This window comes from Xiphophorus maculatus, chromosome 4, assembly GCF_002775205.1.
Source record: "Xiphophorus maculatus strain JP 163 A chromosome 4, X_maculatus-5.0-male, whole genome shotgun sequence".
NCBI classification, from domain to species: domain Eukaryota; kingdom Metazoa; phylum Chordata; class Actinopteri; order Cyprinodontiformes; family Poeciliidae; genus Xiphophorus; species Xiphophorus maculatus.
Window position 1 is genome coordinate 17,944,031 of NC_036446.1, and position 60,666 is coordinate 18,004,696.

The following is a 60,666-nucleotide window of genomic DNA, read 5'->3' on the forward strand; positions in this document are numbered from 1 at the left end:
TCCACAATATGATATTAAAATTTAGTACAGTAATTTTACCTAACTCTGTACATTTGCAGTATTTTACAGCTAATTATTTGGTGTCAGAATTTCAAAACAAAACTATTGTGTAACATAGAAAGCATTAGTTAGCATTGGTATTATAGATATCACCTGTTTTTTTTATGTTTAATTTAGCAAAACATCAAAACATTATGTTCAAATGAAAACATACATTTCTTAGAGGTACAGATTTAACATTTCCTGGAAGTGAATTTGTCATTTATCCGACATTACTTATGAATGATAGTTCAAGATGTAAAGAATCTGTTACTTGTGTGGTGAACTAAGAGCAAGGAATGTTGAGTCTAGACTTGTGAGAAGGAGACAAAGAAAACATCCTGCGCGGGTTTCAAAGAGCTGGAACAAGTTTCATCTCGTCCTTCAGGGTTTCACTGCACACTGGTAGGATGTTCTTCACAGCCTGAGAGCAGAAAGTAACAAAAGGTTAGATTCATATAGTGAATAATAGAAAACTCTGGAAGATGACATTTCACACTCTGTTACAGACTAATTTTCTTCTTTGGCTTTTGGCTGGAGTTGAATATGAAAATGATTGTTACTGTTTTTGTTTTAGTTATTTTTATTGCTCATATCCTCCTGTTTGTTGTATTTTAAGTTTTAAACTTTCACACTATATGTTATTTTGCTGTTTTGCACACTTGAATTTCTCTTGGTATTTTAAATGTGCAGAAGTTAAATGGATATATAACTGAATCATGTAATGTAAACTTTATCTAAGTTTTATTTTAATTTAGGTTTTCTTGTGCAATAGGTTTGTATATACAGAATTAATTTAACTTCTCTGGGTTTGTCCAAATCAAAAACACATCATGAGATTTATTTTTCATTTGACATTTATCTGTTTTATGAGGTACAACATAGATCATCTCATGTATATCTAATGTAGATGATAATGTAGAAGACAAACATTCACATCTGTAACTTTTCTTAAGTAAAGAGATAACTTATTTACTTATCTAGTTTGTTGCATGAAGATACCATATCAGTTCAATTAATGATGCACTTCAAGTTGTGCATTATAAAGTTTGAATTCAGCATCTGTTTACATTTTATAAAAAGTTCAAACAAGATTTAAACCAGATCAGTACAAAAGTGAAGCTCAGATCAAAGAGAATCAATCTAAACCAGTAATATGTTAACTAATAATCACAGATGCTCTGACAGGAGCAGGAGTTTTTCTGGAAAGCAAAACTATGTTGTTATCTTTTACTGGCACAGTGGGCTTAATTAACTTGGACTGTTTACTGTGAGACAACTGGCTTCATTTGGCTTTTGATGAATGATTGAAGCTCTGCAGGGGTGAAAAAAATCAAACAGAGAATGTGAAGACAGACGTTGAATGAATTTTTGGCTGGTAGAGGAAAATGATCAAATAAACACGCTGAGACATGCGTCTCTGTGAGTGATGCAGTCCATAATGAGTGAGTGTCACTGTGAATACCTGAAAAAAGACAAGTATTCACAGTGATACCTGTCTCAGGAAGTACAACTAGGTCCAACACAGCTGAATAAATAAATCTCAAACAGGCTTTTTAATCACTCCCTGTCAGCTGGATTTTATTAGTGTGTTAATAACATGGACAGGTGACTCTATGAAAGCAGAAATACTAAAACATTTACATAGATGTCAACCCATACACAGAAATATGAGACAACAGGGAACAAAAAAGACAACTTCAAAGTGTGACAAAGTAAACATGTTTGAAAGCACTGGTCTAACCATGAGAAAGACATAATTCCAGTTCTGTTTGTGCTTGAAACATGTGGGTATTATGCATGAAAACACACTGGTAATGCAAACCTGGCAGACAGACTAGACATGCAGGTCAACCCACATCATGAGTCAATGCACCAGCTCACCCTGACGGCTAATTATTGTCTAACAGTAACCAGCCAACAAAAAAAATTAATATTATTTTATATTAATATATTACTTATTTCTTAACTATGTTTTCTGTCATGGTAGCAGCAAAGATTAACACGCTCTTATAGTAGTTCTTGCAGCAGAGAGTAACCTGACCCAGTTAAATCTCGCCCCATTGGCAGGAAGTGACTCATCCTGCCAGATTTATGTGAACATGAAGACACTATCATTCACCCAATAAAACACACAATCCATTGGAGGTATTATGAATCTACACTTCTAGTCCACAGAGAAACAAATCAAACCCATAAAATAGATAACTGGCAGAAGACAGTTTTAATCTGGCAGTATGTGAAGCTTTTGTAGAAAACTCTGGTTAAGGAAAAGGAGTCTGGGATTATATTCTTATAGACCAAATTTATTCTATAGGACACATAAAATAAAATATTTCCATTTTCCTCTAACACAGTAAATGTAAGCAGAATACCATAAATTATTTTTGGCAAGTAAAATCACATTGTCAGTTCTTTTTCAATAAAGATATACAAAACATTTAGAAGAAAATAAATGAGTACAGAAAATATTCCTTGTGATTTATTTTTAAATTAAAATGTTGTCTCTTAAAGTTGTGCACAAGTAGTGAACTCTCGTGATTGACTTTATTTGGACCGTTACCATTTTTTGAAATAAAATGAGGAACTACTTATGAATTTGACAGAAAATCAGTTAGTGTATTTATCTGACTTAAATTATGTGAAGTTTAAATATGAGAACCCTATACAAAATCCAAAACAGGCCAAAAAACATTCAGTCAAATTGTTTTCCATCCAATGAAATTCAGTATTGTACAGTCAAGAACAAATTCAAATACACTTCCAAACCAGTTCCGCCCGTCATAATACAATGCAGTACAGTGACATTAGGTCGGTTAAAGAAAAATTGATTCAAAGAGGCCAGCATATTGCATTCAGGCTTCTCACAGCTGTCTAGCATCCAGAGCAAGCATGGGGCAAAAAGGGAGATGAAATATGGAGAAAGTTCTAGAAGAACATAGCCAAGGATGAGCAGCCATGTGACTTGGCTGGATGTGTGTTGTGAGCACAACAGGGTGTACAGTCAACAAGAAAACAAAGAATGAAAAGAAACTTAATAAATGGCAAAACTTTTAAGTGATATATAAACGGAGAGCAAAGAAAATAGCAGCTAGAGCAATTGAAAAGTGTCTGTGCACTCCTGAAGACTAAAAACATCAATACAGAAAAAGTTCAAGCAGTTTTATCTATGAACTTTATCAAAAGGAACATTTACTGCCAGTAGACTGTCTGCCTCAAGAAGAAACAGTAAACAGTCAAGGTGCCTAAAACCTAAGGCTATCTATTTTTAGAAATTCCAAGAAACACAAGCACTGAGTACAACATAGTCTATTAGGAAACCACAGAACTATGAGTTATTTAATTGAATGTCTTTAAGAGATTTATGTTTTATTATAAATTTAATAGTGGCAATAAGAAGACCTAAAACTAAAATAATCTCAAAAAGTAACAAAATTAGTTTTTAGTTTATTATTTCTTTAAAGCAAAGAAATATATAAATCTTATAACAATGGAAAGTTGGTGTAGTTCCCCTTAAATGCTGCCACAGTTGTATAGAAAACGCACCTATTTGACTGACAGGAAGCTAAAAACATAGGTTGTATTCTTAAAAATATTTGCTAAAGTTTGACAAAAGATGGGTGGAACAGAGGATGTCATCCCACAGTAGTGTGTGATCAAGCCTGAGACCAGGCTGAGGAGGAGGTAAAATGCTGTTGTGGTTGTGTATGGTTCTCATATGCAACACCAAGGCCCGTGTTTGTCAAATAAGTAAATTGTAAAATTCGCTCAGGGTGTGGTTTCTTCAGCTTCAAACATTGATTACAATAAATTATAATTTATTCACAATTGGCAGGGGATTTGGTAAATTTTTTCATGGGCAAAACTCACATGTTCAGCTCTGCAACCCAACCAACAATGGGCTTTATCTTGCAATTTTGAAATCGAATAAATTGTTATACACAAACTACAACAATCTGGAAAAAGCCACATCACCGCAAAGAAATAATGGCCCAAACAAAGATTTTCTAGCTTGTTCTTCTGAGTTTAGATAAATATGATCTTTCCTCGCTTCTGTAGCATTTTGGAATCAGCTGAATGCTTCACCTTTGTTGTGCTTGTTTATTTTTGTACATCCTGTTACAGACAGCAGTCTAGCGAAGACGCACCTATATAAATTGGAACAGTAAGAACACCGATATATTTTTCTATTTTTGTATTGTTCACCAGAAATTGTTGCTTTATTCTTATATTTGTGGTGGAAACCCGAAGACTGATAAGACCAATTCTGAAGAAGGAACGTGTTGCGAAATGTTTAAGACGTTCCTGAACGTGACGTGGCTCGGGCCGATGACGTTTCAGGTGGCGTGCCATACAAAAAGCATCCTCCGCGTGACGTACAGAAGCAGTCAGCAGTTCATCCCTTCCCTATAGTCTCATCTGAGCGTGTTGGTTTCCCAATTATTACATTACGAAACCGACTGGCGCCACGACAGTTTTTTGAACACTTGTTTTTAATCCGTCTTTATTTTCTACCTTTTGGTCAACCAGACAACACTTACGCTGACGTTCCTTTAGCAAAGGTAAGTTTCCGTCTCTTGTTTTCCTTGCTTAGCTTTACGTTAGCTAACCGACGCCTCGAGAAGGAAGTTGGTCGAGGTTATGTAGTTCACGGAAGAGTGAGAAAACTTCACCGTATCTTCTTATTTAGCTCGAACTTACACGTATAACGAGCTCTTGTTCGTTTGATGTAAAATACACAGTTGATACCGGAGGATGGTTGTTGGCCTTTTAGCCGTTAGCTCTGGTGTAGCTTCGAGAATCCCCCACCTCATCCCTCCTCAAAATGTCGCTGCCTGGACTTCCGGTGTTAGAACAAAGACCTCATAAAACCAGCTGATGGGAATTTTCCCCTTTCCCTTTTGAACTAATTCTTGTTCAGAAATATGTTTATAACGTATAACAAAGCAAGTAGTTGTGAAATTAAGGGTTTAGGTATGTTGGCAAACTCCTCAAATAGGTTTTGTAGAAATAAAACATCTGATTTGAAAGCGCTAAAAACCGAGTCCCCTAATAATATCTAGATAATCGCATGTTGTTTAAAGAAAACAAGAAGGTCGAACAGCTCATTTTCGGAGCGTGTCATTTCCAAAATGCGTCGGCAATGACACGAGTTAAAGTAGATTTTGATCATCGTTCCCCCAGTTATATTAAGTTTATGTGGAAGTTGCTGAAAGCGTTTCCTGCTTTTCGTGACTTGGTTAAAGTGAACTGGTCTGCATGGATCAAGTAAAGTGTTTTATTTTTATCAACGTATGCCAGTATTGCTGAGGGTTTATGGCTTGGCTAACGATGACGTGATCTTTATACCGAGAAGAAATAGGATGACATTACGCCATGGTCTTGTTTTGTTCCACTTTGGTGCTAAGTTAGCATGCTAGCTTCCCTATAGCCTACTACACGTGTTGACGTTCATATGCTCCACTTCTCGGTTAGAATCGGTTTAAATTGTTCGTAAAAGGGAACAGATTTCTGTTCTTGATTCTAACAAACTAAATGAATCCGATTGTGATCGCTTATCTTTTTGGCTCTTTGTTAATCTTTTTTTTTTTTTTTCTGTCTGCCTCCAGGTCGTTTTTTCCAGCCCCTACACTTTGCTTAATTCTTTACTAAAATTCTTTGCCAAGCCGCCAAAGTGGAGAGTGTCGTCGCACCAGGGGGACCTTCTCGTTTCAGGTACTCGGCATTAACATCACATCACACTTGCTTATCCTGATTCTCTGCAGCTCAACCCAAAAAGGACATAAAGCCAACCTTTCTGATGTTAAAATGCATTTTCCCCTGCTGTTTGTTTTACAGTGTAGGGGGAGGAGGTGGGGGTGCACCTCAGCACTATCCCAAGACTGTCTGCAACGGGTGACTTTTCTATTTACTTAACACCCATAAGTTATTTTGTTTAGATTCAAATAAAAAATTTAAGTAGTATTGAAAGATTTACATGGGTTTTTTTTCCACATAATGAGCCTTCCTTTCATATCATGCCAGTAAATGGGAATCTTTCTCTGAAATCTGTTGCTAACATTAGACATGTACACATGAGTATCAGGCTGTGCATCAAAAATAAATTGGTTAGACATTGTTCTGTTTGCATTGTTGTACTTACCATGTTTTTTTTTTTTTTTTTTGTAACAGCGAGTTCCTGGGGAAAACCCCAGGTCCTGGCGTTCAGAGATGGATTCCTTCACGAAGCACTAGACGAGATGCCAATTCCTCCAGCGAGAAAGGAGAAAATGATGCTACCTTCAGGAAAGTAAGAGGGTAAGTTAACACTTGTACTTTCAAAGTTGTTTTAAAGTTTCATGGCTCCAAGTATATCTTCATGTTTTTGCTTTTTTTTTCAACAAATATATATTTTTTCTCAGCATACTTAATAAGCTGACCCCTGAAAAGTTTGACAAACTGTGCCTGGAGCTCCTCAATGTGGGTTTGGATACAAAAATTGTCCTAAAAGGAGTTGTCTTGTTGGTGAGTATCCTTATACATATTTTTATTTGTAGACATGCTGAACCAGTGATGAATAATATATTGTATTTATGTTAAGATTGTTGACAAGGCCCTTGAAGAACCCAAGTACAGCCAGCTTTATGCACAACTATGTCTTCGCCTGGCAGAGGATGCACCAAACTTTGAAGGCCCATCAGCAGAAAGTCAAGCAACTCAAAAGCAAAATACTGTAGGTTTTAAGCAATATTTATATTTGTAGGCTCTTGGATGTGTTGGAGCCAACTTATATTTTTCTTTTCTTGTTTGCAGACCTTTAGAAGGCTTCTGATCTCTAAACTTCAAGATGAATTTGAAAACCGTGCCAAGAATGTTGATGGTGATTAAATCTTACTGTATTTTTTAAATATGTATATTATTAAAAACTAATTCTTTCCATCTAAAAAATATCTTTTTATGTAGTCTTTGACAAACATGACAACCCGCTCACCTCTGAAGAGGAGGAGCAGCGTGCTATTGCAAAGATCAAGATGCTGGGTAACATCAAATTCATTGGTGAACTTGGCAAACTCAATCTTATCCACGAATCCATTCTTCACAGATGTATTAAAACAGTAAGTTTTAATATGCTACATGTTTTTGTAATAATCAGATTGATGTGTAAGGAATCTAACTTGTGCTCTTAAAAATGTTTTAAGCTTTTGGAGAAGAAGAAGAGAGTCCAACTTAAGGATATGGGTGAAGATTTGGAATGCCTCTGTCAAATAATGAAAACTGTGGGACCTAAAATTGATCATTCAAAGGCTAAGGTGTGTAAACTTAAATGGGTCTAACAATGGCAACTGTTGTCTGGTCTGATGTTATATTGAAAACTCTTCAATTTCTCTTTGCAGTCCCTGATTGATCAGTACTTTGGACGCATGCAATCCTTAATGAACAACAAGGATTTGCCAGCAAGGATTCGCTTCCTGTTGCAGAACATGGTGGAGCTGCGAGAAAACAACTGGGCTCCTCGCAAAGCTTATGTGGACAACGGGCCAAAAACCATTCACCAAGTTCGCCAGGACGCTGTAAAGGTTAGACAGTGCTTCAGTAATTAGCTTGGTGACTTTTTTTTTTTTTTCTTAAGTTTTTTTTAATTTGCTCACTCACTAGAGATATTTTTTGCTCTTTAGGATTTGGGTGTGTTCATTCCACCATCCAATGATGTGATGAGGAATGACTTCTTCACAGACCATAACTCCTTCCTGCCATCAAGGAGAGTTGAAAGAGAGCCTCTCGGTGGGCTCGCTGACATGTTTGGACAACTGCCTGGTATGTTGGCCATTTTTTACCCTGATAGAAGTTTTACTACTTCCTAGAGTCATTAAAATATCAGACGGCAAAATTGAATGTCTGTCTTTGAACAGGGATTGGCATTGGAACTGGTCCAGGAGTGATTCAAGACCACTACTCCCCCACCATGAGTCGTCATCGTGCAAGCCCACTGTTCAATGGCCATGTGGGAAATGGCAACGCTTCACACCAGCCTCAGTTTGAACCAGGAAGCAAGCCATTCATAAAGCCAAATCAGGTAAGACTTGTAGCTTTCCTTGTTTAATTCTCACTTGCAGTGTTTAGCACTTGAATTAAAACAATTTTCTTTTTTTTGTTGTTTTTTTTAAAGGGGCAGAATTCACCAGTTTTCAGCCATAAACAGAATCACTCAGTACAAGTACAGTCGAAGGATGTGGGTCCAAGGTTCAGCAAGAAAGGAAAACTCAATGCTGATGAGGTACTGACTCTTGTGATGGCAAGAAAATCTAAAAATTTTGGCTGTGAGTTAAGTTTATACCACTTTGTGTTTGTCTTATAGATCAGTCTGAGGCCGGCTCAGTCCTTCATCATGAATAAAAACCAAGTGCCAAAACTGCAGCCACAGATGATTTTGATGCCTCAAACTGGTTCTCCAATCGGACAGGTAGCCTCCCTTTGTTTAAATAAAGCTTCCATGGTGCTTGAAGTGTTGCAAGGTGCACTTAAAATTTTTTTTCTTTTTTTTTACAGCTTGGCCTCAAAAGTAATCCTCCTCCAATCCAGGAAAAGCCAGCAAAGTCCAACAAAAAGGCTCCACCAACTAAGGAAGAGTTGCACAAAATGACAGTGAGTTTCTCATGGTTCAAGCTCGACTTCCTTCCTGTAAAGTGTTGCGTCATTCAATAAAACTTGTCTTTGTCTTTTTAGGATACACTTATGACAAACTATCTGAATGGGAAAGACATCGAGGAGGCTGTAAGCACTGCAAAGGAAATGAGGGCGCCCAATTACTTCTTATCTGAGATGCTGAACAAGATGATCATGTTCACACTCGAGCGGTCTGACGAAGACAAGGAAAATGCGAGCAAACTGATCCATGCTCTCTCCACAGAGGGAGTCATCAGCCGTGAAAGCCTTCTGCCTGTGAGTGTCCTCTGATAAACGGGAAATGCTCGATCGTTCAGCTGAATATCAATTAACCCAAACTTTCTTGGATTTCTTTGTAGGCCTTCTTGCGTGTTCTGGACCAGAGCCATAAGATCGAGGAAGAAATCCCTCTGGTGAAATCCTACCTGGCCCAGTTTGCTGCTCGAGCTGTAATCGCCGATCTGGTCAGCATTGACGACTTGGCTCATCAGCTGGAGAATGGTACCCATTTCCCCCTCTTCCTGCTGTGCCTGCAGCAGATGGTCAAACTGAAGGACAAAGACTGGCTGGGCGACCTGTTCCAACAGAGCAAGGTCAACATGCAGAAGATGCTACCTGGTACGCTCGTTCTGTTTACATGTACAGTTGAAGTAATTTTTTTCTAGCTGACAATTTATTTTATAATTTTTTTTTTTTATCAGAAATTGACCAGAACAAGGATAGGATGTTGGAGATTTTAGAGGGCAAAGGTCTTGGCTTTCTGTTCCCACTGATGAAACTGGAGAAGGAGCTGCTGAAGCAGATTAAAGTGGATCCGTCACCACAGTCCATCTACAAGTGGATCAAAGACAACATCTCACCCAAACTTCACACCGATAAGGGCTTTGTCAACATCCTTGTGACCAGGTAAGGGACAAAGCTTCTGCTGATAAAATAGCAGTCTTCAAGAGCTCAAGTTGATGGGTTTTGTCGTTTCTGCCAGTCTTCTGCAGTACATTGCTTATGAGATCAACCCAGACGACGATGAGGAGCAGCTCGCAGCACCCAGCAAGGAGCAGCTGGATGAGGAGAAGCAACAGCTGCTCTCCTTCAAGCCAGTCCTGCAGAAGTTCCTCCATGATCACATTAACCTGCAAGTCAGTGCGCTGTATGCCCTGCAGGTCCACTGTAACACAAAGAGTTTCCCCAAAGGTGTGTATTTGATTTTAGTTTTCTCCAAAGTGATTTAATGTTGCTGTGTGAGGCTTTTTGTGTAATCCTTTGTCGTCGTGCTTTAGGCATGTTGCTGCGCTACTTCGTGAACCTTTACGACATGGAAATAGTCGAAGAAGAAGCCTTCCTCTCATGGAAAGAAGATGTCACAGAGGAGTATCCTGGAAAGGGGAAAGCTTTATTTCAGGTAAATTGAACCAGAACTTGCCACCTGATTCAATTTTTATTTATGTATTTTTATTTATGTATTTTTTTTTTTAAACCACTGATTGACGTTTTCCTTTTTGACGCAGGTGAACCAATGGCTGACCTGGCTGGAGACAGCTGAGGAGGAAGAGTCAGAGGAGGAAGATTACTGAGGGAGATTAGTCAAAGCCATGTGTTATTAGAAAGCAACGAGTTAAATATTATTTTTTTCCTTGTCTTGTCCTTTCTTTTTTGTTTAGTTGCAATTGTTACAACTCATTCACAAAATGCTTCGCCAAATCCAACTGGCTTCATCTTGCTGTATGTACCTCCTAGAGCTTCCGTCTTGTTCGATGTCTCGCAGCAATGGTTGGCGCATTTCAGTCATCTTGGGATCAGGAGTAGACAGTGAATTAAGGAAAACATATTGTTTGACCTGCTCTGTTGCCCCTTTTGTTTCTAGTCGGAGTAACGAGTGCAACTTCCTTAAACTGTTTACAAAGACCAAGACTTTTCCTTGTTTTTTCTGCATTTATAATTCAGATTTTTGATGCACTTTGCTTAACATCATGAGTTGTTGCAATAGTGAAATTCTTGATTATTTGCTTCAGTTTAATAATTAAGGGCCTTTATTTAGCTTAAATTTTCTAAAAGAAATCTTAATCTGTAATGAACAGTTGTGGTCAAGCTTACTTGCACATTATCTTTTCACATTTAGCTGAATAAATCAAGATCTTTTTAATGTATGAAACGTTTCTTTCCTAGAATGAATCGGTGTGGCCTTTTTAATTTATCAGTTCGTATAGATATACCTCTAAAGTGTCTGACTATACTTGAATGTCCTGATTTTTGACATTTGTACAGCTAGAGCAGATGTAACTATGCTGCAGCTGTTAACCACTTGTAAAAATGACATCTGTTTGCAATATTTTTAAAGGGTCTTTTTATCATGAAATTGAGAATATGCTGTATGTGTACACCTGCGCCTTTAAATGTAATAAGTGCTCGAAGTTCAGTGTACAACTAAAGATCAATCTTGAATAAAGTTGGACTGTTTAATTCTCTGCCTCAATTTTTCACTGTGGTAATCAGAACAAAGAAGCATGTGGTTTCAAGATACTCGTTTTAATGTTTTGTAGGTTTTATTTACAATTTGACCTTAAAGGTCAAATTTGGGGCAGTTTCTCACTGCACAGCAAGAAAAGTGAAATGGCAAATCATCCTACTTCTAAATTAACGCCAAGTTTGGTTTTCAGAGTTGTCATTAATTTCATTGGAGCAATTTCCCACTTGGATTAAAATATCACTTCAATTTTAATCAATTTTTAACAAAAAATCTTTAAAGAAAAGGTTTGTACCAAGTAAGACATTGAAAACATACTGAAAGCTAACAAACTGAATCCATGTTTTAACAAAAATGTTCCTCAGCATTTAATTAAATCTGAGTGACCTAATCGCTGTCGTCGTTATTTGACGCCTCCTGTTCTGAGCCGTTGTCGGAGCGCCGTGGCGACCCTTCGTTGTCTGATCCAGCCTCGGAGCCTCTGTCCGAAGCAGCCGCAGGTGAGGCGGCTCTCGATTCGTCATCTGATCCCGACTGGCTCCTCTTGCTCTCGTTGTCTGACTGCTCAGAGTCGGACTGCCGCTGTACCCTCCTCTTCTTCACTGGTCGGTCGCTGCCAGAGTCGTCGTCTGAGCCGACGGAGCGGCGAGGGCTTCCCGCCTCGCTGCCGGAGCGATTCCTCCCACCATCTGATTCGCTGTCGGATGCTATGCGCTTCCTGTGACCGCCTTCGTCCTCAGACCCCGAGCCGCTGTCCCGGGTTCTGTTGGATCGAGATGCACTTATGAACATTTCATTGACTCATCTTTCAGTTTCTTTCACTGCTGCTGCAGGCGCTCACCTGTCTTCAGCTATTTTCAGTCCGTCCTCATCTGACGAGGATTCAGAGGAAGAGATGATGGCCTTGGACTTGATCTTCCCTTTAAGAGACGGTGGCATTCGCTCAGGCTGGGACTGAAATGACAGATCTCAACATCAAACACTCTTACAGAGTTCTCAGTAACTTTATGTTCAATTAAACATGAATTCATGGCTGGTTTTTCTACATTAATCAGGCTGTTCTTCCAAAAAAAACATTATAATGGCGATGAAAAACAAAAGCACCTTCTCAATCTTCTTGCGTCCTTCTTTGGGTTTGCGCTGCTTTTTGGGCCGAGATGCTGCTTCCTCATCATCGCTGTCATCTCCTTTTGCAGGTCTGAAAGGCAAGAATAAAGTTTATTCCACTTATCCACCTTAACATGCAGCAGAAAATGTAGCTAACCATAGCAGACCCACCTTCTCCTCTTCTTTTTCTTTTTATCTCCGTCTTCGCCATCCTCTTGCTCGCTCCCGCTGCTCTTTCTCCTCTTCTTCTTTTTCACTGGAAGGTCCTCATCCGAATCGTCATTAACAAAGTCATCCGCATCGCCTCCTTTCTTACGCTGAAGAGATCGAAACACGAGTTGAAAACGCCCGGTCACAACAAATGGCGATATTTTAATATGTTGTTTGGAGTCGTGTGCCGAGAAACACTTACACGCCCTCCACCTCCGCCTCCTCCCTTCTTCTTTTCTTTGGTCGCTTCTTTTGGTCCTTCCACAAACGTGAGCAAGTTCCTGGTCTTCTCCACAAACAAAGCTCTCTGCTCCAGGAGCTTCTTCTGCTCCTCTGCCTCTCTTTTTTGCCGTTCTTCCTAAATGTTAGTCAGAGCAAACAAGATACTCAGTCACTGAAATACAAAGAAAATGAAAGCAACATGTGTTTTCAGACGGTACCTGTTCTTTTAACATCTGCTGGCGCAGCAGGTCCCTCTCTTGCTCCTGTTTGGCACGAAGTTCCTTCTCCTCTTCGTCCTGCTTTCTGGCTCTGGCCACATGGTACTGAGCCTGACTCAGCAGGTCAGAGCACTGCCTGCAATCCCACAACACAACAGTATTAAGAATAAGACACATGCATGTAATAAAAGGAAACATAATTATCACAATATGCTGATGTTAGGACTGGAGCTGTAAAGTGTAAGCCTTGGGATCACTGACAGGGAAAACAAATTAGGAAGGAAATCATCAGGGTCCAGAAATGATTGTTTTATTAAAATATGTGGTTGTATGTACAGGGTTTCTGCTAGTTTAGTAGATTTTTTTAAAAGGTAATTTAAGTCTTATGTGAAATATTAAAAAGTGATTTACCCAAGTGCACTTAACTACCATAACTTGTACTAAGCATACGTAATTACATAAATTAGTGAAAATGTGGCTTCCAGCTTCTGCATGTGATTGAATTGTTTAATACCACAGTTACCAAACCTTTGTGCCTTTTACACAATAGCTACCAAGAGTAGCACTGAAATCTGCTTCTTTCCAAATCCTGTCATTTAAAAAAGCTTGAAGGAGCAGGTGGAGGATAAGATGACAGAAAAGATTTTTTTCATAAGCAGATTTCTCCAGCTGGTTTGTGGAAACAGCTGAATGTCAGGCAGTAAATCCCTGCTGTACTTGATGAGCTTCTGGCTAATTCCTATTTTTTCTAATTTCTCAAAATTCCAATAAAAAAAACAACAACAAAAAACAAGACGTAAAAATGTAAGGTGTGACTAACCAAAATGAAGACATGCTGGGACTTATGGACATATTTCAGGCTTTGAAGCAACAATCACCAGCAGAATTTGTATCACATTTCCAAAGGATGCACCAATTGCAGTTTTCTGGTCAATCACTAAAAGGCTTGCCAATTTTCCTTTTGGCTGATATAGATTTTTATTTATTTGAAAATATTTAGGGTGACTTATTAATCGCTCACATGCACACATGACCTGGTGGGCGACTCAGTCAGTCATTCTCACAGCAGAGTAAAAGGAGACAGTCGTTGATTTTCAGACCTTTGTCGATGTGGATAAGATCGCCCAAAATTAGGAAATCTGGGTCGATTTATCGGTGAACCCCTTATAATGTTCACCCTTTTTTCTTATGTTCAAAGGAAAGTTGGGAGTTTTACAGGATATAAAATCCTCATCGTTAGTATCTTGACGTTACAACAAGCTCTGAAGTAACTACTCATTTTATTCACATATATTTTTCTTAAATGCTAACTAGATGCAAAATTAAGCTAGTTTCAGCCTTATGTGAATTTGAGCCTAAGGTAATATAGTTTAGATGTAGAACTTCTGATGGTCTGTTGTTCAGGTGAGAGCCCGCTGTCAGATGACTTCCAAACAAGAGCACATAACTGAGATCTGACAACGCAGGTCGGATGCTAGCTCCAGGTCTGAACAGGTTCATGGAGTCGGTCTTACCTGGCCTCGGACGCAGCAAGAGCGAGGTCAAACCTCATCTTGTCTCCAGCTTTGCTCAGGTAGCTGAAATATCTGTGTGAGGAGAAGGAGATGGAAGATGAAACTCAACAATTCCTGAGAAACAGTCTAAGGGATGGAGAAAAGAAATCGTGAAAGTACCTGTGAGCCAGTTCGAGCTCCTTCACAGCACTGAGCACGGCCTTTAAATTGCTCTTCTCATCTTTCAGCACTAGAGTGGCGAGTCTCTGAAGCACCAGAGCCACGTTGAACATCAGCACCGTGTCACTGGGAGCCACATGCCGAGCCTTTTGGGCCACACATCACAGTCAGGTTATGCTTATCTGATACTTTCAGGTAAAAAATAAAAAATACAAAAAAGAGCAGCTCATCTATGTTACCTTCAGCAGCATCTGCTTACAGTCCTGGAGTTTCCCACATTTGAAGAGAGCTCTTGCAAGATATAGCAGCACCTCTGTGTTCTGGTATTTGTAAAATTTCTTCAAGCAGTTTTCATACTGTGAGGCAGAAAGGAGGATAAACTGAGTTATACCTGTACGAAGAAACAAAACGGTAAGGATTAGGAAGCCTCTTACCATCTGCACAGCACTGATGTACTGCTTCTGCTCCACGTAGATGTGAGCCAGATTCAGCCACACGTCACTGATTTCTGCTGTGGCTTCTCTCACCTGGGCAAACACGTCGCGCGCCTCTCGGAAATAACCTTTGTGAGCGAGGACAGCCCCTGGAGAGACAGCTTTGTGTTTAGAAGCATAGGGGAAAAAATGCCAAATAACTAGCAAAAGGACATAAGGATGAAATTACCGATGCCGTTAGCAGCATAGAGATTTTTGGCGTCATTTCGCAGGACTTGTTTGTAGATTGCCAAAGCTCGATCCTGGTGTCTCTTTTCCTGTAAAGATAAAATTTTCATTTTATTTGCTGCAAATAAAAATCGGTGGGTTTATATGTTAATATGGGACCTTCTGGTCACCAGTCACAGCCAGTGAATGAAAAATATTATTTGGCTTTGAAACCAGAAGAAACAGATTCAAATTAGTAATAATGCAAGTCGTTTTAAAAATTACAGCAAATGCTAAACATATGAATGCTTTTGTCCATCACGTGACTTTTTCTGAATTAAAGCACATTTATTTTTAATTTATTTTATTTGAGCTTTTTTATCCAGATTGTCTTAAGACTCAGGATCTCATTTACAAGGGAGACTTGTTTTGATAAAAAAAAAAAGTTACAAACACAGTACCAATACAAGTAATTAGTACATTTGACTCAATTAAATAAGCAAATAAAATAGGAGCTAAAAACAAGAGAAAGTTCCATAAGATTTGTCTTTGTGTTTTAAGAGAAATTTGAATTTTCCTAAAGGAATAAAAGTCTATAGTGGATTAATGACATAATATTTTTTTTCATCTCTGTCCACTTTAAAAATAGGGGGGGAAAACTCCTTAATCAGAAAAATAGTAGGCTGTCAACAAAGAAACAAAAATAAAACCTTCTAGTTAAAGGATAACACTTTGCAACTCCTCTACACCCTTTCATTCATTCGTTTGTTGGATAAACATAAACTCTGCTGGTACCTTTTCTCTGTCTCTGGTGGGCTGGTGCAGAGTCTGCAGCCACACGTTCCCCAGAGCCAGCATGGAGTACGTGTCGTTCTGAGTGGACGGCTGTTTCAGAATACGCTCAAACTTCTTCTGACCCGGCCCCCATTCCTGCTTGGCTAAGTGAAGATTTCCAATGAGTGACCAGGCATCTGGGTGATCCTGCACCAAACAGAAACCTCATCAGATCAGGGTTTTCACAAAATAAAGTTTTACAGCCACAAACCAACAGTTTGTACCTGATTAATCTGCAGAGCTTCTTTAAACCAGTCGGACGCTTCGTAGAAGTTCCCTTTGTCACGAGCCATCGCTCCGAGACGTAAATAACCTGCAGGTTGATAAATGAACAAAGTGCTCTTTTACAGGACACTGTCCTTATTTGTGAAACACAATTTCTAACGTGAAGTTGAACTCTTACAGTCCACGTAGTTCGGATGCTCCCTGAGGATGTTTTTATAGAGTTTCTCAGCTTCGTGGAACTCACACATGGCCTCGTACAAACGGGCCAGGTTGTAGGAGGTGGTGACAGAAATGGCGTTGTAGTAATGCTCGTCATGCTCGCCCTCAGCTTTAGCTCGGTCCAGGGATGCTAGAAAATATTTCTGTTTGGGATGGAGGAGAAATACAAGAGTTCTGGATGCCACAGAAGTTTGATATAAATTTGTCTTTTTGCTGGGAGCAACAGCAGTCTGCTACCTTAGCTTCCCCGAGGTTGCCAAGCCTGAAGTGCAGAGCCCCCAGGTTGTTGAGGATCTCGGGGGGAACATCGGCCTGCACCTTCTCCTGGAGGATGCGAGTGGCCGTGCCGTATGCCGACAACGCGCCCTGGATGTCGGTCTGCTCCAAGATCTGAGCCAGCTCAATCCACGCCTCCACATCATCTGGGTACTGCTCCGTCACCTTCTTCAAATGGCCCTAACAAACAAAAACAAACCGCTTTAAAGAACTGGCACCCATCATTTTTAACCAGGGAAGAGAAAAACCGGGTTGTGATGAAGACCTACTTTTGCAATGTCTCTCTTTTCCTGATCGTCAGACGTTGCGTAGAGGGATCCCAGGATTTTCATTGTTTCGTAGTTGTTGGGGTAGGCCTTCAAAACCTTTTCAAAGCACTGAGCAGCATTTTCCTTGTCTCTACGATACACATACATCTGTCCCAAACCAAAGAAAGGCAGCACAAAGGTGGAAGAGGCGAACTGAGTAGCCTGGTAGTAGTACTGAAACGCCTGGTCATAGTCCTCCTAAAGAGAAGTAAAAACAGAGACAGACATTTAAACACTGAAGACTCAGAACAAGTCAAATTTGTAAGACGGTTGAGATGGCAGCCTTACCTGCACATGAAATGAACGCGCCAACTGATAGCAGCTCTCAGCCTGCATGGCCTCGACTTCTGTGTTGTGGAAAGCATGGAGGGCGAGATGCTGGACCTTACTGTAGTCCTGCAGACAGAGAAGCACGATGATCAGCTGAACAATGCAGACTGAGGTTTGTGAAGAAAAGCCCAGCAACTAAAATACCTTTTTGAAAAAGAAGTGGTTGGCGAGGTGGTTGAGCACCATGGGGTTGCTGGGGTCGATGGTGTAAGCCCGTGACAGGAGCTGCACTCCGTTCTTAATAGACTCTGAATCTTTGTTGTTGAGCTCTAAAACGGCCAAACCAACCAGCGCTCCCACACACTTAGAGTTCAGCTCCAGGGCTCGACCGAACGCCAAACGGGCCTTTTCCAGTTTATTGAGCTTGACGAAGCAGTGACCCATCCCCAGTCTTACTTCAGCTAAACAGAGAGAGGAAACTCAAAACTCAGGAAACATTTATAGCATGATTTTTCTGAATCCCTAGAAGCAGGTAGAGAATTGATCTAAAGACATAAGTTCAAATTATTAACGCTAAAACAATTAGTCCTAATAAAGGGGTTTTCTCCCCAGAATAAATTAAGCCAAATTACATGATAGATTTGTTGTTTTGCAGTGTTAGATTATGTTTAAAAAAATCTATTTAACTTTGTACACATTTAGATCAACATCTGAGGTTTAATGCATAATGTTTCAGATGTCAGTGCTCAATCTACTAAATGCTTGTAAATGCATTAAAAGACAAAGTTTCCTATCTTAGTACAAACACATCGTTGTACTAACTTCTCAGTTAGGAAACGAATCCAGACTGATGAAGCTGCAACAGCAGCAGCAGAGGTTCTATATTCTGAAATGTAATGTTTCTGTGGGAGGAGTGATGATGCAACTTGTTTACCTGGGCAGCCAGGGTTTGTTCGTAAAGCCTTTTTATAGTACGCCAGTGCTCCCTTGTAGTCCTTCTTATTGAATGAGATGCAGGCCTTACCTTTTGAATAAAATTAGTGTTCATATTTTTTATTCATTACTCACAGTAGTCATAATCAATTTCCACATTGTCACATAACTTACCAAGCAAAGCCGGGATGTTATTGGTGGACTGGTTGAGCACAAAGTGGAACTGAGCATCAGCCTGGTCCATCTTGTCTCCTTCCAGCAGGCAGAAGCAGGCTCGCCCCAACAAATGGTTCTGATTGAGATAACGCGTTATATTACCTTCAAACATAAAATACCAGTGCTACAGCAGCTCTGCGCTAAATCTCTCCTACCTGATCATACATAATGATCTTATCTGCCATGGTGTAAAGCAGAGTAGCCTGCGTGATGAGCTCCTTCTTGGCATCTTTGTTTTTCTCTTTACGAGCCTGCTGGACATAATAAGCTGCTAACGTGTCCAAGCAGGTCATCTGGTCTTTCTCATGGTCTCTGTAGTCCAGGTTTCCATCGATACGCGCTGCCTCTAAAAGCTTGACAAAGTCCTCTGTTTTGCCTTGCTTGTAGTACTCCAACTAAAGAAACACACAAAAACAATATCCAGTTTCATGCTGCCTCACATGTTTTATTCTAATAAATGTAAATCTTTACATTCCCCACACGATATGTGGAAATAAAGTAATAATTTAAGGTTACAGAAGTGACTTACCGCCAAAGCGATCCAGATGTGCAGCTGTGTGTGTTCCTGCTTCAAGATGCTGATAACCTCATCTCCCTCTGGCAGCTGGTCGAAGTCGAGCTCAATAACCTGCACAACACAATTTGTTTAAGTTGTGATGCTGTTCCTGAGTCTGGCATTAAAGATGTGTGACAATGATCAATATAATGATTATGACGTTTCTAATCAACTCTGATTAATTAAGGCAATTTTTGCTATGTAGGCATATTGATTTACTAGCAACAAATTTAACAACTAAATCTTTAACAAGCAACAAACATTACTCTTTATTTTCCTTTTAAATCAAAACCATAAATAGGTCAGTTAATAAGTCTATGTAGGTTTGGTGATGTTAAATGAGCATACATTTTAACTAAAGCTGGAGAACATTATGTTATCTTAAGCTTTTCTCTGTATATACAGTAATGCTCTTTATAAACTTCCCAAAGTAGCCTGGGACCTACATGTATTTACTAGTCTTATTTATCAATTTTTGTTGCTGGTGTGTTAAGACACATACACCAAAGCAAATGAATCTAGCACATTGGAAACGAAGTGGTCAAAACAGCCGAGTCTTTCACAGTGCCGCAAGACTCTACAACTCGACTCAGATATTACTGAGTCAGGGGTCACTGGTTAGGACTAAATTTACATTAATGCATTCAATTGTCGTGTGCCATAAGGTAACATAGAATTTGCACAACATTGGTAATATGTCACATTTTTGAATATAACACAGACAAAATTGGCTGATTGACATATTTACAGCCATGGAAAATGGACAAGCATGTTGTGGAACCTAAAGCAATCAGTCCTAAATTAGTGGTTTGTTTTGTCTAGCAGAATCTCCAGGCTTGCGGTATTTGGAAAATATGCATCCGTGGTTTCTTAATTAATTTAAGTTTTGTGTTACTATAGTACCAAAATTTACTCAAACTTGTCAAACCACACTAGCTCATACTTAGTCATGCCATTATTTTGGAGTTTGGGAGATCTATTTTATTACATTACATTGTTATAGCAATACTTCAAATTAACATAAAGCTGTATGTTTTACATCAGCATAGTACATAATGTTCATTTTTATCTTGTTTCACAGTATACAGGCTAAAAATGAAAAATAATTAATAAAATACTTGTAATAACTTGGTGTTTACGCCTGTTTAAATTAAATCTACACATTTTTAAGATTTATTACCATATTAATCTCAGCAGCTGTAGACTTAAATATACTAGATAGTAAATCACAGAAAAAATATTTGAACTTTTGGTGCATTGACAAGCAACACCACAATAAATGAGATATAGGCTGGAAAAAAAAATTAAAATAGACATCAATTTGTCCATCTGATCATCTTTTCTAATACTAGTTGTACATGACTGTAAATTGTTTAAATTCAGATTATGTTACAAATATCAAAATTTAACGTAAACACAACACATTATTTAAAGCCGAGCCTCGGGGAAAGCTGAGTTCAATGTAGCTTCAGTTAGCATCAACTGCTAACATCACAGCAAGGTTCACCTAGAAACATCTGCAACAAAACACACATAAAAAAATAATATTTACCTCATCGGTGTCCCGCAAGGGGATCTCAATGGAACCCCGAGACATTTTGAATTCGGAAGGTAACTTCCTCTCAAGTTAGTTTTGTTTGGTGAAAAAAAAACAAAACAAAAAAAACGAGCAGAAAACATCCACTCCGTTGTTTGCTAGTAGCTACTTAGCGGATGGTGTCACCAGAAATAGGTCCGGCTGGATTAAACGCGAACCAAAACGTAAAGTTCCCCCTCAGAAGCACTGACACGCAATAATAATATTAGAAATAATAATACGGACAATACGCTATAATAAAAGTAAATTTAATTACGTACAATTATGAACAAATTGGGGAGCTTTTTTGTTTTTTGTATTAATGGAACTTGGTGTCATCTGCACCATTTATCCACCGGCGAGCCAAGCGGGGCATCATGAAGGCGGAGTTTAAAAATCATTTCAAGTAGTTCATCAGCCGCCACATAACAGGTGCGCGTTCAGAATGTTTAGTAAAAGATCATCAAATGGGGCCACTAATTGTCCCAAAAATCAAAATCTTGAAAATCCTTAGGATTTAAACAGCGTGATAGTATGTAGTTCAACTTTCCTAGGCAAAAACTGATTTGGCACGTTATGTATTCTCATAAATTAATATAAAAAATACGCATGCGAGACTGTCTAATTGTTATGAATAACACGTGTAGAACGAACAGGTGTGAAGCACTGGGTTCTACTTCTCAATTAATAAAATAACCTTGGATCGTCCTTCCCTGTGCTCTCTGGTTTCCCTCTTCTTTCAGATAGGAAACTCCTCCCTCGCCTCTCACCACATGGGTCATACTCCAGGTAATTGTTGAGACGTTTTTTTAAGACGGCACAGAAAATGTCCAAATCTGCTATAGTTATAATTGCACTGTTTATATGTTTGATAAAAACGAAAATTTCACTGCATTTGTGTTGAACTCGTATATTTTAATAAAAAAAATCCACTTGCCCCGTCTTTTCAAAGATTGCAGCCTTTTTTTCCAAGAGGAGGACCCTGGATGTCATCTGTTCCTGACATGAAGTAGAGGAAAAGCACGTTTATGGCTTATGTAGCATCACAGAAAATCAGGTTAAGATTAGATTGATAAGAAAGAAGAGTATGTATATAATTTAGTTCCTAATTTTTTAGATGTGTATATATATATATAGGCTATTTTTAATTTTGGCAAAAGATCAGCTTGGACTGGAAAGTAAGAATCTAACTTTTTATTTGTTGTTTGTTCTCTAGATACCTAGTTTGAATTAGTCAATACAGTTGGAGTTTTCTATAATGAATTTGGTTTTCTTATTTGTGATTTTTTTTTTCTTTCTAAATCTTTTATTATGTAACCTGCAGTTGCCCTGTCCATCCATAAAAGTTTATCTTCAGTCTTATAAAATAAAATTGTATCTTGGTATTTAGATATTTCAATATTTATACAATATTTTATTTTTTAAATTTTATATTTATAAGGTGCATGGAAATCCTTTACCAGAGGGAGAGAGAAAATGCAAAGTCTGACCGCTGTGACAGTGGGTGCTGCAGTACTGAATTTCTTCTTTCTCTATGCAAAAAGTACAATAATGTTTCATCACTTTAAGTTCCAGCGTCATACAGCTGTGGGACAGGGGAGATGCTTCAAGACAGTAAAGACACAAATGAATTTTCTGAAAATGAGCTCCTTGACATCATGTATAACAAGTGTGATAAAAGCAACACAGGTAATCTGGCTGCTCATATTTTCATTAGAACCTGATCAAATAAGGATGTAATTGTCTGTGACCTTTGCTAATTTTTTTTTCCTGCTTTTGTCTCAGCCTCAGGAGAAGTGTTGGCCTCCAGCATCATGCAGTACCTGCAAACCCTCACAGCTCAGAGCGGAGAAGAGGACAAACTGGCTTCCCTGCGACAGCTCCTGGACCCTGACCTCCAGGACCCTCACGTGAGCAGGGAGACTTTCCAATCCGCGATGAGAATGTGGATTGCTCAGTGCAGGGAAGACAGGTGAGAGTGAGCTGTGAAGGTGGAATCTATAAAATAAGGTTTCATGTAGAATTTTTTTTTTTAGGTTTCACACCAAATGAAATTATTTTATTCTTCAGCTCAGACGTCATTTCTTTGTCTCGGTCAGACTGCTCTGAAGTGTCTGTAAATGGTAAGATCAAATCAATTTTAATATCTTAATGAAATTAATAGGAAAATACTTACATTGACTGGATTTGCCTTTTATAAGCCAGTGCAACTCCCACAGAGGGCCATTATTGTTTCTGGTCAGTAGTTTCCTTCCTTCATAAATTAAATGTGTTTATCTTGAGTATTCAGTCCCTTTTAAGCACTATTGTTTATTTGGGTTTAGTGAAAACAAGGACCTGTCTGACGTAGTGGCTGATCTGAAGCAAGCTCGTCACCATCTGAGCGAGCAGAACAGCAGCCTGCTGAGGATGCTGGCTCAGTGTGAGGACGAAAACCTGCAGCTCAGTCTGGAGATCACAGAGCTGCAGACCAAGCTGCTCAGGTGAGAAAGAACATGCATTACTCTCATATGTTGTAGAACAAATGTATCTAGTTCTAAACATCATCACTTAAAGTAATTAGGTCATGATATTTAACACAAAATGTAACATGTTATATGTAAAAATTGTAGAACAACAACAAATATGTATGAATCAATTATGTATTTCTGTCATATACAGTTCAAACTTACACACACTGTATAAAAATACCCATAGCCATGTTTTCTCACGTTTTCCAGTTATTTCATTCTTGGGTATGCTTTTCAGATACCTGAAAGTTTCATGTCCTTTGGTCAATACAATTACAGTATATGCAATTATAAACACCACAAATGTCCCGCTGTCATATTGTCTTAGAAAGGAGATAACTTCTAACAGGGCATTCTGAGAGTATTCACAGTGAAATGAGTTCTTTACTAAGTTGTGCTGAAAGGTTATTCAGGGATGAAGAAGTCACTGGTCTAAAAGCAGCATAAAAAACCAGATTGCAGCTTGCAAATGCACACAGGGGCAAATACATAAAATGTTAGAGACACAGCCTGTAAAAAGCACATTTAATATATTTATCAAAACTGCACATCTGTGGAATTAAACTGAAAAGGAGTTTAGAAAAACAACAAAAGGGCATCCATCCATCCACTTATCCCTACATATAAACATACATACATACACACATAATTACAAATTAAAAGAAATGTTTTTAGAAGAATGTACAATACTGTAGAAGACTTACCTACAGCAGCATTCTCTATTTATGTTTTTCTGCCCACCTAGATATGAATATAGGAGTTTGCATTGTGAAACTGCTTTAAACTTCCTATTTTATTTGTGTTTGTTTGTTTTCTGTGTACAATTCTCAAAGATCAGCCATCAAAGCCCAGTCTGTGACAGAAAAATTGGAAGAGACTTGTCAGATGCTGAAGGAGGTTCAGGAAACAGCCAGTCATACCCAAACAAGCTTCACCCAACTGGTACGTCCAACATAGAGCACACTGCAATTGTTGTATATGCTGGGCATCATTTTTACACTAGAAAATCCCTTTTCAGACCAATGAGACTGACCGTTTGAGGTTTCACATTAAAGTGCTTGAAGACAAGGTAAAGCCATCTTTAACTTTAAGCTTTTTGTGAGTTCGGATGAATACAAATGTAGATTTCGTTTACACAGAATGAAAGACTATCTTCTGAATGGGCATACGCTGAAGAGCATGTCAACAAATTGAAGAGGGCTAACACCGAGTTAAGTGTAAGTTCAGATCTGTGTGTTTTTTTTCTCAGGGATTTGAGTTTCAAATAACTTCATGTGTGTATGATTACAGGCTGAACATGTGGAGACTCTGGCTTTGGTGATGCTGAAACACAAAGAAATAACAAGGGTTAGGCTGTTGTGTAAATTTTAGGGAGATTATAAATTGAGAGTTTTATTATGTGTTTTTTTTTTATTCTATGTTTAAATATTCACTGTTTAGAAAAACGTCCTACTGGACAAGATGAAGAACTTTCATGCGGAAAATCACAAAATGACTGAGGTACGTTGATCAAGACAAAGTGAGAAAAGACAAAACTCAGATGGTGAAGGAAGTCGGGTTCTGGCCGTGAGTATTAGGTGTTACATGTTTACTGGTTGTTGGTGTTTCAGGATCTGCTGTCAGAGCTGCGGAGGTTACAGGAACATTCACATCAGCAACTTCTGAGGTAGTAAATGTCACCAATGTTGCAGCTGGCAATTACTAATAATATTTATTTACCAAAAGTCACAAAGTTGAAAGATGCATTACAGCTACATGACTAAACTGTGAGAAGTTTAAAAAATAAAGACAGAACCAGATCAGAAGAATTTCTGACTGCAGAACCGGATCCTAATAAATATAAACTTTCATTCTGTCTTTTTTTTCCCTCTGCCTGGCTTCTCCTTAGAGGTTTTCATAGATTTTGTTTTATTGTCGTTAAGGTCCTGTCTTTTATGTATTTTCTTTTCATTGGATAAATATTACTTGTCTCCGGCTTTCAAGGTAAAACTTTACTTCTTATGTCTTTTATTTATTAGACTGTATATTTTAAATATTTGCCTTAGTCAGTGTTTTAATCACTGTAACTGCTTGCTATCTCCATGTTTTTCTTCATTTGTCTTCCTGTTTTCATTAGCTCTGTGGATGCAGCCGTGTCTCTCCTTCTGTGCTTTATTATCCTGTCTGCTTTCTCTGTCCTGCTGCCAGCTGACCAGAACCAGCCGCTCTGCGAGCCTCTGGTTCTTGGAGCTTCAGTTTTCTGCCCTTGTATTCTAGCCTTAGCTACGAATCAGTATTTAATTACGCCTAACTTTTGCCTTTTTATGAATAGAGGAGTCTGCCCTTTGAAACATTTCCACATTCCTAAACGCATTCACTCACAATAAAAAGTTTCATGCATCTGATATTTTTGTATTAAAGTTATATTCGGTTAATTTGAGTTTTATGTGGACAAAGATTTAAAAAAAAGTCCTAAGCTGCAAGCAAACCTTGACCAAAAATTGTCTCCCATCAAATTAAGTGAATTTGTTTCTTATCAGTTGTGCGTGAGCTTGCATGAAGGGAGATGCTTTGAAGCAGGATATCTCTTAAAATGGGGATTATGAAGGATTTGAATATAAATTATCTCTCTGCCAACTCATTTCAGATGAGTTAATTAAAAAGATATTTAAAAATTAAATTTTGGTTGTGTTTGTCTCTTATGCTGTTGTGATCTAAAATAAGCTTCAGTTTTTGTGCAATAGATGAATATTTCAGCTTTTAAAAGTCTATACACAAGGAAAACATTTGAAAGTGTCTTTTTATCTTTTTTTTTTTTTTGAAGAATTGCAATCAATTTATGGTTTCTTATCTTGCAAAGCGCGGAATGACGAAATTCTATATTGACACAGTTGATAGCAAAAGATTGGTCATCAGTAAAAGTGACACAAAGAAGTCATTGTTAGTGATATGACCGGATCATTCAATGTAGAGCTCAGATTTAGATGCATCACAGAGCCTTTTAAAAACACATTATCACATTTTTTGTCCTCGACAGACACCACATTATTTATAGAAGTTTGTTTACTTGTTTATGAACATCAGAAACACTGAAGGAGCGGTTTAATGAAATGTGCTAAATTCTGACAGGTTTGACCGACACTGTGTCACTCCTCTGAGCTCCCACGGTTTAAATCCTCCAAACCAGCGCTCTTTGCAGGACATGCAGCAGGTTGGCATCGCCACAGCAAAGATCTTCTCCTTTATGTAGATGCATCTGTTTCATATCTTTGTCTGCAACAGCTTCACAGAGTTCAAGGTAGCAACAGTGTTCCAGTTGCCAATTCACACAGAGAAGATATTCAGGATGTCCTTCACAAGACCAAAAGTGATGAAATAGTTCATCATCTGCACAGGAAGGTGAGGAGGGGGTTGAGGGGGATGTTGATCTGATGTTTGGAGCTAAATGCAGCAACAGTTTTACATCTAGTATCCTCTCTTGTGCAGGACAGGCCTTTTCCCTTCCGGCAGCAGCAACAGGCAGCTCTGAGACAGAAGCTGTGTAAAGTGTATGTGAGATTTTACCGCTTTCTCCTGTTATGGTAACAGAAAGGAGACAGTACATGTTAGTCTCAAGGCCCAGCTTATAAAAATTATTTCTGGTTTTGACAGTGTATTTATGAGTATCTCCATTACACAACCCACAAGAGTTACTGTCTAGCATAAGTGCAGTTTTAATGCCCCAAGTTAACAAGATAACCGTGTGTAAAATGGATGTTTATAGAGCTGTGGTGGTGCTTTCAGGCACCCAGATCCTAATCTGCACAGGTCTGTGTGGGAGGAGAAAGGGGAGAAACAGAAGAAGAAGCAGAAGCACAGCCAGACTGGGAATCAGAGTCAGGAGGCCAAGAAGGTAGTCGAGGTGAAATTGGAAGAAGAGGTTGCAACTTGCAGAGAGCAAGCTACGGTGTTACTGGAGCACCCTGAGACACATGCTAAGCTCCTGCTAACGGAGGATGACATTAGTGACATGAAAAAGCAGGTCTGTCACCTGCATACCTCTCTGAAATCTGGACAGGGCTGTGCTGAACTCACAAGTCAAGTTCCCCACACTCATAAAGGAGATGACACAGAAGGTCAAGAAGAAGGCACAACTGTGGAAAAGGTGCTGAGGGACCAGGGGGATTCAGCCGTGGTCCTCAAGCCTGAGGAGATCTCAGCCTCAGAGTCAAAGCAACCTGAGCCACAGGTGGACAGAAGTGGTCTCCTGCTGACCCTCGGGAGGATCGAAGCGATGGTCAGCAGCGCCCTCGGAACGGCCGAGCTGGTGAGGCAGAGCGAGCGGAGGGTGAGCCAGGTGAGAGAAAAGATGGAGAGTATCACTCAGAAGATGGAACAGGCTTTAGACCGAGCAGCGGACACTGAAGAGCCGATCGAGGTCAGGGAGAAACATCCATCACAGGTTAGTCATTCTGAGAGATTTGTTTATATTTCACGGATGCTACGGTAAAAGCAAACATTACAATTCAGCATCAACATTAATCTTGAACATGTTTTATTCAAACCATCTATTTATTGTTTGGTGTTTTTCACAGAAAGATTCACTTTGATGATCATCTTTAGATGAGGATGTTTCTCAATCTTTACTACAACCTTAGTAATACAGTATCACACCTAATATCTGTTTTCCTGAAGTCCCCAGGTCTCACGCTGCCAGCGAATTGTGAAACAGGCACAATAAACTTCATAGATGATGTTGGACCTGAACAGAAAGACATTACACAGATTCTTTCTTCATCTCCTGTTTTCCCAGAAGTCTCAGAGCCTCCACAGCTGCCCATGAATGGTATGGTGACTGCAACACAGAAATACGTTGATGGTGTTATCATGGTAATGGGGTACACAGTGAGACAGAGACGTATTAAAGCTACTTCCTTTTCTAGTGGTAATCCCAGGGGATTTCTGAAAATAGACTGTGCCGATATTTACATTTCACTCAACAGCTGGTACAGAGGAAGGGGAGGGTGTGCTATCTGGGGCCACTGGGAATACTGGGAGGGATCCAAATGAGTTTTCTATGTTGATTTGGAGAGACATTAATATTTTTGGCAAAAGTAGTCTTCACCAAAAGACATTTTGTATCAACAGTTTTTTTTAATTTGCACCAGCCTTTGTGATTTTTTTGTACATGTTTAGAAGTAATTTAAGTAATTTGCTGTAATTTACTCATATTCTACTGCAAAGTGATGTAGCTCTGTGGTTTCAATAAGTATCTAACTGCAGGAGATTATTCAGGGTTATTATGGTTTCATCAGAGGTCACAATCTCTTATATTTCATAACTGACCTAAATGGGGATCAGAACAAAACTCAATGTAAAACATGGTGGAAAAGAAAAACTTTTGGAAATAATGTGAAATTCAAATGTGCGTAACTGTGTGATTATTGATCTTCAAAACGAAATAAAAATGCTGATTAAGTACATAAGTGTCAACCGGTTTATTAATGGATAAAAATATAAAGTAGGATGGGACAAACAGCAGGAAATAAAATCAGGCATAATTCAGCCTGCTTTTGAAACTGAACTGGAATTGTTCAAAACACAAAGAAATTAATCTCAATAAGAGTAAAGTGGTTAGGATTGATGCTGCTTTATGTTTCTGTATGAAGAGAATCTCCAGCTAGTCTGAAGGAAAAGTTAACAGTAAACTTTCACTATTTTACTGTCTCCAACTTTAGTTATGCCAGTTCTCAAAACACAAAATCTCATCCTTTATCGTGTTTTAGACATCCAGATTGTAATTACAAAGTTTTTTGAGTAATTTTAGCCATCATTACGCCATGTATTGTATAAATATAATCATGTTCTGCACTTTGCACTGTCACATCATCTGCACTTTGCCATAATTGGACCTGCTGCTACTTCTTTGGTGTGGTTGAGTGCCTTTAGTTAATTTTAGTTGTATATATTGTTACTATTATTATTGTGTGTTTGTTTATTTTATTTATTGTATATATTTGACTTTTTGCACGGGAGTTGCAATAGAAATTTTGTTGAATCCTGTTCAATGACAATAAATTCTATCTATCTATCTATCTATCTATCTATCTATCTATCTATCTATCTATCTATCTATCTATCTATCTATCTATCTATCTATCTATCTATCTATCTATCTATCTATCTATCTATCTATCTATCTATCTATCTATCTATCTATCTATCTATCTATCTATCTATCTATCTATCTATCTATCTATCTATCTATCTATCTATCTATCTATCTATCTATCTATCTATCTATCTATCTATCTATCTATCTATCTATCTATCTATCTATCTATCTATCTATCTATCTATCTCTGCTTCTCCCATCAGTAATTAGGAAGCAATAGGTATATCTAAAAATTGTCATTTTCTTTGCGTCTCTTCAAAATGTCAAGCTCTATATTCCTAAAACAGTAATAGCTAACGTGGCTATGCGCCATATTGGAGTTAAACCTGCACTTACTGTAACAGGCTGTATAGTTGCCTCAGTGTCTGTTCTTTATGATTATTTTACAACTGCATATCTAAAGGTAACATTGTGTTGTGCCATATTGGTGGTAGCTTGCTTTTGGTTAGCAAATGAAGCTTTTGGTGCAGGTTCTACTTTCTGTGTTTTGGAAGTCCGATGGATTTGTTCAAAATTCAAATTCAAAATTAATTTATTGATCCCAAATGGAAAATGAATTATATTTTAACTCATATTAATTCAGAATTCTTCAAAGAGCTGTTGTAGATGCCTTTGTAATAAATAAAAAAAAGAACTGTTGTTTTATTAATCTAAACTATGCTAGTAGAACTCTACAGATTAATACAAATTGACTTTAAGGTCACTGTTGTTAAAAATAAAATCAAATTTTATTCATAAAGTTAGCTATACAGTTGAACAGAATCTTAACTTTTTACCAATTCCCAATGAAAGAAATGCTTGAAGTGAGGAAACACCAGCTGTGATGGTGCTACTACTCACTAGCTCCTGGTTCCTCACTTGTTACCGCATTACAAGGCTCCTCCTGGGAGCCCCTGAAGCAGACAACAGGAGCTCTTAGCCAGTGGCTCAAGCACCTGATGTGCTTCAGATGGTTGCCAGGTTATTGTTGCCCTTAGCTATAGAGGTGGGCTGGGTGGCATACTTCTTGAAGCAAGAGGTGCAATAGTTTTGATAACCAGAAAGATCATCATGTTGTGAGGATCAGCCCCAATTGGAAGACAACTAAATTTATTTCTGCCATCTTTTTTGATTTCTTCTTTCTGTCGCAGTCTCACATCCTTTCTTTCTTCTCCACTCCTTTTTTTGCTGTTCCCTCTGACATTTGCATTGCACATGCCTTGCTGTTAAATGCAAATCAACTGTTTTCACAGTCTGTCTTTGCTTTGGCTCTAACAGGTGCTGCAGGACGAGGCAGCTGCTGGGAGGTAAGACCCACTCTTCTGAAAAATGAAAAATGTTGTGTTATTTCTTTATGTAGCGTTTGCATGCATATTGTTCTGTGTTACTGTGTTTTTAGTGTTGTTTTACATGAAAATACACATTTGCAGGAAGTATATTTTACTATATGCCTTTGTTATACAACACATGCTTCCTCAAACTATCTTAGGTCCAGGTAGATATAGCAGTAACAATAATATTATTGTGTGTACAAATACTTTCATCCACTTTAGGCCAACTTCAGTTCTCTTGTTAACCCTCCAGGGACACTTTCTGTCCAAAGGGAAACAGTTTCACAAGTAAACATTTAAAATATTACAAAGGACATAAAATGTTAAGACTTTATTTAGATGAACAAATACAGAGAAGCCATATGTTCAAAACCTGTTAAACTGGAAACTGCTTATCTTTGTCTTTAGAGGTACTGGTGCATTTTTATGTTTTGATCATGACAAATGGCTTTATCTACGTGTCATAGATAAAGGCGGCTTTCATAAATTTGCATGTTTTGCTTCATTTTGGTTAATTTTGAACCATGTATTCTGCTAAAACAATAAGCTCTATTACCCATCTGCTCTTTACTCTTTTGGATGGTGCATATATTGTTTTACAGAAAAGTCTACTTTAATTCTGCTTTTGTTTTTATTCAGTAATATTTAAAAAGTTCAGACTCAGACTGGTGTTTCTGATATTTTAATTCCCACCAGGTAGTTAAAGGCTGCAGTTATAATTTGATCATAAGGTAATTTCTGTTCACTGACTATAATTGTCATGTATTTTTAAACAATGGCTGGATTTCCATCAAATATTTTTTTTACCTTTTAACATAGTTATTATGTTCATCAATGGTGTCTTGTTTTGGATAAAATCCTCAAGGTGAAATGTCATCATTTACACAAAGGCACTGTTTATACCAGTTATCTATGTTGGAAATAGAAAATTAGAATAAGACCAAAGGACTGTAAACTTGGTCAAAAGCAGCAACTAAAGTTATTGCAATAGTGCACTGAAGTTAGGTGAGTAAGAATGTGTGACTTTCTGGCTCAAACTACTCCTTTTGTAAGCGGTATCATTCAACCTGCAGTAATTTAAATGATCATGTGACCTTAAAGCTGTCTTTCCCCAAACAGTGTGTTTGCTGTGTTCTTGTTTTCTCTGAGTGGTCAGCGAACTTAAATCATAAACACCAACGCAGTAAGAAAGAGCAGCAATGATCAAGGTTTTGACAGAGCAGATTAGCAAATAGCTATGGAGCTTAAGAGCTCGGAAGTGGATTCCTCATAGTCAAAAGAGTAAACACAGATCAGCCGGGCGCAGTCTTTCTGCCTGTCTCACACAGAAAAGCACACAAAAAGTTTCTAACACCTATATAAGAACAATTCTCAAAAGAGAAATGTTTCATCTTGTCCTGGTCTTATTTAGGGATAATTGTAGGATCAGATGCCTGAGATCACACAATCAAACATACGCATACACTTCACAGCAGCTTAAAGAGGCGCACTGAGTCCTTCTCCTTAAATGGTAAAAGCTCCCAGGAGTGAAAGAGAGGCTGTTGCTGCTGAAAAAAGCCAGGGAAGAGAGGGGACGGGAGAAGGAAGAAGAAGCCCTCAGGACTGAGAGTTTTCTGGGGAAAACTGTGACAGTGACAGCTTGGTTGTGGGAAGTGTCTGCGTTGGAGAAATCAGCTGGAGTCGCAGCAGTGTAGCGGTGGACTCAGGTAACGTGCACACTCTCTGTGGACAGGTTCAGATGTTCAGCTGTTTGTTGCTGTGGGGTTTCAGTGGATTATTGGACACATGCAGCTCCAGCTGGTTTTTTTTTTTTATCTCTTCAGCTGCTTGAACCATCTGCATGAAGGTTTGTGGACTGCTCTGTTTGACTGCAGTGACTTTATGTAAAACTGCTTGCATTGCTAATGTGTGGCTTGCCACTTTGGAAGTCTGTTCAGTCAACTCTCCTCCCTCTGCCTGACTTTACATCACAGAGCCCTTTGCAGCTTTTATTTTCTTACACTTCCTCTGCCATGTTATCTCAGATTGTGCCTGTGTCCAAACCACTTCCTCTACTGGCTCTGAACTCTGTGCTTCACACAACCAAATTTTAAACAAATCTGGCATGAAGGAGTTGGCTTATGTAACCGATAAAGGAAGGAAGACGCTGCTCCCTTTGCCTTTCTCTCTCTCATTCTTGAACAATTTTGGTAGAAAATCAAGTCATCTGTCTGGTTTGTGTGAAGACGAAGGGCAAGAGTTGGTTACAAGGAAATATCTGAGCTCAGGATTGCATGTTCTGTTCTTTTCTTCCACAGGAAATCATCTGAGTGATTCAATTACTCTGCAATATTTATCTCAGTCTCATGGTCTGTGGGAGCAGCACTCTGCACTGCAGCCTCCTGCAGAGCAGGTTGGCACCTTTGTTTAGGTTCAGTCCTTTTCAAGCTGTGCAACATTTCTTCAGCGTGTCTGACAGTGTTTGGTCGGGGCAGGATTCTTGATTTGAGAACTTTTCCAGAGTGTTTCATTAAGTAATCTCCACTGAACATTAAAAGAAACTAGATTTCTGTATATTTCTCAGAAGCAGAATTTATTCAGAATCAACTCTACCATTAAAACCTCAACTGAAGATTAGAACAGCAAGAGCTAGTAATTAGCATATTATTGTCATCGCACAAACGAATATAAAGGCTAAATAATACAAACAACACTAATTATTCTTTAGACACTGATATTTGAAAAAGTTTGTCTAGGAATTGGTCATTCAAAGTTCCTTCTAAATTGATTAAAACTAGGTTTTCCAATAGCAGTCTCTTTATTTCTAGCCAATATAAGAATCTCGTGAGTGATGGTCTTTCCATGTTCAGCCATTTTGAACTTACATAGGATAAACAGCCACAGCTAAAATGTTATGATTAATGATTGATTAATCCGAAGCTTTCTAAACAGGAAAAACATTTTTACTTAAGAATAAATTTGGCATGTATTTATAGGCATTCAGACAAAACCTTTTGAGCATAATTACTAAGGTCATATGCTTTTCATATCTGTGGAAATAATATATTGTTTTGTCAGGATTTGGCTCTATTAGTACATTTTGAAGAGACCTGGAGAATAAAAGTTCTTGTAGCCCAAAGTTCAAATCCAGTGATGGCAACTAGTGGTACATGAACCATGTTTCCAAGGTTGTTTAGGAAGGTATGTGCTAATCTTTAAAAAATAAATTAAATTTAATGGAACATCTCATAAATAGTTAAGAGTTCATTAGTTTTACAAGACAGAGATTTAGTTCATCTCTGGTAATATAGTTTAATTTAGTTCAGAAGACAGAATCTAATTAATGTCAATACAAAGCAATCATAAAGTCAGACTTAGAAAAAGAAACAATTAGTATTCTAAACCAATTATAATGCAATAACTGACAATAAATGACCGTCTTTTAAGGAAACCCAGCCATCGGACTTTGACGTTTTGTTTAGAATATAATAGAAGAATTTTGAAAACATCTCTAATCTTTCATGAACATAAACAACCTATGAGAATCTACACTGAATGCTTCTGCAAAGTGAGAATGAAAAGGAATTTGTATTCCTGCATGAGAGTGTGTTAATGTAGTCAGGAAATATCCCAGCAGCCCACTGGGAAACAGTTAAACAATCCATTTCCTCCCCAGTGACTCACAACCTCGCTGCCGCTTTATGTTCCCAGGAACTTGTCATGTTCGTGATGATATTGAGCAGCGTTGTATAATCTAGACTTCACCGTATCTGAAGATTTACTACGCTTTTCATGTCTCACCTGTGAAACAGTAATTCATCACTGAACACCTGCTATATTCATAAATATGGAACTCTTGCTGTTTGTGATGAATTTAAACTACCCTGAATCCCATTAGCATCAGACCTCATTAACCCCTGACACTGGTTTGTGCACGTACTCAAGGCTCTGCTTTCCTTCAAAGGGTTAAAGTGGTTCTGCTTTTGGATTTGCATAAATTTGCTGCTAAAAATAGAGCAGTGTGAGTTTAAACAAGGTTAACACAATGGCTGCACACATTTTTTTCACATGAAGTTTTTGCCTTCAGTTCAGTGAACCATGCAAAAAGAATAACATCTAAAAGTCAGGAAAGATTGATTCGTTTCACTGAATTCTTTAATGTCACAAACTCCATAGCTGTCATGAACATGTTTGATATATAAGCAGATTTATGCTTTCTTCCTGTAATTAGATATTGCATGTTTGTTCTAATTTCACTTCCCACTGTAAATCTTTTGTTCGTATGTTGTCTTTTAACATTTGACCCCTTTATTACAACTCCAACATTTACAATCCTGATAGTCAGTGTTGATCAGTGTGAGCTCCACAGTGATGACTAACTCTCTCAGTAATCTTCCACATGGCTTGCACTCGTGTTTTTATAAAATCTTTCATCAAATCCTTGTGTTTGTTTTACTCCGTCCCGGAGGAGCTCATTGCATCAGTCTGCCTGTGAGAGTCGAGTGCAGCTCAGTGTTATAACAACCAAGTGCATCCCTCCGAGTGTTTGTAATCAGCACTGTGACTGCCCGAAGAAATATGCAGTGTGGGAATAAAAGCGGATGAAAATAATGTATTTATTTATTAGAGGTTTCAATCACTTATGCTGCAGTAGTTTCTACCTTTGCTTAGCTTCAGATGTAAATGATCTAATGGTTTCAGCTGAACTCATGCTTTCTTTTTCATAATCATGAAGTGACATTTGTGTTTTTATCTGTGTTGGTTTGTCTTGTATATTTTAGTTGATTTCTCAGAGGTTGTAGTGATGGAGTGACATGTACACGCCACACATGAATAATGTGACACACACTCCCAGAATTTGCATGCATTCTCCTGCATGTGGACTTTAGAGCACAATTTTAAAGTTACTATGTCAAACTTAAGTTTGATTTAGTGTGCCACCTATAGAACTGCTTGCTGTCTTCATGTTTTGTTGTAAATTGTTATTCAATCAAGGAAAACAAATCTGCCCTATCCAAAATCAAAACTTTTTGATATGGCACCATCACATGCCTCATGATAGTGACAGTGTGAATATCACATGAGGTAACTCCACTCAGATTTTTTTTTTGCTTTTCTGCTTTATTTCTTCAACGGCATTTACTCATTTTCAGCATGACTGCAGCAAACAATAATTTTGAGTAAAAATGTTCAAACATTTTCTTGATCATTTTCAAGTCTCAGAAAATGTTTCCCACAAAACTTCTCCATGCATCAAACACCAAAAATGACTTAGAATGAGCCCAGTCCTACCAGTTATCCCCAAAGTTGTGATGGTGATCAATGTGATCGTCACTGTTTTTGCTTCAGCATCATCGTTGGCAGTGTCTGCCAGGAAGCCAAACTTTAAAACTCCATGATGGACATTAAGGTTAACTCAGATGCAACTGACATTTTTCAAACTCCAAACATGTCAAAGCTCCCCTCCCATAGGGTCTTTAGTAATTGCCATCTGATTGGTAAGATTCTTGTGCCTCTTGTGATGTCATCAACATAAATACACACAAACTATGGTTGGAAGAGTTTCCTTCAGAGTGCCATTAAATAAGTGAGATTTGTTAATCCTTGTACTGAAAATCCAGACTTTGTTACCCAGCTGCTTTTATTAATAGTGCACACTTGTTTAAAGAGCTGTTGAGTCCCAGCACTACACAGGCTATAGGATGATATTATTACATCTTCATTAAATAAATAGGAAATAGATTTCAAGGTGTTAATGAATGGCTGATCAAATGTTTCAGGATAGTTTATTTTTTTAGATTTCAGAGGAAAAGTAACTTGCAGAGTGTGTATATTAGTGTATATTCCCAAGTTGGTTTACGTCTTTTTTTCCAAGCCTTTAGAGTGTGGAGCTATTCTGGGGTTTGTTTAGGGTGTGATGGTGTGGTTGACTCGCTTAGTAGTAGTGCCTTTCATCTCTAATGTTTTTATCGTCTAACAAGTACAGAGAAGAAGAGCGCTCCCCGCCTCCTCTTGTGTTTCAGCTCAGACTAAAACAACATACTTTTGTGTCTTTATGTGTTGGTGATCTTGCAGCTCCAGCAAGGGAAGAAACTCTTCCTGCCTGAGTTTTCTTTAAAAAAAGGCGACGGTAACTTGAGGGCGTCCTCCAGTCCTTTGACCTTCCCGTTCACCCGCTCTCGCCCCTCTCTGCCCCCCATCATGCCCACCCTGCCTGAAGAAGAAGAGGACTCTCCTGAAGAACTGGACAGTTCATCCAGCTCTCCTAGAACAGTGAGTGCAAACTCTGCCCCTGTCAGAAGCACACACTCACAAATAACTCAAAGGCAGTGTGAGGTAATTCCATCTATGCTTCGGCATAAATCTGACTTTAAAATTTCCTCCAACATGCTGCTTTTAATTTGCCAGGAAGAGCACATTAATCAAAACATTATTTTGTTTAATTTGCTCTCCACTGTTCAAACAGAGGCTTGGCTGTGTGGGGAAAAAAACTGAAGTTACCAAAACTACAATTTGAATTATTGCTATCTTAATCTTAATCTTTAATGGTCCACTGACATCAAAGTGTTAAACTGAGCATGGTCTCCCTCTGAAATGGCTCATAAATGCCAAAGCTGGATGGGACATCTCAGGATCTAATGGTGCATATGCCAATATAATAAAACTACCCATCTTTATTGGATGAGTGCTGCTTTGAATCTGCAGTCTGTCTACAGTGTTACATCATGGTTTTCTTATGTTATTAGTGTCCTGGTACCATTAGCTTTTAGTGAAGTTTATTAGCACTGCTGTTGGTACTCACACAGGAATTTACGGCTGTAAAAACTAATGACTTTAAAACTTTTTAGTTCAGTGTTGTCATTTAAACAAGGCAGTTCGGATGGTTATACTGTGTGTGCACTGAAAAACCAAAAATGAAAAATCAAAACAATTTCCAGGGTTATCCAATCTGTAGTTAGGATTTAGCTCAACCCGAACCCGACCCGAAATTCGGTCCGTGTTTGCGCCAGAATTATTTGCTTGATAGTCAGGTCTCGTCAGGCTCAGACTTCAGTGGTTCATTTAATAAGACTGCAATACATACAGCACAGAAAAGAAAACATAAAAGAATGCACAATAATGTTGTTCTAATCTAATCAAAGCTAATTAGTTAGGTCAGATTGGGCTGGGAAACAATGCCTATGGGCCTTGTCTGTGGGGTCATCAAGATGTTTTTACAAATGTGAGATGGACCTTTCTGTTCTTTTAGGTCAGCTGTTGGATTTTCCTTTCATTTTGAGATATTTTAGTCTAGGGAAGGTTTTTGTCAGACAGGGTCTGTTTAAAGGTTCGTTTCCCATTTCATGACAGTGAACAAACTCAGTTGTCAGATGTCATTTTTATGAAAATGTGTGTCAGTATACAGTAATTTAACCCTGCATGCAAATCTTTTGCACTGATCTGTTGGCCGTGATAAATCTTTGGACTACTTTTATCAATGACAGCTAGTTTGCAGCACAACATGCAGTAAAGTGCTGTATATCTCAATTGAAATCTTTGTCATAAGGCATAGGGCAGCATGAAGATCTGACAGTATGATAGATATGAGCAGAAGTACTTCAGCTGTATTACACATCCTAAGTGTGAAACAGTATAATGTGATATAATTGTCGCATATATGATTATAATATTGTCCTTTGTATTCTGAGAATGCCACCAATAGGAGTCACAAGCTTGTGATTCTTTGTCCTGAAGCTTTTCACTACCAGAACGTTTCTGACTGTTTTTATTGTTTTATTTGTTGTTAATGTTAGGAAAAGTGCAGCCTGTACACTGACAGCTTTCAACAACAGCTGGAAAAAAGATTAATGTCTTTAGTCTCTTATTGGAAGGAGTTTAATTTGCTGAACTGCTTGAGTCCAGAAACCAGCCAGTACATGTTTGTCATTAGTTACTGCAGATCAGAGTGTCCCTCTCTGTCCTGATTAAATATGCCAACACAAAGCAGGAACTGTTTAAACTGGGGAAGGACTGGGGTGTCATACACCTTCCAGCTCAGTTTCCAGTAATGAGTCCAGTGTTTTATTACTGGGTTCCTGCTATAACTGGGCTCTTCTTTCATTGTGTTGGACTGCAGTCTACAGTAGGTGAAAGTCAAGCCGTTATTTTGACTGCCCCCACCATCGTCTACCCACAGAAGGCCGTCATTGTCCAACAAGAGGGACGATACCTCGAACATGCCAGGTAATTGCCCGTCCACCACATCCAATCCTGAAAAAGATTTCCCGCTTTCACTTCACTGTTATTGACTTATTGCTGTCCTCTCTCAGGCCGCACAGTCCCAGAGCTCGCCAGGCCAGAAACTCCTCTGGAAGACCCATCACCACAGTTGGTGGGTAAACCCCACAAAGGCTCACATGCTGCAGCTGGAGTCTAAAAATAAACGCTATGAGAACTATTTAGTTTGTGGTTTGGATTCATCAGTTTTATCCTGGAAATATTTTCCATTAACTGACTGTTTTAGCATTTGTTGCACAATCAGCAGAAACTGCTTCCAAATAAGTGTTTCGTCTTCAGCAGATGTGCTCCAGGGTTTACAGATAAATCTTCTGACGTGTCCTCCCAAATGCCTGAAAAGCTTTTGATGCTTTGATTCCTTTTAATCCTTTATGAGTTAATGGTTAATCATATCAACAGGTGATAACAAATGTCATTCTTTTGTCTGGTGATTTGTTTTCTGGCATTTATTCCTGGAAGCTTTAGATTTATCAGAGAAGAGGCGTAAATTGATACAGCTTACTCCAAATCAAGATTATTGGGAGTAAAACCATTTCAAATATGCAAAGGTATTTTAATACCCTGAATTAAATGATGTAGTTATGGAAACAGCATTAAAGAGTACAACTCTTCTACATTATCTACGTCATGCATCACTAGTTTATTGTTTCTCTCAGACAGCACCGGTAATGTGATTGACCTGGTAAAAGATCAACTTCCAGAGCTTCAACTCTCTGAAGAGGATCGGCAGAAAAACCTGGAGCTTCTCGAACAGGCCAAGATGGTCAGTGACCGCTTCCTGACCCGCCGGGGACGCCGATCCATCAGCAGCCTCACAGACTCACCCACAGGTGGTGCACATTTCACGTCTCCTGTTCACACTAACATTAAAACAATGTTTTCCATCATGCTGAGGTTTATAGAGGAGAGGATACAGCTTGTCATATTTTGTTAAATAAAAAAAAAACTATTGTATCCTTTATTGCATGGATCATTGTTTTAACGACTGAATTTTTTCTTCCTCAGCTCTCTCTCCGTCTCCAACGCCGTCTTCCTCCCCACGTTCATCAAGAAGCAGCTCTTTCATTGGTCCACCTCAGACTGGTTTGTACTGCACTTTGTCTGGGCTCATCTAAATATCTGCCAGAAATTATTTATAATACTTCACTTCTTCTTTTGTGGTTGGTCTTGCTGTGGTCATTGCAAACTCTTTTCCCCCTTAGAACTCATAACGAACCAATGTCAATGTTTTAATTTGGAAAACATGCTGCTAGAATTCAATTTTGCAGAGTTTAAATTTGATTGACCTGACCAATCTAAATCAGTAATTTAGCAAACTGCATATTTAAGATTGTTGGCAACATTTAGAACACCCAAAATAAGACGTGTTTGTTTGTTGACAGGAAATTGCGCCTGTTTTCTTAGTTGCTTTCTTCCCTTCCAGCTGCAGGTACCACAGAGGCCACACATGGCTGTCCACAGTCAGTGAGTCAGGTAAAGAAACTGCTCTCACAATGGCACCAAAAATGACCCAGACGTTTCTTTTAGTATGCCCAAACCTTTTTTTCTTTTTTACATCAATTTGTCTGGAATACAACGTTTTCCTGAATCAAAAGTATCATTTAGTCATATTTATTAACACTAGAAAAATTTACTGATTTTCTGTCCTAGCATTTAGAGGCGCCAACAGGGACAGAGCAGCTGGATTTAAAGAACAAGGATCAGGAGGTGAGAGTTACAGATCCACTGAATCATTTCTTATGTAACCATACGTGGGGAAATAAAAATTTCACTTTCAAACTTGCTGCAAGTGAACCTTAGTTAAACCCACCCAAATTGTATGTTGTAGGGTTATTAAACTTAACTAATGTTACTAAGTATATTTATATTGAGTTGTATTTTTAAGTATTAGACTGTAATATTAATATCTTTTCTTTTGAAAACCCTCCATTTCTTCAGATATTTTTAAATGTGTCTCTTTATGCCACTATCTCTGTAAAGCATTCCTAAATTATAAAAGCATTTTTTAATTTTACATTTGGAATATATTGCACATTGGTTAAACAGTTAGCAGGTATTAAAAACTAAAATTCCCTTCTTCATCAATGCTGAATATGAAAAAATTAAGCATTTTTGAATTTGAATTGAATTGATTACTCTTATATAAACACGACAGAGGTGATAAATGTTTTATTAATCTTGCTAATCCCAGGATGAGCCTTCGGTGGATTATAAGCCGGTTGAGAAAAGAAAAGTGTCGTCCGGGACGCTAACACCTCGCTTTGCCGTTCAGAAGGAAAACCGTGACCTCACCAGGCCTCGGAGTCCGCAGGCCGTCAGTAAAGCAGATGAAATTTCAGGTCGAAACCCAAACCTGACCCCAGCTACGGGGGTGGCCAAGCCCGTACCCAGACCCCCTACTCAGCAGGCCCCCTGCACAGCGGAGATCAAAACAATCGGTGCCTTCCCTCCGCTGATGAGGGCGGTCTCCTGGGATTCCGTCGGCAGCATTAACTCAAGAACTGGAGCCTCCGGTTTCCCACCAACAGTTGACGAGGTTTTCTCAGATAAACCCAGAGATGGTGTGTTCAAGTCCTCATTGTACAAGGACCTGCAAGCCCAACCAGGCAGCATACAGAAATTGTCCAAACTTAGAGAGGTAAAACATCCACTCTGCAGACTGAACTACACTATCATTGTGTAGTTTTTCTACATTTAGCTGCGTCTTGTTTGGATGTTTTAACGTGTTTGGGCCTGTTCCCAGGAGCACAAGCTGATGCGTAACCAGAGTATAGGTAGCTCCAAGTTACCGGAGCTGAGTGAAGCAGCTGAGCAGGAAAAAGGTACCAGCACTTCCACACACTCAGTCTTTATGTAGAACAAAAAGTGCTTTCTCTCGGCTGCACATTCAGTGCTATCAGTGAGGGTGTAAACTTCCTGAATCAGAGAGAAGTGTTCCTGCACAAAAATGATGATGACTCATTTCTTTTTTTCTATACCACCCAATTACTGGCAAACATGAAGAACGACATTTTTATTTCTTATCAGCAGATGGCATGATTGCTAAATTATGTGAGGCAAAGACCACTTTTTATGGCACTGGGAAATTATTCTGTGTATTTATGTACTTTAGAGGGAGATTGAGCCATAAACTTTGTACTATAAAAAAGTGCAAACACTAAGCTGCTGTATATCTTTTTAACAGAACATCATTAGAATACTCATTTAATGTGTGCAGGACCTCCATCTTCTGCAAAGACCACAAGCAGCGAGGAGATGAAGGAGAAATCTGATGCCATGCCAAACATTTCAGATGTAATGCTGAGAAAACTAAAACTTCACCGAGGTCTGCCAGGCTGGTGTGTATCTTTTGACTTTTTTTCCTTTTCAGACTTTTGCTGAAAAAGTATATTTCTTCATTTGCTAAAAGGTTTTCCTAATTTCTCTTCAGTGCCCCTCCGCTCTCCGAGAAAGAAGTTGAGGTTGGTTTTAATGCTCTTCTCCTTGTAGAGTTTTTTTATATTTTTAGTCACAACCGTAAAAAGATAGAAACGAATCTTGTTTTCATTGAGTCGCTAAAGTTCCTGAAACATAAGGACTCAATACAAACAGGATGAAGTAACCTGCTGTAAGCAGCACTTTTGAAGCTGCTCAGTGATAACATTTAATAGCCTGCTTGTTTGTAGGAGAGTCAATAAGATCAAGTTTATCTTTTTTATTTATATTTGCAGACGAAGTAGTTGCATGCCAAATATTTAATCAAATCTACATCTCTTTCACAAGAAAATGAGCTGATTTGTTTAAAACAATGCTCTGAATATTTGAGCTTTTGGGTTTATTATTGGTGGTTGTAGTAATTGATGTTCTTGTTTAACTGAAGCTAATGATGCATATGGTCACTTGGTTGCACCTGTTGGAGCATTTGAAATTTAGTGAAAGAAATAAAATGATAGCAGTTTTCTTTGTAGCCTTCTGCTTCCAGGTAAAACTGGAACATGGAGTTATTTTTTAACAGGAACGTTCCATGTTAGGTTTTATTTGTGTTTATGTGAGTAGCATGTTAGAAAAAAAGTTAATGTTAGTTATTTTTACTGTTTCTGTATGCCATGCAGTTAATACCATGATGAATATTTAATTGGTTATTAAAGACTAGCATAGTCTTGATTTAATCATTCACATTTGTAATAAGTAAGTAAACAATTCTTTCTGCAAACAAAGTCTGCAGAAAGAAGAAATTAAAAAAAACAGTTTATGACTCTTTTTTGATACTGGAGTTAATAGTTGATCGAAAAACATAAAGTTGTGCTTCTGTCTTGTTTTTTACTGTAAAAAAAACCAAGACAGAAGCATAAACATGTGTTGAACATGTCTAGTATAAAAAAATAAAGTTGTCATATTTTTTAACTTTCTTTGAAAACCAGGCAATATTTTCTCATTATGGTATAACTCACTTGTCTGAAGTAGAACATTGTGCAGTTGTTATTGACAGTCAATATAATATCTGCATTAATTGGTTGTCTGACAATTCTCAGTTTGTAGAAATTAAAATTCCTTCTAACCAGAGCATCAAACCAACAGCTCAAGTCGGTTCCAGGGAAATATTTTGCCTACATAAAATCATCTCAAAATGCAAATGAGATAAACTTACCTGGAACTCATAAATGACTATAATATTCCAGGGGAAACAAATGCAAAACCAAATCTGGAAGGCGTACTCGGTGTCTAATAGAGAAACAGGGCAGTGTTTTTGATTAATAGTGTTTGATTTAGCCTAAGCTGCTGTGACATGGTTAATATGTCAGCTGCCTTTAGAAAGTCATCAGTCACATTTTATGTGGAAGAAATGTTTTTACATAAAACTCTCTTGTAACAACTACTGGTCAGCTTTGTTCTTGACATAAATAGAGTTTGTTTTAAATATTCATATCTAAAGTGGATACTGGCTTAAATGTTTACATGGTAATGTTGATCAATTATGAAACGTTCTGTGACTGGAGTTGGAGGTGGTAGATATCTGCTCTAAATAACTGTTTCTCAACACGCTGGTGAGAAACTTAAACAGCTGTCTGGTGCAGGTAAAATACTGAAAGCTGAATAACTTGTAAGAACATAAAAAATAAACCCTTTAAGAAGCTGTAAATTTAAGTGCAAAACTAAAAAATATATTTTATTTTTATTTCAGAAGAAAACATAAAAAATAAATTTCAAACTCTTGCCAGTATAAGTCCTAAACAAACAAGTCATAAAAATGAAATGCCCTCAATGATTTGTTAGCGTGAAACAGTGTTGTTGTGTTCCAGCGGTGGAAACAGATGGACTCGCTGAACCTTTTCCTTGTATTTGTAGGTAATAACCTGGTCTGCTGCCAACCTGCTTAATTGCGCAGTTGACACAAAATTTATCCGCCGTGGAGCTGGCGCTATTCTGTCAACAGGAAAGTGTTTTTCTGTTCCTGATCAGGCCGAAGAGACTTGCAGCGATTTCCTGTGGAGAAAATGCTAACATTTGTGACGCTGTTGTGCTCCAGCTGTAGCTCCTCTCGCTGCTCCCCGGGGATGTGTCTGGATCAGGACAGTCAGAGATCATACATTTCCTCCCAACGGTGGCCCCTGTAAGGAAAATTGAGCTGTGTGGCTTTGATCAACAAAGCAAAACACCAGGAGGTCAAATGTCAGACTCACAGCTTGTTCCCCACGCTCAGGGTCGCTGGATTCTGCTTCACATTCTGCATATCACTAATACGTCTCATTTAGCTGCGTATTTGCTTTAGCTTTGTAGCCTTTTAAGTAATTCCATCTTCTACGGTTTAATAAAGTGTTTAATGTGTGAGATAAAGTATAAATACCTCCCTGCAGAACGCCTTCGTCCAGCTGTCGCTTGCTTTTCGTAATGACAACTATACTCTGGAGACTCGACTGAAACAAGCAGAGAGGGAGAGGAACCTGACAGAGGAAGACACTGAGAAAGAGCTAGAGGAGTTCAAAGGAGCGCTGAAGGTCGGCCCTTAATAACAAATGCTTTGTTTTGATATTTCCCTTCTTAGAGGCGTGCTAGTAAATGGGGACTGATGTAATTTGTGGCATGGTGTTGTGTTTTTCCTTGCAGATGACTGCACCACAGTGGCAGAACATGGAGCAACGAGAAGCTTACCAACGCCTTATAGAGACACTGGCAGTGCTGTACCGACTGACCACACGACTCTCCAGCAGAGCAGAAATAGTTGGAGCAGTTCGGCAGGTGCAGTCACACAAACACATACAGCAATGTGAAAAAGTCTCGAGTTATCGCTCGTGCTTTTTTATGATTTGTTTCCAAGCAGCCAGACTTAATTGTAATCTGATGTTTCTCTTGAAAGACTCTTAAGAGTTTCTTTAGATTTGCCTGCTGTTTCTCTCATTTTTAGTCCATTTTTAGTCTCATTTTAGTCCAGAGGTATTCTTTTAAACACATGTTGTTGTTTTTGTTTATTGAATGCTTATATGAATCATTCAATTACAGGAAAATTCAATTAAGTTTTGCATATTACAACACATGTCTGCTCAAGGCACTTTACAAGACAGACAAACCAAATTTGTATATAAAAATGTACAATCCAGTTTGGTCATATTTCAAAGCATGTCAATTTAATCCAACTATATGTTCAGCAGTTCTACTCATAAGGAAGCATTCTTAAAATAACTTATTCCAAATTATTTATATTCCCATCTATGATGCCACAGAAGGTAGTAAAGATTTAAAGTAGACAACTCCACAATTAAGTCTTCACTCACTGCCTGACACACAATGATGGCTGCACATCTTACTGGATGATGTCTGTTGATTCCAGTTTGCATGTGATTCTCTCAAAGACAGCTTCCATGGATTTTGTTTTGCCCAGTTTGTTCAGAAATCCATTCAGTGTTTTCACAGACAGCTCAGAGGTTTTCTGTAACAGTGTAGAATTCAAATGTATGGCAGCGAAGGATACTTTTGCTCAAAAACACAGAAAAAATGCTCAGAAATATTTTGACCACAGGGTTTAAATCAGTTCTTCTTCATCAAAAGAAACAGAAGTGTTTTCCAGAAAGTTGATTTATTTACTTTTCATCAGCAAACAATAACTACTAGAAAAACTGCCTGTGACGTGTTGTGTTGTTGGTAAAAAAATAAAACAAAATAAAACTATACCTAATGTTGAACTTTGTATATTGGAAAAAAAAAAAGTCTGGCAAGTAACTTTACAGCTTAATGTCAGCACATAGTTCACAGCTTGTTTGACTCTTTGTTGAGAGTGAATGCTCAGCTCCTGTCCCTGCGGCCTGATGGACGCGGTTTTATTGTCAAACAGGAGAAACGTATGAACAAAGCCACTGAGGTTATGATGCAATATGTGGAAAATCTGAAGAGGACATATGAGAAGGACCATGCAGAGCTGATGGAGTTTAAGAAGCTGGCCAACCAAAACTCAAACCGCTGTTATGGAGCAGCTGTAGACACTGGAGGTAAGAAGATGAACATGCAATAAAGCAATAAAAACATGCAACTTTTGCTCTCCTGTTTCACTGTTTACGCATTTTATAACCAGAAAACATTTCATGTTTAGCACAAAATAAACTCCATACAGCTGATGCTGTTGATGCTGAGCTCTGTTTCAATTAATAATTCCTTCAAATGTTTTTTTTTTAAATCAAGATGATGGGGTTGCACGGTCATCAAGATCAATGTCCCTCACCCTTGGAAAGGTAATCAGGGATGTTTTTCAGTTTCGAAATAAAGTCTTCATATCAAAACCCAGCAGAGAGGACCTATCTCGCTTTTTGTCGTGTCCCATGCAGGCTTTACCCAGGCGGAGGGTGAGCGTGGCAGTGGTGCCTAAGTTTAACCTCCTCAACATCCCGGGTCAGAGTCCAGGCGTGTTGGGTCCTGGCCCAAACGTGGGACTCACAGCGGGTGCTGCTCTTCCTGTCCTGGTAGGTTTTTCCTGTCCTGTTGGGAAATAATGGGAAATGAGGTATGAAGCATCTCTTGCAGTGACGCTCATGCAGCCGGACTCGCTTTTGAATGAAAGGTCATGAGCTGGTCAAAAAACAAATCACCCCTTTTACAACTGAGATGAAATCATTTATTTGAAAAACAGCTTTGTATTGCGGTTTCAGAGCCAGTATTTTTGCTTAAAACAGACCTGACTCCTACTTTTGTTTTAAAAGAATATAAATTGTATCACTTTTCTCTTTAGTGTGAAGCAAATGATGTGAAAAGCAGCTCTTCCACTGAAGCAGCTCAACCAACACCAGAGTGGTATGTTTGCTTAAACACACAACATGCACGTTTGATCTTTCAGGGTCATTCCTGCAGTGTTGGACGCAATGTTCCTGGAGAAATCCTGAACTTCTAATCATTTCTTATCCAAGCTTTTTCTGCTGTGTTAGGAATTTTGAGTTGTTTGTGTGACCTGCAGAATGTGCTTTACAGTGCAGAGAAAAGCCCGAGTGAGCTAAAACTAATACTAGAGGCTTAAGAAAACAATAATGTAGATTTAATCTAAACATTTGGGAAAGACGCTGACAAAGTCCAGGCACATGACTGCAGTCATATTGTGGTCATAAAGTAAGCTCCAGTCCGGCTCTCGTATGCCTGAGCCAGATGTTCTCTGTGAGGAGAATAACAAACGTGCCAGCTCCGCTTGTTCTGTTTGTGTTCAGTGCTGTTAATGCACTAATCCAGAGCTGTGGCGCATACATTAATAAGACATGCCACCATTGTTTTGATGGAGCCTAACTCTAAAGTGTTTTATAACGTCTGCTGTGATAGTGGTGCCGTCCAAGGCTGACAGCTCTGTTCTTTCCTATCTGAAACAATGCAGTGGAAAGAGTGGGATGGAGCCGGAAAGCGAGCCAGCCAAACCTCCAGTAAACTTGGAGGAACTCAGAGCCGAGATCAGAGCCGAGATCAAGGCAAAGATTGAGGAGGAAGCGTACAATAAAGGGTGAGGCCTTCTGCTCTGTTATGTTGAGACATTTTTATTGACTATAAATCATTGGTTGTGTAATCACGGAGAAAATGAGAGTTTTCTAGCTCCAAAAAAAGTAGATTATTGAGACATCTGAAACTCAAACACCTGTCCTTTTTATGTGTTTACTGATTTTACTGTCCAAACTTGTAAAAGTCTATTAATGTCTGTGCTACAGAAAATAGCTTCCTAAAAGCTTCTTTAAATCAGGAGTTACTGGTACTGACAGAAGGAGAAGGGAGTCCTATGGAAACATAAAAACATCATTTGGACCAAAGGAATTGCCCATTTTGTATACCGCGTAGTTATTCTAAACTATTTCTTAGTAACAACAAGTTTTACTGAGCTCCAATGCTCGATTTAGTGAAAAAAATTCAATATGAGATAACTGACAAACATTTTGCTGGAGGGAAATCCCAGAAAAATATAATATCTTTGGAGAAACACTTGGATTGAATCTCATGAGGTCTATGCACTTCTAAAATGCCAGATTTCTGTCATGTACAAATCATATTCACTTAAACTAAATATAGCATGCTGTTGCTTTTTGAAGTATGTAACTACTTTGCTAACTTTGTTGAAGCAGTTTTGAACTCAGTTTCAGCATTTGATATTCCTGATTTTACCCCTGCTATCACTTAGTGAATGTGATTCAGATGAAATACAGTTCAGCTGTCAAAGCCACATTTCCCCGACATTAACTTTATTTCTATTAAAGTCTTCAGAGAGGTTACAAAAAATCTATGAGATCTCATTTCACAAAGGTGCCAATGATATTGGTACAAAAAGCCACAGCTTTCTATGGATTCTGTAGAACAAAGGATACACTTAATAATTTAAGAAAATACAGAACTACAGTGACAACTTATCTAAAAATGTTTGATATTTATCCAAAACTGATGTCTGTGTGACCGTGTGCAGTTTATGCATGAGAGGAAAAAGCCTCACTATTTCAGTAAAGTTGGGTGCAGGTTTAGTGTAGCTGAAATATTCTCCCTGTCACCTGCAGCTACCAAGAGGGACTGAAACACACCAAAGCTCTCCTGGAAGAGAAACATGCAGAGGAAATGGAAGCAGAGAAACTGCTGGAGCTAAAACACAAGGATGAAGAAAGCGGAAAGAGGTATAAGAGCAGCAGGTAAACTAAATCTGCTTTTCTTTTTTCTTAAGAAATAGATATTTAGGATAAATAATATATGTATTTTAAACAGTAACGTCAAAATTATTGCCAATGAAGGTCTGGAGTTTAAAGTACTTTGAAATCACATTATCTATTTCTACATCTATTGCATTTTTTAAAAATACCATTATATAATACAGTACCATTGCATGTCATTCAAAGAAAATTATTAATTTATTTTTTTCAGAATGGAAATATTTGTCTGTGTTTTCTCCATAGGAGGATGGAGGAGATCCTGGTTCTCCTCAGTCGGTTTTGTCCCTCGATTTCTGTCAGCCGACGCCTTCTTTGGGTCGTCCTTGTGCTGTTTGTGGTGATGTGCGTGCTCATCAGTATTTTCACTTTCTTCAGTGACTACTACAACCGCCGTGAGGACACATAAGAAATGTTTTTTGAGACACAACAGAGATGGCTGGACTGAGCAGAACCAAAAAGTCTGTAGCAGAGGAGTTGGAAGACATGTTTTCACCTTACTAGCAGATCATTACTGACGGACACACTTGAATAGAAGGATTGAAGGAACTGGTTCAGGAACTGGTTTGAAGGATTTATAGAGGATGTCTTTTTTTTCTACGCTAATTTGTAGTTTTGTTTAGAATGGAAAGTTTGCTGTCTGTTTATTGTTGGTAAGTTTAGGGACCAAATATACAGTGTGATTAAACTTATTTAATTCATAGGTGCATATGTAATAATACATTCTAGCTTTGGTACTTTGAAATATGACACCTTCCTTAAAATGCCACAGTAAAGAAATGTGCATTTATCAGAAATTTCTACACAACAGATTTTTTATTTATATTTAAGCATTTTTTTTTTTTTTTTGCATTTGTTGGTTAATTTTGTGAAGGGCATTTAAGGTTTAGAAATAAGCACATAAAAACAAGGCTTTTAGTGCAATATTTGGAGACTGTGTGATTTGGGTCACTGACAGATTTCCTTTGTTTATGAGAGCACATTTTAGATTACCATCCTGAGTGCCTGGGTTGAGAACTGCTCTGCTAATTTACCTTTTAAATAAAAGGTGTCTAAGAATGAATCTATGCTTTAATAACTTTCATTAATCCATCCATGCATCTAGAGTCTCTATCAGTCAATGGGTGATAGACAGAGTACACGCTGGTCTGGACTGTTGCAGGTTGTAACAATATCCAAACAAAATTATACTAAGTCAAATAGTGTAACACTTTTTTATGTCATGACAACTGATTGATGTGCTAGTACTATAAAGCTAATTGTTGTACATAACCTAAAGAAAGAATCAACAGCACATATTTTGTAAAAACTCATACTACAAATTATTTTATACTTAAGTGTAATCAGAATTGTATTCAACATCAAATCTGATCAAAGTTTTCTACAAGAAAACCCAACATAAAAAGTAAATAGCCTGCATATCCAAAGTGCTTTATCGAGTCATTCATCCTTCCATACCACTGATGGTGGAGCGCTACACAAGCAAGGCTGCCATTCAATCAGCACCATCAGGCCTTCTGACCACCACCAGCAGGCAAGGCGGGCGAAGTGTCTTGCCCAAGGACACAACGACTGAGCAGGTGTTCGGACCAGCAACCCACCAGTTGCAGGATAATCAAACCCTTCCCCCTGAACTACCATCACACACATGCAGAAAATCTATGAAAATACGTTCATCAATTTCCTCTATGTACACAGACTGATGAGCTGGATGAGCTCAACTAAGCAGTTATTTGGAGGGGAATGAGGTAATCTGTTGACTTCTAACTGATCCTTCACAGGGCTTAGAGAGTTACACCAACATAAAATTCAAAGAGGACCTCACACACATATTGTTGCACTGTGGGACAAAACCAAATCACACGGAGAAAATCAATATATTTATAGGGAAAACGTGCAAACTCTAGACTGAAAGACCCCTGCCAACATTTAAGTCAGAACTTATGCCACCATGTAATCCAATAATAATTTGCATAATAAACATTACAAAAGTTAAACCATTTTGCTACAAGTTAGATTTTTGATGAATAGCTTTAAAGTGGCCCATTCACAGAAGCTCATTACTTATATTACTACTAACCCAAATCTGGTCATTTCAAAGCTTCTTGCAGCCATTTCTTCAACACTGTTTCAATCTCACAAAAAGAGGTAGTCTTTGCATTAATGTGAGTTTCTGACTAAAATCCCCAGACTGTGGTGTGGTATGAAAGAGTCATTGATAATTTTACTACCACAAAATTCAAACCATCCATTATCACACACGCTTATCCCTTGTGGGGTTGCCAGGGGTGCTGGTGCCTGTCTCCAGCGGTCAGCAGGCAAGAGATGGGGTACACCCTGGATAGGTCGCCAGTCCATCTCAGGGTTACCACACAATTGTTTTGATTTAAAATATTTATCAGGAAAAGGATCCATTTTCTTGCTTCTATTGCTCCAAAACGTACTTCTCATTTTAGTGGTTCAATGTTCGTAAGAAACCATTTGGTGTGTTAGTTCAAATTTATAAGGTCAGAAAAACGCAAAATCTCTTCGGGCTTCTGTTGCTTCAGGCTGTAATTTACTATCCTCTCTCACCTTTCTGACATTTCACCACAAACCCTCCAAGTCTCCGTCAGCATGCTTTGCGTCATTTCCTGGTGCACAGGCCTTGTGCAGAGATGTTTCGGATGTCGTCGTATGCCAAAGGAACAGAGGACACCAGCGACAACAGGAGCATTTGTGATTGAGTAATACCTCAAGGGAGGAAATCCTGAGCAGAGAGTACGAGTTCAGATGTTGGAAATAATGAAAATTTCAAACACACGGCTGATAATTTCACAAGCCTGCTTTGAATCTTCTTTGAATATTAACTTTTTTTTATTTTTTACCTTCAATCTAGGAAGACCCAGACATAGAAAAATATGAAGATGAGAGGATTTGTAGTACTTTGTAGATGAAAACATATTTTCAGGTACTTTTTGGTAATGAAAATTAACATGCATTTTGTAAAAATGCTGCATGAAAATTACATATGTATATATGTTCTAGGTATTGTACTTATCACCCAAAAATTGGAAAGACATTTTATGCATTTTTTTTTTTTTAAATCTGGTACAGTGAATCACAAAGATCTTGCTCTTCAAGGATTTCCAAGTTGTGGTATTTTGTGACGCTGTGGGGTGAACTTATTTGAAAATTTCCAAGTCTGGATAAAAAAAAACTGAAGAAAAATTTACATTTGTACATTTTTTTTTGTTTGAAATTTGGATATTGTAATTTTACAACACTGAGTTATACGGGGTTAAATATCGCCAATATAGATAAAATCTTGCTTACTTTCCGGTAAATTTCTTCAAAGTCCCTCTCTATTGAGGTTTTTAGCTACATATTTTTCTCTCCTGGGTCATTCTCTTGCAGCATAAGATGACTCTTGGTCTGACCTGCACTCTGTACTTCCTTCTTCCCTTTCCTTTACTCTCTGACAATGACAGAGTCAGCACACCCCTGAGAACAGATTCACCTCTATTTAACCGAGTGAATTGGCTGATGAACACAAACCCTGTAAGACTGCCTTCTCCCCAGCACGTTTCCTCTCTTCTCTCACCAGTCATGAATATTATCTGGGTCTGCATCTCTTCACTTCTGGCTTTTTCTCCTGTTTTCTCTGATCAAAACACAGGCAACATAAGAGGTGAGTGATCTATTTTTGTTACATATATAGTCAACAGCAGAATTTCTTACCTGAAGTGACTTTTTGCTGCTTCCAGTTTTTCCCGCAGCCAATCAGAGCATAGCTGGCGTAATCCAGGTGAGTTACCAAAACAACCGAAACCAGCTTCAGTATGCTTTCAATGCCTCTGATGCCCGGAAGATCTGTCAGACCCTTGGACTCAGCATCGCCTCGAAGGCTCAGGTGAAGGAAGCTCTCAGCAGAGGTCTGGAAACATGCAGGTCAGACCACAGAAATGCTTTCCAATGACTACCCAGCATAATTTAAAATAAATACCTGATATGGGTCTGGGTCATTCAGGTTTGGATGGACTGATGAGCAAATTGCAGTCATTCCTCGAATCCACGGATTGGCTAACTGCGGCCAAAACCAAACTGGACTGTTGGTGTGGAGAGCATCCGTAACAACCGGGTTTGATGTATTCTGCTTTAACGAATCAGGTATGACTTGCTTTGTTTTTCCACTCATTTGCAAATGAAGAGGCACATATTATATCTTATAGTTGTGATGTTCTTCATATTCATCTACATCCTTTATGGCTTAAGCAACAAAACAAAGCAAAACAGATGCTGGTTGGTATGGTCAGTGGTTGCCTACCCAAGTTGTTCAACATAAAAGTTAATTTTAGATAACTTAAAGATGACCACAAGTTTGAAAACTGCGATAATAATTGGTACGGTTTGTATTTTTATGCTCTAATTTATTCCTCAAGTTTTGTGATGATGTGATTAATGCCTTGATTTAAACAATCTTGTGAAAACACAAAATATGCAATATCTTCCCAAAATAGGTTGCAAAGTGGGATATTTGGCAGGAGATTATTACAGCTTTGACTAGGGGTATAATTAAGATGAACATTGATTTTGATAGATTTTTTTCCCCACAAGAAACTTATGCTGTTATTTGCTCTTACTTTCCAATTTGTTTTTAAATGAAAATATCTGGAAAATGCATGTTGAGCCTCAAGGTGCCTCGAAAGCTAAGTGGGTTATTGTGAGGGTGTTATTTTACGGGTCAGAAGCAAAAAAGGTTTGGAAATAGCTGAGTTGTTACAGAAAGTCACTGATCAGTGCACTTTTGACTAAGCTTTGATTAATATCATTTATATGATTTTATACAAAACTACACAAAATGTTCTTCAATCCAATTACTTTTGTCCTATTTTACAATACAATTTTTAAAAATTATTATTCTGTGAGTAAATACTTGCAAATTACAACCATAACGGCCAATCCCACAGAAGCAAGCCTTTCCTAATCTAATGAGATATCCTTCATGTTCATCCACAGATGCATTAATACAATTGAAGGACACAGTGACTGATAACCCTCTGAGCGACTCTGAGCATGCAAACTCAGTAAACTCCACCCTCACAACCCAGTCTACGTCTTCGTCCTCCACCCATCCTCCTTCCTTTACATCAGCTGATGAAGCCAAGAGCAATGAGGTGGAGCCAGCCCGATTTGTTGGCAGTGCTCAAACCTTTGCTGGATGTAAGCGATTGAGCAGTGAAGGAAATTTTATACCGGTAGAGGGGGAGTTTCGTGTCATAACATGAGTTTTATCTTTCCTATCTTTCAGCAAAGATTGTACTCATCTCCTGTATCTGTGGTCTACTCTTTATCATAATATCTTTTGTTGCATACTTAAAACTGTGAGTGATTTTAATGATAAAACATTTAGTACATTAGAAGAAAAAAAAACTGCTTTATCTAATTTTTTTCTCTGTTTCAATCTTTGTGAAAAGAGGAAGACACTGTCATTTGCGCTCTGACGAGAAGCAGCAACAGCAGCAAGATTACACCCAGACAGAAGAGTGGATATCTGTGAAGACTATTGCAGAAACCACTAAAGAAGTTCAGGAGGATCAGAGGATAGAAGTGGACAATGGCAAAGAATAAGCTTTTTTAACTATGTTTGGGAGGGGAATGCATATGTACCTGTTTAATATTTTGTGTTATCTGTCAGTCAGTGATGTACTGTAGTTTAGCCACTAGAGGGACATGTTTGCAAACATTTTGATTGGCAACTTTTTATTGTTATGATTCTGTTTGTAGATTAAACCAAAAAAGGGCAGCTCTCTTGCACATTTTTTATTTCATGAGATCTTTTTCTAACAAAACAATTCATAAAACACATTAAAAAAGACAAAGGAAATGTCACAAATCCATATTTGTTTTTAAACCATTTTGTCTCACCTCTGGCATTCAGTGTATACTCTTAGTAACAGTTTTACATTTTTTTATAGCATACACTTTTCAGAAAATATGTTGTAAAGTATGACAGTTCATACATATAGGTATTATGTAAAAGACAATAGCAAGTATAACTCAACTTCACAAGTCTGTCCCAGTCTTGATAAGCTGTAACTACTTTTTTGCACTTGAAGAAGTGATCTTTACATTAATTATCAGAGCCATTGGGTTATTTTAAAGCAAACCAATGGTAACAGGGAAGAGAAAGAGTTGTTCTTTTGTTTGAAGTTTCCTTTCAGCTCTAATGGGAATTCGTAGCTTCAGACTTCACTGCATCAGCTATGAAGCTGAGCTCGTTGCACAGCGTCTCGTGTCTGTAGGCCATGCGGATCTGTGCAACGTTTGTCCGACGGATGTCGTTGCCTTCATGTCCGTCCTTCAGGTAGTTTACTCCTAAGAAGTGCTTCTTTTCCTTAAAGGTGTTACATATAGTTAGTTAACTTTGGACCAAATTTGGTCTGATTACAGTCAGAAATCTTTTTAAAAGCGTCTCAAATTACCTGGTGACTTAGCCCACTTTGCAGCACACTGTTCCTGGCAATCTCACAGACATCACAGGTGCTGAGCTTCCACAGCTGAGCTGCTATAGCGTACTCTTCCATTAGAGGTTCCTATGACAGGTTAAGTTGTGTAACAAGAACTATTTACATAAGTCTAAATCTGTATCCTTGAGTCTTAAGCATTACAGAAGTTGTGTTCCTACATGTTTTTACCTTGGTGTAGTGGAACTGCATGGGATCATCTGTGGACAGTGACACACACAAACCTTTGTGTAGAAACTCTCTGAGAGGGTTTTTGGAGTATTCCAGGAACAGGCTATTGTTGCTCAGGGGACTCATGGCAATAGGTATTTGGGCCAGGTAGTACAGGTACTGCAGCACAGGACTCTGTACAAAAAGATAAATATTACTCTGGAAATCAATGGTCCACAGAGAGAACGCTTGCTTTGATTCTGTCTTTTGTGCGTTTCTAAATGTTTCAGCTCCCATTCTTAATCTGAAATAGTAAATAATGCTGCACTAAAGAAACTAATTTTAGTGTCACATTTTAGTGCAAGGAATATAAAGTGTTTGTAAGAACATTTTAGATTTTAGAAGTGTCCTGCTGCCTTATGAAATGTCACTGATTTAAATACGTTTCTTATTACATAACTTCCTTTCTCTTCCCCTACAGTTACCCTGTTCTTATTTCCAGTTGTGTGAAGGCTCAAGACCTTAACAAAAAATGAAAAACTCTGGAATCCACATAGACATTTCTTCATAAAGAATAAAACCAAATCTCCACCATGAAACCACACTTAAGTCAGCTAATTCCTCCCTGTTTTCTGGTTACTCTTTGGTTTGATAATCTCTAATATAGAAATGAGAGCTCAGAGTTAAGGCTCTCTAAATATTAAGGTACCTTTTTCAGATTGAGCCCATGTGAGATGTTGTCTGCAGTCAGAAAAGCAGAGACCAGATGAGTGATCGATCCTGCTTCTCCACAATGGGGACGAAACTGGAAGGTGTTCAGTCCACGCTCTCTATGGACGACACAAGTCGGAAATATGACATCCATCAACCTAAACTTATTTATTACTAAGATAAGTATCCTTTCTTACTTTCCTATGATTGTTTCTATACAAAATAAACAATCTACTGATGGCAGAATAAACACTGGTAAGCTTTATAATCGGGTAAAAAATACACTTTTCTCCATGTGAGCTCTTCCTTTAAATGGTAATTGTATGTGTGTGAAGAAATCATCATTCAGTCTTACTTCCTCAGGTTGTTGAGCACCATGATGTTGCCATACATGTAGAAGATGTAGTAGCTGTATGGAGGGTTGTCACGTGTGGTCCACTGTTCTGGCTTCGGGCTCCTATAAGAGAACATGTGGTTGCTGTGTTTGGTTTCGTCATCTACGCTGTCAAAGCCTGAAACCTGCAAAAAACAAACCAGTCAATGCTACATCATCATTTTCGTAACATTTCTGTAACAAACTGGTTTCAATAAGAGCAAAAATAATTCTTAGAGGTTCAATGAACTTTCTAGTTCTACTTTTAAATTAATGATCATGGATTTTTTAAGCTCTTTAAAATGCTGTTCTTCTATGTGAGAACCTTATCTTTTTAATGAACACCTAACTCGTATTTATATTCATTTCATATGTAACTATCTTAACACACCAAAATGCAATACTGCATCTAAGTGACAGTGACAGTGACTAAGATGAGGTTTTCAAAAAAAAGCTTAAATTTCTTTTCAGAACGCATTTTGAAATTATCAACAAATTACATACATATTTGAGGAAAATATGGAGTTCTTTGTGGGTTTGTGGATTCACAGTTGCCTTGAAGAGAGGAAGGAATATGTTCTCCAGAACCTTGGCAAAATTGGTTACCAGGTTCTTTGACTTGAAAATATCACTTAAAAGAATATAAAAACAATGTCAATACTTATTGATATTATCTTAGCTCAGAGGCTTTCATGTTTTAACCGAGACGTACTCACTATATTCTAGGAACCTGAATCATCCACCTCATGTTTGGTGAGTGAAGTTTTTGCTGAATGAACCACTTTGCTAGACTGTCCCACTCATCAGTAGAGCGTCCGTAGATGGACAGGCGCGGCTCGGCGTACTGATATTTACTCTCTTCCAAATCGCTGGCCACCTCCTGTTGATGCAAGGAAAGGTGAATGAAGCCATTTCTACACCAGCTCTAATTGAAAATGCATGGCTACAGGATGAAATACCTTTATAATCCGAGCAAAGTACTCTCCATTAAGGTAGTTGTCTGTTTTGAGGAAGATCTCCCGGAGTTCACTAGCACCCATAGGGTTATACTTTGTATTGAACTTGTCAAACCGGTGAAAGGTTTGCCTGCCCTGGAAATTTCATTTGCCAGAAAGAGAGATTATGAAGTTAGCATGATGATCATTTGTCACTTAACTGGTAGTAAAATGAAGTTACCTGAATTACAAGCAGAAATAGTAGGAGCTTGTATTCCTTAACTGCTGAATTACTAAATTCAGCAGTTAAAAATAAGACAACTTTGAAAATGTTTGTTCATTTCCTTACAGCATGTACATCTAGAGAATCCACAGTGAGGTCGTAAGCATCCATGCTGAGACTGTGGAAAACCTCCTGAAGGGTCATCTCTTGGCCATCTTTTTCCAAGACTACACGGTCTTTGTCGGTTTTGTATCTTTCCTGAATGAATGTGAGTAGGTGTTTCTGAGGCATACATGCAGCTGCATGAATGTGAGTATCCACCTGGAAAAAAGAAACAATTCTGTGTGCTGAGAAAATATACAGTTAAGCTGATTTAGGTCTATTTCAACAGTTTACAGCCTTAATTATTCCAAGGATTTCAAGGTTATTCTTTTTTTAAGTCCTAAGTTCTGTTTTCAGAAACATCAATGTTACCAAACAAAAGCTGTTTAAATCATTAAAATCATAATTACTAAAATTTCAGAAAGATGTCAAAACCATAGTAAAAGTGTATGTGTGATAAACTGTTTAATAATAAATAATATTTAATAAAACATAATTTAAAACAGAGACTTTATTGTGTGTGCTTTAGATTTCGATTTGATTTTTGGTTTTCTCTTGCATTTGGTTGCTATTTTTGATTTTGGCCTATTACAGTTTTATTTTCAAGGACTACACTGTTTTGTTTTCAAACAACATTGAAAAGAACAAGAAAATCCGATTTAGACAGATGCAGTATTTTTTAATCAAACTGAAAAAGAGGTAATTACAAAACAGTCCCAGTTTATGTACCAACATCACTACTCCACAATGGATTAAATTTTTACTGAAGTCAAAACAAAGCTCATTACAGAACATGCTGGTTTACCTGTGCATTTACTGCTAGAAACGTTTCATACATTAAATGCAATACGGGAAAAAAAATCAACAAATAAATTTAAATTTCCAGGATTACAAGTATGATTGAGGGAAAGATTGCCAGTTTTGATCACTGGCTAATAGTCCTTGTTGGTTCTTTGGTGTCACTGACTGAAACCAATCATATCTATTACTAAATAATATTAGTAAGACAGCTAAATGTTATTTTCTGCTGATACTAAATCAAACACCCAAAAGAAAACTGACACCCCCACTTCCCAAAAAAACCCTTACTAACTAACACATAGCAGCAGCACAAACTGCATTGGATGTGCTATTTTAATCGTTTTCTTTGACTGTTTTTTTTATACCTTGTAGATAAAATAGTTACCTTCCTAACGTTGTAAAAGTCTCTGTGAGGAATGCTTTTCAGCTCCTTAAGCTCAGCCATCTCGTTGAGTATCTCATGGAGGTAGAACTTTGAACTTAAGAAGTTAAGTCTTCTGTGGCAGTAGGTTTTGCTGAAAATTAGATTAGAACTTTGTTTACATGCTATGCTAACAACTGGTTTTTCAACCAGCATGACTAAAGTCTATTTATTTTTGCCACTTACGTAGGTCCGTCTGAAATCATTGTCAGTAGTTCACTGAGATCTATGGCATAGGTCTCCAAATCTGGGTAAGGAAGATCAGTGGGCTGATCATTTATTAGTGCCTCTCCACCATCATACACACACACAATCCCATTCTTCATCTTCAGTTCATAGTTGAGATTCTCAGGGATGTTGTCCACGCTGTAGGGATCCTCACCTTCTGCGGGACATGGGGACATGTCTGAAGGGCATAACAATGTTCCGTCAAGGTCACATAAAGAAGCATAAACATGGTTTAAAATGTCAGACACTTTATACCAGGCAGAACTTCATCATCTATGTCCCATATCAAGTTCTCAGCACTGCGGAGGAACTGGCTTGTAGTCCTACAGAATCTGTGATAAGCAAGCTTTGAATACTTCTCTCTAAGCATCAGCGCTTTAAACAGACTTCTGACAGCCTGCTCGTAATCTTCCAATGTGATCTGAGTGGGAGAAGGACATTACATATTTTGTAATGTACAAAATATGCAGATGTACAAAATACAAAGTTCCTAAAACCTTCTTGGAAGTTATCACACATACTCCTGCACAGTAATCTCCACTAATAGTGACTCTCTGGAAATCAGGACAGCTTTCTGCTACAGATGAGAAGCTGGAGCTCGTGGACCCTGACGGTGTAACAGTCTTGGAATCTGGGTAATCTGAAGCCCCTGGGATCTGGAGGGTCAGTGTCTTGGAACGGATCAGCATAAAACTTTGTCTCCTGAAAAAATGTGTAACATAATTCTGAATTATTACATTCTAACATGATTTGATCGTTCTGCTCTTCAGATCTATTGAAATGGTAGGGCATACATGAGACTCTCCTCTGACGACTGTTGCTCTGCCAGCTCCTTCAGCAGCTCGTGATCTTGGGATTGCTGTAGGGCTATTGGGAGGTCCTCAGACACACTGAACATTGACAAAGTATCGCGGTCGTCTTCTTCTTTTAGCGCTGAAGCATAAACTTTCTCTACCAGTAGCTGCTTCTTTTCCTCTTCCTCACTAAGGGTTACTTTTGGGAATTGACGAGGCATGTCTACAAGAGGGCAGAGGCTACATTAAATGGCAGGCAATAGTAATGTCTATTACACAAGGTATTGCTGAGATCAGTTTGTGTTTGGTAAACAAAACGATGTTCCTGTATAACAGTTTTAGTGCAGGGTATATTAATTTCCCTAACAAATTGCCAGGAGTTTATACATTAACCAAGGCCATGTCATTTCTATTTTCCAGTTTTTTTATTGATTCACCCTGAAGCAACATGTCTTTCACTTATAG

The 60,666-nt window shown here is 38.3% G+C and overlaps 5 protein-coding genes across 6 annotated transcripts; 3 read left to right on the top strand and 2 right to left on the bottom strand.

Annotated features, from left to right (window-relative positions):
- Positions 1-5,689: 5,689 nt before the first annotated feature.
- On the top strand, positions 5,690-11,139 carry eif4g2 (eukaryotic translation initiation factor 4 gamma 2; the record flags this gene model as incomplete). Its single annotated transcript, XM_005812109.3, has 20 exons — positions 5,690-5,754; positions 5,878-5,934; positions 6,211-6,336; positions 6,441-6,543; positions 6,620-6,751; positions 6,832-6,898; positions 6,982-7,133; positions 7,218-7,328; positions 7,413-7,595; positions 7,695-7,833; positions 7,929-8,092; positions 8,186-8,293; positions 8,375-8,479; positions 8,566-8,661; positions 8,743-8,958; positions 9,042-9,300; positions 9,384-9,588; positions 9,665-9,873; positions 9,960-10,081; positions 10,188-11,139. Coding segments are annotated over 20 exons (2,685 nt in total), but the record flags the coding sequence as incomplete, so codon positions are not given.
- A 47-nt stretch (positions 11,140-11,186) lies between these two features.
- On the bottom strand, positions 11,187-20,777 carry ctr9 (CTR9 homolog, Paf1/RNA polymerase II complex component). The gene is made up of 23 exons (XM_023332103.1): positions 20,604-20,777; positions 19,025-19,123; positions 18,651-18,890; positions 18,454-18,571; positions 18,281-18,370; positions 17,551-17,807; positions 17,365-17,472; positions 17,038-17,274; positions 16,730-16,948; positions 16,452-16,635; positions 16,273-16,361; positions 16,010-16,195; positions 15,237-15,324; positions 15,008-15,156; positions 14,813-14,929; positions 14,574-14,719; positions 14,415-14,486; positions 12,901-13,036; positions 12,663-12,818; positions 12,422-12,567; positions 12,248-12,341; positions 11,985-12,097; positions 11,187-11,906 (listed from the first exon to the last, which is right to left on the bottom strand). The coding sequence occupies exons 1-23, from the start codon at positions 20,646-20,648 to the stop codon at positions 11,531-11,533; spliced, it is 3,465 nt and encodes a 1,154-aa protein (XP_023187871.1). The 5' UTR covers positions 20,649-20,777; the 3' UTR covers positions 11,187-11,530.
- Positions 20,778-22,074: 1,297 nt separating this feature from the next.
- mrvi1 (murine retrovirus integration site 1 homolog) lies at positions 22,075-50,020 on the top strand. Of its 2 annotated transcripts, XM_023332704.1 has the most exons (37): positions 22,075-22,316; positions 22,413-22,599; positions 22,698-22,750; positions 22,829-22,865; positions 22,952-23,110; positions 23,971-24,079; positions 24,156-24,206; positions 24,277-24,354; positions 24,428-24,484; positions 24,578-24,637; positions 24,748-24,803; positions 26,246-26,327; positions 26,399-26,515; positions 26,603-26,664; positions 26,900-27,557; positions 27,791-27,941; positions 30,528-30,556; positions 36,635-36,832; positions 38,676-38,782; positions 38,869-38,930; positions 39,493-39,666; positions 39,842-39,919; positions 40,260-40,309; positions 40,487-40,543; positions 41,028-41,474; positions 41,580-41,658; positions 42,054-42,174; positions 42,267-42,297; positions 44,671-44,811; positions 44,921-45,052; positions 46,143-46,296; positions 46,487-46,536; positions 46,630-46,764; positions 47,031-47,092; positions 47,658-47,780; positions 48,814-48,942; positions 49,204-50,020. In XM_023332704.1, exons 1-37 carry the CDS (start codon positions 22,229-22,231, stop codon positions 49,364-49,366), a joined length of 4,527 nt encoding a protein of 1,508 aa, XP_023188472.1. In that variant the 5' UTR covers positions 22,075-22,228; the 3' UTR covers positions 49,367-50,020. The 2 variants fall into 2 exon arrangements, with proteins under 2 accessions (XP_023188472.1, XP_023188473.1); XM_023332705.1 differs by lacking the exons at positions 22,075-22,316; positions 22,413-22,599; positions 22,698-22,750; positions 22,829-22,865 and having other exon boundaries at positions 23,023-23,110; positions 23,976-24,079.
- A 2,448-nt stretch (positions 50,021-52,468) lies between these two features.
- On the top strand, positions 52,469-54,742 carry lyve1 (lymphatic vessel endothelial hyaluronan receptor 1). Its single transcript, XM_005812111.2, has 6 exons — positions 52,469-52,627; positions 52,704-52,887; positions 52,967-53,106; positions 53,956-54,159; positions 54,248-54,320; positions 54,414-54,742. The coding sequence occupies exons 1-6, from the start codon at positions 52,483-52,485 to the stop codon at positions 54,565-54,567; spliced, it is 900 nt and encodes a 299-aa protein (XP_005812168.2). The 5' UTR covers positions 52,469-52,482; the 3' UTR covers positions 54,568-54,742.
- Positions 54,743-54,827: 85 nt separating this feature from the next.
- ampd3 (adenosine monophosphate deaminase 3) lies at positions 54,828-60,422 on the bottom strand. Its single transcript, XM_005812112.2, has 14 exons — positions 60,202-60,422; positions 59,929-60,109; positions 59,663-59,828; positions 59,366-59,585; positions 59,144-59,273; positions 57,982-58,176; positions 57,657-57,788; positions 57,414-57,577; positions 57,202-57,328; positions 56,680-56,843; positions 56,323-56,443; positions 55,635-55,808; positions 55,422-55,532; positions 54,828-55,333 (listed from the first exon to the last, which is right to left on the bottom strand). The coding sequence occupies exons 1-14, from the start codon at positions 60,420-60,422 to the stop codon at positions 55,163-55,165; spliced, it is 2,277 nt and encodes a 758-aa protein (XP_005812169.1). The 3' UTR covers positions 54,828-55,162.
- Positions 60,423-60,666: the final 244 nt, after the last annotated feature.

What these genes read in the sequence shown, in the direction of transcription:
- ctr9 (XM_023332103.1), bottom strand. Translation starts at nt 20,648, where the DNA reads ATGTCTCGGGGTTCCATTGAGATCCCCTTGCGGGACACCGATGAG. An exon ending in CTTGCTGCGTCCGAGGCCAG is followed by an intron (nt 13,037 to 14,414) that starts GTAAGACCGACT and finishes GTGGGATTGCAG; the next exon opens with GCAGTGCTCTGACCTGCTGA. An exon ending in AAGAAAAAGAAGAGGAGAAG is followed by an intron (nt 12,342 to 12,421) that starts GTGGGTCTGCTA and finishes CTTGCCTTTCAG; the next exon opens with ACCTGCAAAAGGAGATGACA.
- ampd3 (XM_005812112.2), bottom strand. Translation starts at nt 60,422, where the DNA reads ATGCCTCGTCAATTCCCAAAAGTAACCCTTAGTGAGGAAGAGGAAAAG. An exon ending in ACTTTGCTCGGATTATAAAG is followed by an intron (nt 57,578 to 57,656) that starts GTATTTCATCCT and finishes TTGCATCAACAG; the next exon opens with GAGGTGGCCAGCGATTTGGA. An exon ending in TGCAGTTCCACTACACCAAG is followed by an intron (nt 55,533 to 55,634) that starts GTAAAAACATGT and finishes AACCTGTCATAG; the next exon opens with GAACCTCTAATGGAAGAGTA.
- lyve1 (XM_005812111.2), top strand. Translation starts at nt 52,483, where the DNA reads ATGAACACAAACCCTGTAAGACTGCCTTCTCCCCAGCACGTTTCCTCT. An exon ending in ATTCTGCTTTAACGAATCAG is followed by an intron (nt 53,107 to 53,955) that starts GTATGACTTGCT and finishes GTTCATCCACAG; the next exon opens with ATGCATTAATACAATTGAAG. An exon ending in TGCTCAAACCTTTGCTGGAT is followed by an intron (nt 54,160 to 54,247) that starts GTAAGCGATTGA and finishes CCTATCTTTCAG; the next exon opens with CAAAGATTGTACTCATCTCC.
- mrvi1 (XM_023332704.1), top strand. Translation starts at nt 22,229, where the DNA reads ATGCTTCAAGACAGTAAAGACACAAATGAATTTTCTGAAAATGAGCTC. An exon ending in GACGAGGCAGCTGCTGGGAG is followed by an intron (nt 30,557 to 36,634) that starts GTAAGACCCACT and finishes GTGATCTTGCAG; the next exon opens with CTCCAGCAAGGGAAGAAACT. An exon ending in AGTTCAAAGGAGCGCTGAAG is followed by an intron (nt 44,812 to 44,920) that starts GTCGGCCCTTAA and finishes TTTTCCTTGCAG; the next exon opens with ATGACTGCACCACAGTGGCA.